General features: G+C 35.2%; 1 protein-coding gene and 3 long non-coding RNA genes across 5 annotated transcripts; 2 read left to right on the forward strand and 2 right to left on the reverse strand.

The window, feature by feature from the left end:
* The first annotated feature begins 18,301 nt into the window (after nt 1–18,301).
* Nucleotides 18,302–29,189, forward strand: LOC138339577 (uncharacterized). Its single transcript, XR_011212424.1, has 2 exons — nt 18,302–19,213; nt 20,541–29,189. It is a non-coding gene; the product is annotated as an uncharacterized lncRNA (long non-coding RNA).
* A 2,627-nt stretch (nt 29,190–31,816) lies between these two features.
* Nucleotides 31,817–35,386, forward strand: LOC104644523 (uncharacterized). Its single transcript, XR_002026105.3, has 2 exons — nt 31,817–31,923; nt 33,969–35,386. It is a non-coding gene; the product is annotated as an uncharacterized lncRNA (long non-coding RNA).
* A 10,187-nt stretch (nt 35,387–45,573) lies between these two features.
* Nucleotides 45,574–48,173, reverse strand: LOC104644524 (uncharacterized). Of its 2 annotated transcripts, none has more exons than XR_003244367.2 (3): nt 47,943–48,173; nt 46,419–46,494; nt 45,574–45,753 (listed from the first exon to the last, which is right to left on the reverse strand). It is a non-coding gene; the product is annotated as an uncharacterized lncRNA (long non-coding RNA). The 2 variants fall into 2 exon arrangements; XR_738437.4 differs by having other exon boundaries at nt 47,913–48,173.
* A 13,488-nt stretch (nt 48,174–61,661) lies between these two features.
* LOC138339257 (uncharacterized) lies at nt 61,662–62,150 on the reverse strand. The gene has a single exon (XM_069290840.1). It carries the CDS (start codon nt 62,148–62,150, stop codon nt 61,662–61,664), a length of 489 nt encoding a protein of 162 aa, XP_069146941.1.
* Nucleotides 62,151–72,089: the final 9,939 nt, after the last annotated feature.

The raw sequence follows: 72,089 nt of genomic DNA on the forward strand, positions 1-72,089 counted from the left end.
TCTTTCTCTTTCAAACTTTCGAGATTCTTTTTGAGCTTTTTTTCTCTAATTTATATGCCTCGCTCAATGGGCCAAGAGGAGTGTCTTGGTCGAAGTTAGAACCTTGTGCTTCCACTTTTTGGATTTGGCGGGTAGTTGTCACCCCAAATTTCATCAAGGGATTGTCCAGGAGGTGCCTGATTTAACATCTGCATCAGTGACTCAGGTAGTGCAGGATGAGGAGGCTGCACTGGTTGCTTGGCTAAATTAGCAATCTGAGATAACATGTTAGCCAATTGTGCCTTTAGCTCATCAGTCTCTGTCTAAATGATAACGAGGAATCGGTCTTGTACGCAATTCTCAATTCCATCTAAATGCTCTATTATTACTTCTAACTCCTTCCAAGCCTAACTAGTGATGTCATTCTTGACAGCAGATACTTTGGTTTCAATCATTTGAGGCATTCGACAGACTATCTTATCTGCTAATGTCCTGGTCTGGCGCTAATCTACAATCAATTTATCAATAAAAGCGACAAGGATAGACACAAAAGTACCTGACATTTGTATAGGGTTTTTTTTGTTGTGGTGCTTCAGGGGATGTCTGCTTCGACACTCTGTCAGTTTGTGGAAACTCTAAATGGACTGGCAGAGCAATAAGCAGATGATTTATTGCTATATATTTAGCACCAAATAGGTAGTTCACAAAATCTTTTATCTTTGACACCTTAATGAGTCTAGATGCCTCATGCCATTAATCAACTAAACGGTTGGGAGAATTCTCTGCTTGGCAACATAAATTTCCTATCAGACATAGGAAAGGAAATTCCAGTCTCCTATTTAGATCTCTATCTCGCATTTTAGTAGCTATGATTCTCCTAGTATTTATATGGTAACCACTCAGTAATCATGCTATCAGTGAAGTGAGGGATGGTGAAACTGTATTGTCATTCGCCATTAGCCATAATTGTGCCTGGACCATAGCCTACCATACTTTAGTTGGGAAGGTCATATAGCTTTAGCAATATTAGTTGGAGTAGTAGTTACCTAACTTGCTTGTTCCCCATCACTGACAATCTTTTTGGGAATCCACTGCAACACCCTTACTCAAGACGCCTGACTTCCATGTTGGTCGTACGGCTGACATCATCGTGATTCCCTTTAAAAAGTCCCACTGATGATGGAGCCATGTAATCAGATCCATGCAACATTCGTTTGATATAGATTTTCAAAATATCAATGGACTTTCCCTTAATAATGATTAAGTCAAGTGGACCTAGTGTAGCAGCAAAATCTTTTTGCCCTCGTTTTGTGGTTTCGGTGGTCGCAGCTGGGTTCTTAAGCATAGCTATATATGATGTATAAAACTCATTTGTCAGGTGACTAGAGCAATCACTCGGTGCATTGTCCATCTATTCGAACTTGTGAAATTGAAACATCTTGTAAATATCTAAAATGCCTTTATGTAACTGCTCACCTCCCTAAATTAAGGTAAAATAACCCACCTCTTGAAACTTCTAGTCTTGGTCACAATCCCTCGATGGAAGAACTATTTGGTACGGTCCACTGGCCACATAGTATGGTAGTACGCCATGAGTTTTTCCCAACAATCTGGATGAGGTTCCTGAGCATGCACATATTGTATCATGGTTTCTTCATCAGTGAGTATCCCCTCGAGCTCGCTTTGATTAGTAGCTTGTTGAGATGTTGTGTCATGTTCTATATGAGTTACCGGAGAGGAGGTGTGAGAGTTCTCCTGCAAACTGCCTTCATCTGCAGCACTTTTCCCATAATTGTCCTCATTATTGCTACGTGTTGCAGAGTAAGATGAACTGCTAGTAGTTGTAGCATTTTCTTAAGCACTACCCCCTTCTTCAGACTAAGACGGAGTGTTTTGGAGCATGCGTCATTGGACTTGTGATCTAGTGGCCCGAGGTGAATGATGTGTTGGAGTGACATCTAAGTGATCCTCTGACCTACTAGCCTCAGATGTGGTATGTCCCTAGACGATTAGGATGTTGTAGGGTGCAGGCCTATTGGCATTCGTCATCCTTGGTCGGCGTGACATGGTACATATAGACATGCATAGAGTTAGCATGAGTGCAAATCATTGACACATTATTGAGTACTCAGACTTCCCCTATGTTCAACAACATCATGACACCTTGCCTTAAGAATGACGTCACGAAATATATTATCGTGAAATCGCAGAGAATTGATCAAATAAAAATCCAGTCAAGTAATGATCATGGTTTCATTGACGGATCGTGGACTGGAACACGGACCGTAAGGTCCATCATGAAAGCTGGGCAAGTAGGATGACTTCACAGACTGTGGAATAGACCACGGACAGTCTAATCCTCTGTGAACTCTAGGCAAAATTAAAACAGCAACAACCAGCCACATAAAATACACAAGGAATTTACACGGACAAGGTAACGGTCGATGGAGTAAACCACGGGCCTCGATCTTGTTCGTGAACTTAGTGCACCCCTATTCTATTACACGTGTGGTCCGCAACTAGGGTTATGGTATGTGATCGTATATACGGGCCGTACAATTGAGTGTGGTTCACTATTACCCAGGTTTAAGCTATGTAGTTCTTCATTCCTACTCAAATTACTCATCTTCCCATGTTTAGGGAAAAATCAAAATTTACCACAGAATCACATAAGAATCAAAGTTGATGGAGAATGAATACTTTACCCCAAACCATTAATTAACCATCCGTGACCCCAATAACACCAACTAGTCATGCAAAACTACAACTAGCCCCACCGACTACTATATGCAACCATGAAAGACGATCATTCAAGACCAAGAACAAACCCAACCAAATGAATTAAACAAAAACATTATACTTACTGTGAAGGATCTTGAACTGTATGTGTAGCCATGGTGTGATCAAAGAAATTGATTTCCATGATGTACACGTAGTGGCTTATAGGTTTGATACTTTGGGCAATCATTATTAGAAGAAATAGAAGAAAGAAGAAGAAAGAAAGAAGAAAATTTTGAAATGGCACGATATATCAGACCTAAATACATTTTGCAAGTTGGACAAGTCTAATCACGGGGTGGGTCGGTTTTTGTTTTACTGAATTAACTTCTTGAACAACGGACCGTGGAATAGTCCATTGAGTGCATCACGATCCATCTACCCTACTGTAGAATTAGTTATGTAATGAGACCTACCTATGAAAGATGACGATCCGTAACATCCCCTGTAAAGAGGTTTATGGTTCGTGAGGTAGCTCGTATATAACACTTTTGCCTTTTTCAGTTTCACCTAAAATTCATGGTAGGTAAACATGGTCCGTTTACATTAGTACGAACCATGAACCCTTTATTTTGTTGCTTTTCAGTATCTTCATTTGTTTGATCTTCACTTAGATGGACCGTGAAGTTGCCCGTAGAGGCTGCCACGATCCGTGAAGCCTCCCTTTAGATACAGAATACACCCGTTCTTCTGAACTTTCTTACTAAGTCTTCCTACATATGTCAACACACCCATTAACTCTGAGGACTAATCTAACACACAAAGAAATGCAAAAGTACCTTAAGAAAGCTTGGGTTGCCAACCAAGCAACACAAATTTAATGTCACGACGAGACTCAAGTTTCTTGATTACTTAGACTTCATCAAGCATGCATTCTTTCACGATCTTGTTTTCTTCCTAGGCACCTAGATATGCCTTGATTCGTTGTCCATTAGCTTTGAACCTCTCTCTTTTATTGTTTTCCAGTTCAACCCTCTAGATTGAAATACTTGAGTGACCTTAAAAGGTCCATACCATTTGGATCGCAATTTTCCAAGGAATAATCATAATCTAGAATTGAATAATAGCATCAAGTCCCCAGAAGAGAAAATTCATTTCTCAACGAGTTTATCATGGTATCGCTTCATCCTCTCCTTATACAATGTTGATATCTCATATGCTCTCAGACAAAACTCATCCATCTCATTTATCTGATCTAGCCTTAAATTTATCGTTTCATTACAGTCGAGATTCAATCTTTTCAATGCCCAGTGTTCTCTATGTTCCAGTTCAATATGCAAGTGACATGTTTTTCTGAACACTAATTGATATGGAAACATACCAATAAGTGTTATAAAAGTTATTCGATATGCCCACAATGCATCATCTAGCGTTCTTGCCCGGTCTCTCCAGTTAGCAATTACTGATTTAGCCAAAATTGCCTTGATATCTTTACTATACACTTCAACTTGGCCGTTAGTTTGTGGGTGATATGGAGTAGTTACCTTATGTTATTTCACCACATATTTTGTCAGAAGAGCTTTGTACACTATGTTGTAAAAATGAGAACCACCATCACTAATAGTAGCTCTAGGCTTTCCAACTCTTGAAAAAATATTCTTCTTAAGAATGTTGCCGTACTCTTTCCATCATTTTTAGGTAATGCTACAACTTCTACCCATTTGGATACATAGTCCACTGCTACTAGGATATACTTTTGTCCATAGGAACTCACAAAGGGTCCCATAAAATCAATTCCCCACACATCTAAAAGCTCTACCTCTAAAATTGGTGTCATAAGAAACTCATGGAATCTTGATATAGCTCCTTGCCTTAGGCAAATATCACAACTTATTAGCCTTAGGCAAATATCACAACTTATTACCAACTCGGCTGCATCTTGGTAAATAGGTTGCCAGTAATACCCACATTGAAAGATATTATGATCTTTTTGATCTCTACCATGGTTCCCACCTGCAGGAGAGGAATGACAAGCTTCCAAAAGGGATAACATTTAAGCTTCGTGAACACATCTCCTAATGATATTATCAACACATACTCTGTAGAAATAAGGATCATCCCAAAAATACTACCCACATCAAGTAAGAAATTTTTCTTTTAATAATAAGTAAGCCCATCAGGTATCAAATCACTGACTAAGAAATTAGTAAAATGAGCAAACCATGGAATGAGATCAAGAGTAGCAGCCAATACCTGCTCATCTGGGAATGCATCATCTATTTCAGGATCAGTGTGTTCTCTCTGTGCAGCTTCCAAACTTGAAAGGTGATCCGCTACCTGATTTTCACAACCTCTTTTATCATTTACTTCTTGGTTTGACATCTTTCTTGGCCACCATGAGATATCTAAGTGTAGCATGATCTATGTGAACTATTGTAAGACCCCAAAAATGACTTGGGTGAATTAGAGACTAAAATTGTTGTAATAATGGTCTAAGGTCCTAATTAAGTCTATTATATGATATAGAATCAATGTCTAAGGGTTTAAGTGGATTGGAAATCAAACATCAAGGGACGACCAAGATATTCGACGAGTAAGTCACCTTTGTGCCTCATATGTGGTTTTATATGCTATTGTGTGATTTATGAGGTTTTCAGGTCCTTAAATGAGTTCTTATAAAATGTATAGGAAGTTTGTGATGTTTCATAGAGTTTGGAGGTCAAACGTCAAAGAACGTCCATGACGTTCGAAAGATGTGCCTTGAAATGACCTTTTATGTCTAGGCATGTTTCGAGTTTTACGTGTTCGTTTTGGGTGAAATTCACGTGAGAGGTACTAAAATCATAGAAAATCATGTTTGGGTTTGAAACATTAGGGAAAACATCCCCAAGGACTAACAAAGGGTCCTTGAGGAAGGACATGTGTTGGTGGCCAAAACTGCCCAAAGGCAGTCCACCTACGATGGCAATCGATGGCTAGTGGCCTGGTCGACGCCCCGTAGGTGGTGGGCGTCATTTGGGACTTAGAATGGGGAACAAAGATACCATTTCAAGGTCTCTGATCCCATCGACGAAGGCCAAGACGGCCCATAAGTGGACCTACGCCCCGTCGATAAGCGATCGTCGATGGTCACTGTGGCCTGCATGCTGTCTCACGGTTAAGTTAGGGGTGATGTTGTAATTTCACCCCACTACCAAATAAGGGTATTGGAGATTTATTAAGGGTATTTTGGGTATTTTAAACATGTATATAAGTGTTTAACAATTAGAATACTTCAAATCAAAATCCCAAAATCCTTTAAGAACTCCCAAAGACTCCATTGAAGTCCGAAATTGAGGAAGCTCTTGGTGTGACGTTTTGAGTGGAAAATCTTGATAAATTGAAGAATTATGATCATTAAGGTATGTCTATTGATCCTTGAAACTTTTTTCATCAAGGAGCCCAACTTTCAAGATTTTTTTTAAAGTTTTTAAAGTTGAATTGTTCTATTTCATGATTCTACCATGGGTTCTTGCATCAATTGTTTTTAAACACTTATTATGGATTAGATTGATGTTTTATCTATTATTTTAATCTAAATTACCTAAGAACCCATGAATTTGGATGAACCCTAGTTTTCACTAAGTTGTGGGTTACTTCATATTGATCTAATGTTGGTGAATTCTTGTGTAGTTTTATATGGGCTATTAATTGATGTAATTATTGTAATATATTGATATCTAGGTTGTATTAGATTGATTAATTTACATTGGATTGACCTAGTTCATTGATTATTGTAGTTTTATGTTGAATTGTTGGTTATGGCCTTGGGTAAGGGTTTTGTGTTATCGAATTGAGTAATTTGACTTTGGACTGAAGTGTTGAGGATGATTTGGGGGTATTCTACCCCATTTACTTTAATTTGATGTTATTTATACTTCAATTCTATTGTTATTGGTATGGTCCACTTATGGTGGCGGTGTTATGTGTTTTATTTGAAATTGATATGGCCTTGTCGGCATTACTTTATGAAATATGATGATCTTGGCCTTGTTGGAAACTACTTGAAGTAATATTTTTATTTGTGTAGTTTTATTATGTGAAGCATGACAATATCTATCTACATGTGGAGTCATATATGTATTCTCCTGTTCATGTTGTCTTAGGTGACCATGTTAGACTATGCCCTTGATATTATGTGTATAATGTTAGGGTTGAGTCTTGGTTATTCCTACTTGAATATATGAGTATATATTGGTTACATTTATGATGTTATGATAGTATATAGTATGACTTGAAGATGTTAGGTTTGTTCCTATGTGATTCTAGAATGACTTGTATTATGAGTTAAAAATGAAGTATGTGGTATCTTGTCTTGGTTGACTTGTTCCCCTTGCTTGATATATATATATGATTATGAATATGTGATCTCTTGATTTAGGGTGTTAGAAATCTTAGTCTTGAATGTATGAATGACATGTGACCTTAAATGAACTTAAGAGAATCTTTTATGTGAAAACCTTGACTTAGTGTTAATGTTAAGATTGTTGAAGTCGTAAGCCGTAATGGTATCCTTCAAAGTAAGGGAATTATAGACTTAAGGTTAATTGTCTGGAACATCATCATATAAATCCTTAGAAAAGTCATCATGAGCTTCTTTTCGCCATTGTGAGGTAGCCCTAATGGACCTTTCTTTTGTAGGGTAAATGTGATTGGGTTATGAACTTGTTATGGAACTCTTTTATGTATGCGTGAATTACTCTATAAGAAAGAAGGCTAGCATCCAGTGAGAGTGAGACTAGATTACAAAGTATGCCCTTCATATTCCTTAACCATGTGCCTACATGGGATATGTCTTAGTTCTACCCTTGGCAAGTATAACAACCTCATCGGAGTAGGATAGAACTCCGGATTCCATGTCTTGCTATCATGGTCTCTGTCGGTTATTTCCTATTCTCATCATATAGAATACCTATTAGCATTAAAGAAGTTTATGAGGTTTAAGTGTTGGTGTAGGACACTATCTAGACATTGCACAATAGGCTTTGAAGGTGTTACTTGGAGTTCCTAGGTCTGTCTAAGACCATTACTTGAATGTCCTTTATGTGATGTATGAGTCTTAATGAACTAATGACTTATGTTAAGAAGTATGTAAATGAATAAGTACCTAATCTAAAGTGACTTAAGGACTCCTTATCTTAAGTGTGAAGAGGGCATAAGAGATGATATCTTTATGTTTTATCTTTGGAAGTCTTGAGGATGACTCTAGTTAGGGAAGATGTTTGGTGTTGTGGAAATGATCTAAGCCTTAGGTAGTCTTAAGGACTATTTAGGTAATCTTGAAGGAGAATGTTATATCATCTATGTTTTAGTGTATTAAGTATTAGAATTCTATTTTAGGGAGTCTATAGGATATATTAAGTGTGTGTGTGTAAGGGATTGTATAGGAGGTCACTTCACAACTCACTGAAGTGAGACTTAGAGTCACCTTTGTTAGAAGAATCTTACTTTGATGTTTATGATGTTTTATAAGCGTGTATGTGACTCATTATAAGTAATCTTAAGGGTCGTTTAGGCACATCTAGAGAGGGTGTATGGGCGGTCTCTCTTTGTGTGACATAAGTGAATCTTAGGATAGCTTTGAGTGGGATAACAACATGCTAGAAAGTGTTAAATATAAAAAGAACTGAATTCACTGTACAGTGAATTGAACTCACTATAAAGTGGGTTCTAAAATTATTATTTTTGGTTCAAATGTTATATTATGTGTTTCTAAGTTGTTAAATGGCGTTCTTATGATTATAATATGATTTCTAAAAGTAAAGATGCATATTTACAATAAAAGTCCATTTTTTCATGATTTTTATGCATAATGCCATACTTAGTACATGTGGTTGTACTAATTCCATGCTTTTATCTATCTATATAGTTCTTGGTATGTGAGGATCTTTTGACTTGAGGGGCATATGTGTCTTTTATGTTTTCCATTTGAAGTATTGTAATAGACTATGTATTTCTATATTCGTATTTTGTATGGGCCGTGTCTTAAGTATTAATGTGTCTTAATATGATGAGATTGAGATTTAGTATTTCCTATTGGTTTATATGAAATAGTTTTTAAAGACTATGTTATGTTTTGTGAAAAGTTTTAATTATGCACTACTTTTTACTATGTTAATGCGATGAATGATATGTAAGGGCTTGTACAAGATCTCCGAGAGGTCAAGTACGTCAGTTGCAATCATAGATTGCCCTAACTCCTAGGATGTGGTTTCGATTTGTGACAACTATTACTCTGTTGCCCACAAAATAAGCTCTAGATTTCTCAAATGCATACACTACAACCAATAGTTCCTGTTCAGTGACTGTGTAGTTTCGCTGTGCTCCATTTAGGGACTTATTAGCATAGTAAATTTTATGGAACATCTTTTTAGCGCTTCTGACCCAATACAACACCTAATGGCGGTGCCACTGGCATCACACATCACTTCAAATGGTTCTGCCCAGTTTAGGCCAATGATTACATATGTTGATATCTGTTTCTCTTTGAAGATTTTAAAGGCTTTTAGGCAGGCGTCATCAAAGGTGAATTTCACATCCTTGTCCAACAACTTACACATGAGGTGTGCAACTTTGTAGAAGTCCTTGATGAAACTTCTATAGAATTCGGCATGTCCCAGGAAGCTTCGAACACCTTTCACACAAATAGGTGGAGGCAATTTTCAATCACCTCAATTTTTGCCTTGTCAACTTTAATATCCTTTTTGTTATGTCCGAGAACTATGCTCTCTATTACCATGAAGTGTCATTTTTCCTAGTTCATCACCAAGTTGGCTTCCTCACATCTCTTCAATGCCCTGCTAAGATTCACCAAACAATTATCAAAAGTATCACCTAATGCAGAAAAATCGTCCATAAATACTTCCAAAGTGTCCTCGAACATGTCTGAAAAAATAGAAATCATGCATGTCTGAAATGTAGTCGGTTCATTACATAATCCAAATGATATGCGTTTAAATGCAAAAAAGTCATAAGGACATGTAAATGTAGTCTTTTCTGATCTTCAGGATAAATGAATATTTGATTGTAACCAGAGTATCCATTAAGAAGAAATATCACCCTTGAACAGTTAACCTATCCAACATTTGGTCCATAAATGGCATAAGGAAATGGTCCCTTAAGGTCTATCTGTTTTGTTATTTGTAGTCCAAGCATACTCGCCACCTAGTCACTAGTGGCCGTGGAACTAGTTCATTCTTTGTGTTTGCTACTACAATCATGCCCACATTTTTTGGCACACATTATACTAAGTTGACCATTGGCTATGTGGGATCGGGTAAACCACACCAACATCTAATTGATTATTTTCTTTTTTACTACCTCTTGCATATGTAGATTCAATCTTCTTCGGTGCTCAATAATGGGTGTGCCATCTTCCTCAAGTTGAATTTTGTGTGTGCAAAAGCCTGGAGGAATACCAATTATAATCAGCAATAGTCTAGCCAATAGCTGTTTTAAGCCTTTGAAGCACTCTAACCACATTTTGTACCTATCCTTCATTTAAATCTTGTAAAGCATTCACCGTTTCTCCATAATCAGATCGAAAATCTGCATCAAAATTCATCAACACAGCGGCTAATGTTTCAACAACTATTCTCTCTTCTATGGGTACTCTTAAGTCGTCTTTAGTAACAACTTCCATTGTAGTACCACTTCCAGATCTCGTGGTGATTTCATTTATCTGTGTATGTTAAACTTCACCTCTTCTGAATTTAGTCTTAACTTCAACTCACCTCGCTCATCATTAACCAAAGCATTTTCTGTAGATAAAAATGGTCTTCCTAAAATTATAGGAGCTTCAAAATCTACTTTACAATCCAAGATAACAAAATCTGCAGGAAAGATAAATGTATCCACTTTAACCAAAACATCACACAAGATTCCCACTGGTCACTTAACTGACCTGTCATCCATCATCAATCTCATTGTTGTAGGTTTTGGCATTCCTAATTGATTAACCCAATGGTTCATGGGATGGTGAAAGCACCAGGATTTTCTCAAGACTTTAAGATCTTTTCTTGGTAACCAAGTCTTTCATGAACTTGGTATATCCCGACATTTATTCAAGAACTTCTACCAGTGGAAAAAGAGGAGAAGGTCTAGGAATTTGCTGTGAGCAGTTTTTCATGAATCACTTTCTCTTATCCTCTAGCAGGATCTACTCTTTGTTGAACCTCTTCCAAGTCATCTACAGGTGCACTTTCATCGTACTCTGTGTCAAGTTGTTCCTCAACCTATTCATTCTTGGTACTTGTAGGGTTTTGGTTAAAAACCACTTTACCACTTCTAGTAGTTATTGCCATACATTGTCTATCCTTCTTGGGGTTTTGAATGGTATCACTTGGTAAAGAATCATTCCTTCTCTGATTCAGGGATGCTGATAATTGTCCCCACTGTTGCTCTATTTTCTTAATACAGGTGGTGTGACAGATAACTAGCTGGCTCATGCTTGAGAACTCACCCCTCATTTCTTTAACTCATGCATCTATTGATTCAGCCTTTTGAAGAATCTTGGCCACCATATCTTCCAACTTAGATCCACTAGATGACCAATTGTTCTTTCTCTTCTACCAGGGGGCACATATACACCACTATGATTATTTTTATACCCATCTCTATTTAGACAATTTCCATGCTCTATGTTTGGTAGTATATCATATTTACCATCTCTGGTATAGTTCCGGCCTGCATTTCCGAAATTATACCCCTGATGTCCAGAGTTATAATTTTGGAAACCTCCTTGGTTTTCCAAGTATTTATCTTCCTTATCAATGTCAATGTCTTGATCTTCGTATCTGCTTTGTTGTCTCACAATATTGACTTTTTTGACTTGGACACAATTGCTTCGTTAGTAAATCAATTTGAGTTCTCCGATGTGGCATGTCCTAATCCCTTTCTTGTTCCGCTGACATCTCATATGTATACCCTAATTCTCCTAATTCTGCATCTCTAGTGTACCATGCCCAATTGTTTTTGGAAACTTCATCCAATAGTTATATGCTCTAAGCAAATGGCTTCCTCATTAACGAACATCCGCATACTGCATCAATAACATGTTCGGTCACATAATTAAGAGACCTATAGAAAGCTTGTTTAAGATTCCTCTTAGTAACATCATGGTTGGGAATTTCTTCAATTTTTGGCTGAACCTCCACCAAGTATCATACATTGCTTCTCCTGACAACTGCTTATGTGTACTAATCTCATCCTTCATTTCAAGTTCTTTCGATTCTGGAAAGAATCGATCTACAAAAGCCTCTTTTAATTCACTCCAAGTTCAAATGGAGTCATCTGACATCTCATTCAACCAATTAGTTGCTTCCCCAATAAAAGATATGGGAAATAACATTAGCCTCATTGCAGTTAGATTAACTCTAGGAATCTCTTGAGATTTACATATCTCCACAGAATTCATTAGATGTTGATTCACATCATCACCTGCTGCCTCTATAAACATTTCTTTGAGATTAAGCAATTGTGTCATTGTACTGGTGATAGTGAGTTTCACTCCTGGAGGTAACACAGGTAACACTGTAGCTCTAGTGGCTCCATCTCCATCAAAATCAACATAATCCTCTTCATACATCATGCGAGTTGGATGTTGAACTCTACCCCTTTGGGCTACTAGGGGATGATGAGGAGGAAGTATATCATCCCTATTTTCATCAACTCCCCTAGGTGGGACTAATCCAGCATTTTGCTACACATGTTGTGCAACATCCTGTTCAGCCTCAAGGCCTTACATTTGCCTCTGAGCCTCTAGTTCTTGAGCGTTAACAATCTTGCGTAAGTTTTTATGGATATTCGGATCGTAAGGTAGAAATGTGGCTCACTTACTTTGGGTTGTAGTCATACACAAGCAGATTTATCTGTGATAGATCAAAAATAACAAAACAAGTAAAATTAGGAAATTATAACTACAAGTCGAATACAAGTTAGTAAAATACTACTGAATAGAAATTCCCTGACAGCGGCGCACAAATTTGATACGTACAAACTTACACCTTAAATGAGAGTGTAAACAATCGTTTTCATTTTACAGAACTCAACTGGAGTTGAGATCGTTCCAACAGAGAATTTCTTTACATACAATGTTTAATGTCGCTCTTATCTGATTGTTGTTACTATTTCCTAATGAATTCAAACAAAAAGTAAAATTTGGGTATGGATATCAAGTAGCAATTTCTAGGCATGTGACGAGATTTCAAATCTATTTTATCAACGATGACAAGGTATGAGTTTTCTGTTCATTAAGAGAAACCGGGTTAGTGTTCACTATGACAAGAACTTGTGAAACTCTTCTGAAATCGGAGCTTCAAGCAATCATACTTTCACAAAACTTAGTGACTAAAGTTTATCTAATATTTTTCAGCCTTATTAGATAATAATCACTTTTATTCTATCGAGCTACAATTAATTCTTTTATAAAGAACTGGCTTATATTTCTGCTTTTCCTAACAAGTGCTTCTCTAACTTTAACTTTAATACAGTAAAGAGATTTCTGCCTTTTCTAACAAGTGCTTTTCTCTCAAACAGCCACTTGATTCAGACTAGTCTAAAGTGTGCACTCCTTAAACAAAATTAAAAACAAAGCTTGAATCTACAACATGTGAAAGGAAATTACTCTATGCTCCTTTTACAGATTCAGATTCACAGTCTCATCATAGATCCCACACACCTGATTTAAATGCTTAGTGTCATAATTTTGCGTACATAACAGTTGATAATGATTGAGAACATAATTTTGAATACTTACGATAGGAAATTGAAACTCAAAATCAAACTTGATAATCTAAGAGTCAAACTTTCTCTTGTTGCCAAGTAGTGCGAAAAACAAGATAAGCTCAAAAAATTCCAAGTTCTCTTCACCCTTGCTCGTCAAAAATTCGATTATCCAAAAAAATAGTTTTAAAAAAAATAAATAAGAATCCCAAAAAGCTTTTAAAAAGAGACTTAATCTAACTAGGACTGCATTCTCGCTTTTCTTCACGGCCCCCATCACGCCTCGTGACAGGCGTGACGGTCCATATAGTCATCCGTGGTCTTGCCTTTAACTCTCCAAAACATAAACTTTTAGTTGTTCTTTGAAATCTAGTTCAGGAATAGAACCACACATCGTCCAAATTATCATGGTCCATGAAAACATCCGTAGTCTTTACTTTAACTTTCTCAAAATCTGAACACTTTGCACTGCTTTCTGGAATCTTGTTGACGAAAAGCGTCATGGACCGTCACAGTTATTATGGTCCATGAAGGCGTCCGTATTCTTCACTTCAACTTTCTCAAACTGCAGACAATTTGTACTTCTCTCTGGAATCTTGTTGACGGACAGAATCACGAACCGTCAAAGTTATTATGGTCCGTGAAGATTTCCATGGTCTTCACTTTAATTTTCTCAATCTTCGAACACTTCGCGCTGCTCTTTGGAATCGGGTTAACAGACTGAACCACAGACCGTCAAAATGCTTATGGTCCGTGAAGATTTGCGTGGTTTTAACTTTAACTTTCTCAATGTAGGTCTTTAGAATTCTTCTAGTCCTCATACTTCATATTCACTTACACTGTCCGTAAAGTGAGACACGGACCGTCAAACAGGCCGTGGTTTACTACTTTTCTTCTTATTTCCTTCTTCCTGCATTATCAACAAACACATCAAATCATACCAAATACACTCGATTCTAGTATTAGTTCTTTGTTTCTAAGCGTTAAATTGTACTTGGATCGCAATATATCATGGGTTCTATTGCGTTGTTTGGGAGAAGATGAAATAAATCAAGCTATGTAAGAAGTACATTTTAGAGTTTGTGGATGGATAAATTTGGCCAAAGTTGCATTTTCATATAAAAAGAATGGGTTATTATTGTCTAATAATGGTAAAAGATTGCTTGGATTATGCTCGAAGATGTCAAGCATTCCAACTTCATGCAAACTTTATGCATAACCTCTTGATGTATTATATCCGACTATTGAAATTGAAATACAGGTTCTGGAGTCAAACAAAGCTAGAATTCAAATTTTCAAGCTCTAATATGCCCAAAAATGGGGTGTTGTACACTGATATACCTGATGTATACATTGTGGTCTACCGTCGAAAATACAACATACAATGCAAAAACGTAAAAACATAGATTGAAGAAGGCAGAGATACAACGTTCGAATAAAATTACAAGTTTTGAAAGGACAAAAAAGGAGTTTGATACAAGTCGTATACAATAATATACATCTAATGTATATCAGATTCTCCATGAAAAGTGTGCCAAAGTCCAATTCGGAATTGCTGCAAGATTTTGGAAGAGGTGGGCCTAAAAGTCCATTTTGCTGCATTTAGGCAAAGAGCCAAAGTTCAAACTTTCTCATTTTATTTATTTGCTATTGTATTGACTAATATTTCTTATTTGATTTTGATTTGACTTATTTCATTTTCCAAAGATAGTCGTTTCTCATTTTATATTCAAATAAAAATTATTTGTATCTTATACTTAGTTCTATTTTATTAGTCTTGTCAACACTTAATTAATCTCCTCAGAAAATTTTCTTTTAGTTTTTCCCCCTTAAAATATAATAAAAAAACGAGTCTTCTTAGTTAGTTAAATAATGAGCGAAAATGTTTAAATATAAACAAGTGAAAGCATCATTCTTAAAAAAGCATCTACAATGACATCAAATTACATTTTTCAGTATCAAGGACGTTTGAAAATTATTCACAAATCACGTCGATATTAGAGGCGGTAATGTCAGAACCCTCCCTAGAGATACATTTCTACAATATTATCATATGAGATAATATCACTATCCAGAGGGACATACCTGCAGTATTATCAAATGAGATAGTACCACTATCGAGAATGACATCATTGTCATTTATTGGATGTAATATCAACATGATCCTAGAAGTGGATCAACATCTTCCTATTAATGGATCATCAACAAAGCATCATCATCCGATCAATGGAGCATCAACATCATCCTGCCTATAGACCAACATCATCCTACCAATGTATCATTAACGGAGAATCATCATCGTATCAATGGAGCATCAACATCTTCCTGTTAATCGATCAATATAATCCTGCCAATGGATCATCAACGAAGCATCATCGTTCTAATAGTGGAGCATCAACATAATCCTACCAATGGATCATCAATGAAGAATCATCGTTCTATCAATGGAGCATCAAAATCATCCTACAAATGGGGCATCATCATCTTATCATGTAGCAACATTATCCTACCAATGGATCACCACCATCTTATGAATGAATTATCATCTTTCTATAAATGAAGATTTCCTTTCAAATCATATCATGTCATCATCCACCGCGTCAAAATTGATGGAGGCTAAAGTAAGAACATTTATAGAAAAGAACATGTGCCGAATACAGTAAAACATATTACTTCTCTATTTAAATTACAGTTTTTGCTAACAAGTTTGTTCATTTGTTTGTCGAGACCATCCAAGAGGATGAATTTTCAAATAAAACCATAGGTGAAGACGACATCAAAAAAAGACGCAGCACAACGTGGAACTTTTTCTTAGCTGAGCTAAGGATCGAATTATAAAGTCATCCACCTCGTTGCAGTTGGAATATTATCGAGTCATCCACATTGTTACATTTTGATAATCATCGAGGCATCCACCTCGTTATAGTTGAATAATCATTGAGTCATCTAGCTCGTTGTAGAGATCACTGGAGTTTTCCATGCAGAAAATAAGTAATGACATCTACAAACCCTCAATAAATCATGAGTTGTAATGGACATACTGTGTTCGAAAGCGATATTCATAATCTTTTACTCCCAATACTTCTTTATTTTCTTATATAATGCAAAAAGATGTTTATGTTTATCCATTAAGATATATTCATTTGTCATATGAATGATCTTTTTTTATTTTTTAACTCAAACCACCAGCTAAAATGGTATTATGTCAACTAATCATTTACCTTGAGTGTGCAGGCATATACTGAAAAAACCTATGCTACATCTTTCATAGTAAAGTAACTGAAAAGCATCGTACGAGAAGCTACCACTTTTTCAGATTATAGTTTTTACTAACAAGTTTATTTTGGTCTTTATCGAGAGCATCCGAGAGAATGAATTCTCAACCATGGATGCGGACGACATCAACAAGGATGCAACACAATGTGAAGCTTCTTCTTAGCAGCAAACTAGGACATAGTCTGAAAAGGCGTATCAAACTCTTAGGACGTGATCTGAGGAGTGACTTCCAACACAGTCAAATCACACCCGATTAGAAGGCATGCGGGTTTTCTTTGGGTTTTATCAGTTTCAGTTTTGCATTCAAAATTTTTTGGATTTTAGCGGAGGAAACTTTCCAATTTAAGTGACAATGATCTAACATATTTGGAAATTATGTTGTGTAAATTCTTAATTATGGTGTGAAGTGCACCACATTCATACTCGACTTATTCGTCACACTTCCATAACCAAAGGTTATCTTAGCATAATAGTTTTCCATTTCAACCAATCGAGTTGAACTATAAATAACCCGATTCCCACTATTTAGGGATATGTAGGCGAGCTCAATGTTGAAAACTCGATTAAATTCTGATCTCCACTCTCAAATCTTATCCTCGAGCATTCTAGTCTCTTTATAATTCGATATGGGGATAACTTTTGAATTCTTTCAAAATCATGCGTCGAATCAAGACTATCGAACTACTAGTGGCCTGAATTCTCATATAACCTGAGATTTGTAGGAAATCACTTCTGAGGTTTGGTCATAATTCTTAAAGTCTGTACTAAAAAGTTTTTTTTCCTGAAGAATAAATATGTGGTGGTCAAAATTGGATCTGTCAATTTCATTTGCCTCGAATTTCTTTCATCAATCCAATTCAAACAAGGGACACCAAATTTTGGACCTCTACGATATTAGTTAGTCACCGAGCTTCTTAAATCCTCGAACGATTTTAAATAAGTCACAGACGAAGAAAGTTTTGAATAAGTCACTTTGTAAAATTTCAATTCAAACAAGGGACACCAAATTTTGGACCTCTACGATATTAGTTAGTCACCGAGCTTCTTAAATCCTCGAACGATTTTAAATAAGTCACTTTGTAAAATTTCAAATATTTTTTCCAGTTAATTTTGAATAGTTTTGTTACTTTTTATAAAACATTTTTAACATAATGTATGTATATAATTGGTATGATTAATATTCAAAAATCGACTCAAGAAGTATTTTTTTATTTATTTAAATATGTTGTTTATATTTTAACTATATAATAGTTTATATCTTTAATTATTTTATTTTGTTGAAGTTAAGAAGCTCATTGATAATTTCTTTTATCACAATTTTAGCCAAACTCATCAATTTAATTCAGTTTCCTCGAGAGATCAGATTTTGGCCCATCTATTCACCCCAAATAGACAAATCAGCAACCCTTTTGTTTGCCTCAATTTCTTGCATCTTTAGCTAGCCCATTTTCCAACTTCCATCAACTCCATTTAATTATTGGTAAAAGGGTTTGATATACCCCTTAACTTTGTCATTTAGAGTTGATATACCCTCGTTATAAAACTTGTAAATAAATAACCCACATATACCCTTTTCCTCTAACGGAAATGAAAAAATAATAATCTTAATCTAAAATAAATGGCCCACATCAACTCGATTTAATTATTTTTCGACGCAGACCATTCCACCTCGACTCAACCCAATTATGTATTCGTAAAGAAGAACCCAGCGCGTGCAATTTCTAGAAACCCAATAGGTTGAATGACAAAAAAAGTTTCCGGTTGCAACATTCACAGACTAAGAAAGAAATACATGACGTCTCTCCGTTCACTCGATACGACAATCCAAGCAGCAAGAAAACGACGTCCTCAACAGTGATTTGAAATAACGTCATCACGGAGTCGAACACGACGTCAAGTAGATAGAAAGTAGTACTCTACGTCTCTGTTGTCGTCTTCTTCATATGTCCCTTTCAATCATGAGACAACAATGAAGGCATGCGGAAGCACCCTTATAGTGTGGGATGGCTCCACATCGTTGCTCAAGGACGAGGGTGTCAATCCCTGCCATCTATCTTGTAATTTTCTCTTCCAGAATGGTTTGGAACTTCAGAAAAAGGGTGTTTCAATTTAATTGTAAAAGAATTGGGAGTTTGAATTTCGATTTGGTTATTGGATTTCATCCATTTCCCTTATTTGAACCCTAATTTCCCTTCTATATATAGTTGCTTATTATTCACGGTTGAAACGGGGAGAAAAAATATTGAGATGAATTAGCTGGAATTTGAGAGGAAATACGATAAAATACTAGCTTAAATGTTTACATACAAATATTTAGGAATAGGTTATAGAAGTTGAGAGAGTGAGTTCGGCGTTGATTGAGTCTTCTGCTAGAGTTCTAGTGTTGATCGAATCTTATGCTCATTTCACATGAGTTCACTAGAGTCGTCGATTGTAGTGGTTGAAGCTCGTTCTGTCTAGGTTGCTGTCCCAAAAAAAGGTGACTCTTCTTCCCCCATACTATTCTTTTGTCTTCTTTGTTTTTTCTGATGGTGTGTCCTAGTGCAATATGGTCAACATTTCGTTGTGGTGTTACTGTTAGTTATTATCAAATATTGGTGGCATTTATGCTCGTAAATGATTGCCATGAGTTAATTTCAGTATCGAATTAAGTCTTTTGCCGTCTTGTATCTAGTGTTGATGCTTTTCTCTTCCACTTTTGTTTTGTTATTTGAATGTTGTTAAACCTTTATTATCATGTTTATTATAATGTTAAACATTAGGGGTACTGCATTTAGTTTGTTTTGTCTGATGTCGTTACTCATGCAAGCCTAAGAATTTTGAGTTAATTGACATGCTAAGGATGTATGTGATGCTAGCAGCTTTGTATTATTTGTATCTTTATGATCTCTTTGTCTCTTTTCTCATGTCATTGTATCTAGGTATTCTGATATGCTTGTTGTTTAGTGTTTAACTTTTTGTATGTGTTTATCATGTTTGTCTTGTGTTGTTAGTAGTATTCAGTTAGCTCTGGATTAGAATTTATGCTTGGTGTAATATAATTTTTCCTTCTTGCTATTCATTTCACGCGAAAAATGCTTGCATTTGAAGTTTTGAGTCGGTATAAGAGTCTGAGTTTCTTATTTTATTTTCTCACTCTAGTTTTGCTGGAGTTTAGTCTTTAGAACCGTTTGAACATGATCTTTATTGATATTATCCTCTCATCTGTATCAACCCCTGTATCCCGTGTGACCTTCATTGGCTTGATTAGCATCATATTTATAGCTTTTGTTTCAGAAATAAAGAACAAGCGCTTTCTTTTCTTTGGTTCATAAGTTTCTTTCAGACAAATAAATGACTTTCTTTACTGTTAAAATATGTCTTAGCATGCTCTCTTTACATTCCGAGTTATTTATTGAATGCTAATCAGTTGTTTATTACGAATGTTCTGCTCCTATGTTGCCCCTATATAATTCTTTTGTGGACTTTATTTTTCGAGCATATTCATGTATGTGTTTGTATTTTCTAAAATTATTTCCTTCCAACAGGTTAGTGTCAAATCTTGTTTATCATCCTCGTGTCAATCACCTTTTTACATAGTTATCTTCTTACTATTAATATTTTAAGTTATTTTGTGCTTGATTAATTCTTGTCATTTGTTAAGCTAGTTCAAATTGTCTTTCTTAAAATAATCTGTTACTTTGGTCTAATAGTTAGTTTTGTTACCCTTTCCATTTTGAATTGCTTAAAGTTATATCTTAATCGTTTTTCTTACCTCAATTATTAATTTTGTTTTCTTTTGTTTGTTGTATGATTTACTTCCCCAGTCCATGATGGGCTTATCTTCCTTGCATCTCCGAGTCGAGCCATATTACTTTATTGCTCAAGTCAACTATCAGAAAATTTAAATACATGCTTTCTGAGGTTAAACAAAGCTAGAATTTGAATTTTGAAGCTCCGAAATGTCCAAAAAAGGGGCTGTATACACTAATTGACTTGACGTATACAGTGATATACAACTTCTTCGTTGCTCAAAGTGCTCTATGCTCAAGTTCAATAGGTAAGTGACATGCTTTTCCAAACACCATTTGTTATGGAGACATGTCAATAGCTGTTTTAAAATCTATCTGATATCCCCATAATTTATCATCTAACTTTCTTGCCAATCTGTCTGGTTACATTTACTATTTTTGCAAAAATTATCTTGATTCCTCTGTCAGACACTTCCACTTGGACGCTGGTTTGTGGGTGATATGATATAGCTACCTTATGTTGTTTCACGCCATACTTTGTCAAAAATGCACTGAACACTTTGTTTCAAAGATAGAACCACCATTACTAATAATAGCTCTAGGCGTTCCGAATCTTGCAAAAATGTTCTTTTTTAAGAACGCTGCAACACTCTTTCCATCATTCTCAGGTAATGCTACATCTTCCACCCATGTGGATAAATAGTCCAGTGTTACCAGAATATATTTGTGTACATATGAACTTACAAAGGGACCCATGAGATCAATTCCCCACACATCAAGCAACACTACCTCCAAATTGAGTGTCATAGACAACTCATGATGCCTTGATATAGCTCCTTGCCTTTGGCATATATCACAACTTCATACCAACTCAGCTTCATCCTAGTTAATAGTTGGCCAATAAAACGCACATTGATATATCTTATGCGCTGCTCGAGCTCCACCATGATGCCCACCTACTGGAGAGGAATGACAGGCTTCCAGAATAGATAACATTTCAGCTTCTGGAACACACCTCCTAGTATGTTATCAACACATACTCTATACAGATAAGGCTCATCCCAAAAATACTTACCAACATCATGTAAGAACTTTTTCTTTTGCTGATATGCCATCCCCTCATGTATCAAGTCGCTAAATAAGAAATTATAAAAATCAACAAACTAGGGAATGAGATCAAGAGTAGCAGCCAATACCTGTTCATCTGGGAATACATCATCTATTTCGAGCTCATTGTGTTCTTTATTTGCAGCTTCCGATCTGGAAAGGTCATTTGCTACCTGGGTTTCACAACCTTTTCTATCTTTTCTATCCTTTACTTCAAAATCGAATTCTTAAAGTAGTAACACCAATCCGATTAATCTTGGGTTGGATTCTTCTTGGCCATCAGATACCTCATATCAACATGATATGTGTCTACTATTACTTTGGTGCCCAGCAAATATGCTCTGAATTTCTTAAATGCATACACTATAGCCAACAATTCTTGCTCAGTGACAGTGTAATTTTGTTGTGCTCCATTTAAGAACTTATTTGTATAGTAAATTGGATGGAATATCATATTGAGCTTTTGACCCAACGCAACATCGAATGTAGTTCCACTAGCATCGCACATCACTTCAAATGATTCTTCTCAGTTCAGACCAATGATTATAAGTGCTGATACTAGTTTCTCTTTTAGGCTTTCAGGCAGCTGTCATCAAAGATGAATGTCACCTCCTTCTCCAAGAGCTTACATAGGGTGCAAATTTGGATATGTCCTTAATGAAATGCCTATAGAATCCGGCATGTCCCAAGAAACTCCGAACACCTTTCACACAAAGAGGAGGAGGCAATTTTTCAATCACCTCAATCTTTGCCTTGTCAACTTTGATTCCTTTTTGCAACACTTTATATCCAAGACTATGCCCTCTTTAACCATAAAGTGGCATTTCTCCCAGTTTAGTACCAAGTTGGCTTCCTCACATCTTTATAGTGCCTGCTAAGTTTTAACAAACAATCATCAAACATATCATCTACTATAGAGAAGTCATCCATAAATACTTCAAGAGTGTCCGCAATCATGTCTGAAAAAATTGACATCATACACCATTAAAATGCGTCGGTGCATTACACAATCCAAACGACATGCATTTAAATGCAAAAGTGTCATAAGGAAATGAAAATGTAGTCTTTTCTGATCTTCAGGAGCAATGGATATTTGATTGTAAACAGAGTATCCATCTAAGAAACAATATCAACCTTTACCTGCTAACCTGCCCAACAAATGATCAATGAATGGTATAAATAAATATTCCCTTAAAGTCTATTTGTTCATCTTTCTGTAGTCCATGCATACTCTCCACCCAGTCACTGGTCTTTGTGGAACTAATTCATTCTTTGCATTCGCCACCACATTCAAGCCCTTTTTTTTGGCACACATTGAACTTGACTGACCTAGTGACTAGAAAAGACTGGGTAAACCACCATAGAATCTAACCATTTGATTATTTCCTTTTTCACCACCTCTTTTATTTGAGGGTTCAACCTCCTTAGGTTATCAATGCTAGGTATACAATCTTTCTCAATATGAATTTTGTGTGTGCAAATGCCTGGAGGTCTTCAAATTATATCGGCAATAGTCCATCCAATGGATTTTTTAAACTGTTGAAGCACTCTAACCACGTTTTATACTTGTCCTTAATTTAAATCTGCAGCCAAGATCACAAGTAAAGTGTTGTTAGTACCCAAAAATACATGCATGAGGTCACTTGGCAACTGTTTCAGCTCCAAAACTGGTGGTTCCTTAGTGGAGGGTTTATCTGGAGCATTTGGTCTGTTTTTCAAATCCAAGTCTAATTTCTTAGGAGCATAAGAATATGCTCCCATACCCTGTATAGAATTTATAGTTTTTCCATAATCAGATCGGAAATCCACATTAAAGCTCATCGGCACAACGACTAATGTTTTAACAACTATCCTTTATTCTATAGGTGCCTTAAAATCATCATCAACAACAACTTCAATTTCAGATACCAATTCCATCTCTCGTGGTTTTTTCATTAATCTGCATATTTTAAGCTTGACCTCCTCTGAATTAAGTTAAACTTCAAATCACCTCGTTCAACATTAACCAAAGCTCTTCCTATAGCCAGAAACGGTATTTCCAGAATTATACGAAATTTAGAGTCTACTTCCTAATCCAAAACAACAAAATCGATGGGAAGATAAATGTATCCACATGTACCAACACATCAAACAAGATTCCCACTGGTCTCTTGACTACCCTGTCAGCCATCATCAATCTAATGTTGTAGGTTTTGGTATTCCCAAACCTAACTTTTCATAAATGGCTAATGGCATTAGATTAATGTTAGCCCCTAGATCACACAAAGCTTTTGCAAAATTGATTAACCCAATGGTGCATAGGATTGTAAAAACACCGGGATAATCTTTTTTTTTAAACCACATTTCTGGTCGCAATAGCACTGCAATGATGCACATCATTAGAAAAATCAAGACTTACAGCTCTTTTCTTGGTAACCAAGTCTTTCATAACATGGTATATCCTGGCATTTGTTCAAGAGATTTTACCAGCGGAATATTTGCTGAAAGTTGCTTCATCATGGTGATGAACTTTGTAAACTTTCCATCTTCAGCTTTCTTTTAGAGTCTTTACAAAAATTAGGAGGAGATCTAGGAGTATGTTGTAAAAGCAATTTTTCCTGGATCTATTTTTCTTTTCCTCCAAAAGAGTTGCTCTGTGATGATTTCCTCCAAGTCATCGACAGGTGCACTTTTGTCATCGTTTGTTCCAGATTGCTCTTGAACCTTTTCATTCTTGGTACCTGCAGAATTTTTGTTAGATAACACTTTACCACTCTTGGAAGTGATGTCCATGTAGTGTCCGTCCTTTATGGGATTTTGAATACTGATAGTGAAACATTCTTTCTATGATTTAGAGATGTTGAGAGTTGTCCCAACTTTTGCTCTATTTGCTTAATAGAGGTGGTGTGATAGTATTCCAATGACTCATGCTTGAAAACTCACAAAAAAATTCTTTAACTCCTACATATGTTGATTCAACCTTTTGAAGCATCTTGTCCATCATGTCTTCCAGCTTAGATCCACGGGAATTACCATTCGTTCTTTCTCTGCTACCTGGGGCATATACACACCACTACGATCATTTCTGTGCCCATCTCTATTTTGCCAGTTTCCTTGATCTCTGTTTGGTGGTCATTCATACTAAAAATCTCTGGTGTAGTTCTGACCTACATTTCCAAAATAATACCCCTGTTGTCCAGAGTTATATTTCCGGAAACCTTCTTGGTTTCCCAAGTAGTTAGCTTCCTCATCAATGTCAATGTCTTGATCTTCACACCTGCTTTGTTGTCCACAACATTAATTTTTACATACTTGGAAACAATATACTTTGTCAGTAAATCAATTTGGGTTCTCTGATGCTCCATGTACTAATCCTTTTCGTCTTCCCACTTACTCTATTCAGTTGACATCTCATATGCATACCCTAGTTCCCCAGCTTCTGCATCTCTAGTCGACCATGTCCTATTATTTTTGGAAACTTCATCCAACAATTGCATGTTGTCTGGAAATACTTTACTAGTAAAAGAACCTCCACGGACTACATCAACAACAGGTTTAGTCACATAATAAAGAGACCTATAGAAAGCTTGTTTAAGACGTCTCTCACTAAGATCATGGTTGGGACATTTCTTCAATTTTTTGTTGAAACTCCAACAAGTGTCATGCATCCCTTCTCGTGGTAACTGCTCATGTGTACTTATCTCATCTTTTATTTGCATTTTCTTTTAAAATTCTGGGAAGAATCGTTCTAGGAAAGCTTTTTTGATTCACTCCAAGTTCGAATAGAGTCATATGGGATCTCATTCAACCAATTAGTTGTTTCCCCAGTATGACATAAGGGAATTAGCCTTAGCCTGATTGCAATTTGACCCACTCCAGATTTCTCTTAAGATTTGCATATTTCCACAAAATTCATCAAATGTTGGTTCGTATCATCACCAGTTGCCCCTCTAAAAATTCCTTTGAGATTTAGCAATTGTATCATTGTACTGATGATCGAGAATTTCACCCCTGGAGGTAGTGCAGGTAACACTATTACTCTAGTGGATCTAAATCCATCCAAATTAGCATTATCCTCTTTGTACATCATGTGAGCTGGGTGCTGGACTCTACCTCTTTGGGCTACAGGTGGCCGATGGGGTGGTATCACATCATCTCTGTTTTCATCTAATCCACTAGGTGGAACAACAATCATTTTAAAGAATATGTGTTAAATTATGAACAATTTCCACATTTTGTTGTACATGTCGTGCAACGTCAAGTTCATCCTCTAAGCCAATCTCTGTCTCTGAACCTCTAGTTCTTGAGCATTAACCATCTTGCATAGGTTTTTCTGGACTTACGAATCATAAGGAAGAAATATTTATCTCTTACTTCTAGTGGTGGGCATGCACAAAGAGATTTATCTGTAATAGATCAAAACCAACCACACAAGTAAAATTAGGAAAATATAACTACAAGTTGAATACAAGCTAGTAAAACACTCCTGAATGGAATTCCCTCGCAGCGGCACCAAAATTTGATTTGTCTAAACTTACACTTCAAATAAAAGTGTAAATGGTTGCTTCCAATTTAAAGAATTCAACTGGAGTTGAGGTTGATATCACATAGAATCTCTTTACAGATAATGTTTTACTGTTGCTTTTACCCGATTGTTGTTATTGTATCCTATTGAATAAATGATGACTAAGGATGAGTTGCTCAGTTGATTAAGAAAAACAGGGTAGTGTTCAGTATGACGCCAACTCTGAAACTCTTCTGCAATAAGAGCTTCAAACAATTATAAATTTAAAGCTCAGCGAATAGACTTTATCTAATGTTACTCATCCTCATTAGAAAATAATCACTTATATTCTCTTTAACTACAAATGATTCTTGCATCAAGAAATCGGTTAGATGGGTATGAAGATAAAATTTTCTTCTCTTAAACTCCAACTTTAACTTCAATTCTGCAAGTAAATCTTTGGTTTATCCTAACAAGTGTTTTTCTCTCAAATAACCACTCGATACAGGCTATTCTAAAGCGTGAACTCGTTAGAAAAAATTATACTCAAAGCTTTAACCTACAACATGTAAAGAAAGATTGATCTACGCTTGTTTTACAGAGTAAGATTCACAGTATCATCATAGATCCCAGACAAATGGTCGAAAGGTTTAGTGCCTCATAATTCCACGTATATAACAATTAATAAGAATTGAGAACATAATTTTGAACACTTACGAAGTCAATTTGCAATTCAAAAACTACTTTGTAATTTGAGAGCCAAAATTCCTTTGTTATCAATTGATTCGAAAACTAGAAGAACTCCCCAATACCCTCAAGTTCTATCATCGTCCCCTCGTGAAAGTTCAATAATTGATAATTATTTAAAAACAACCTCAATTAAAAACAATAAAAAAAATTCCAAATAAAAATAATAGAACTAGGACTGTATTTTCTACCCTTTCACGACCACCATCACCTTCCATGAAAGGGTTCATGGTTCGTGAAGTCTTTTCTATAGCATTCCCTTAGCGTGCCCCAATACTAGATCTTCTTATAAGCTTCTAGACTGAGCTCGACGGACAGGCTCACGAACCATCAGAGAGACAACGGTCCGTAGAGTTGTCTGTAGTCTTTTTTTCAAATCAACAAAACTTGGACTTTTAGCTACACTTTAGAATCTTGTACACGAACTGAACCACGGACCGTCAAAGTGATTACGGTCCGTGCAGACGTCCATAGTTTTCACTTCAATTTTCTCAAACTCTGAAAACTTTAATTTCTCTATGGAATCTTATTTGCGAACTAAACCACGTACCGTAAAAGTGATCACAGTCCGTGAAGTTGTTCGTGTTCTTCACTTTGACACTCGGAAATATGTCTTCAGAATCCAGCTACTGCCATCACACTTAACGGTCACTTTCATGGTCTGTGAAGTGGACCATGGACCGTCAAGATGGTCGTGATTTATTTACTTATTTTCTTCTCTGCCTGACCCTTGCTGCATCATTAACAAACACAAATACACTAGATTCTAGTATTAGTTCTTTGTTTTTAAGCGTTAACTGTAGTGTTGTTTCATTGTGTGTATATGCAAGTCGAACAATTATATGGCCTGAAATTTAAACATCAAGGACTTTATTTGAATACATATTCAATATATAAAAAATTTAAAGTGTGAAGTTAATTGATGTAGTTAAACGACATATGCTTTCTCTCTAAAAATGCATGTTGAACTTTCAAAAAAATCGATGATAAAATTTGATGTTAGGAATAAAATCTAAGAAAGCCATCACATAATGGGCTTAAATTACCTATAGAAAAATCAAGGACAAGATCAAAGCAAGCAGAGAAGAGAAAGCTAAACAATTCTAAAGCTATTTCAATTGACCAAAACAATGCACTTCTTTTAGCAAGATATATTTATTCAAACTACCATTTTAGGTGGATAACCCAGCAACATAACAACATAAAACGCAAAACAGTGGCGAATCATCAACACGTTCAGGAATAAGTGATAAAATTACTAAATAAAAGAGGAAAAAATGAATATTGAAAACAAAAGCTTAAAGTTAAGATATTAGCGCTAAAACAGATTATAATCAAAATACCATCCTTAAACATGCATAAGAAATCGAATCGTTAACAATATTCTTATGAGGAGAAGCAAAATTATCAGCTGAAAACAGCGTTGACTTGCTTAAAAGACTAATCTTATGACTTATAAACCTTACTATCATTTAGCGTTTACGTGTAACCTCTATATATCAAAGTCACTTTCTTTTACAACAATACACAACACTAAAAGCTTTTCCAGATTCACTCTACAATAGAAAGAACAAATGAAGGCATAAAAGAATTTACAAAGTTTATAAGAAGCAAATTAACGAACCTCAACTTGTGCCAAACATTTTTAGATGACATGATAACAACTAATATCCTTAAACGATGAGCCCTCTTCGAAAAATAAGAATGAGAAATCTATCTATCTCTCTCTATATATATATATATAAGTTGATGTGGCATGCCTATATGATCACCACTCAAATTTATCCCTTTTATCTAATTTTGAATTTTTCAATTATTTGTTAAAATAATAATCTATTCAATACATCTATTAGCCTACAATTAAAGAAGACGATGAAAAGTTTTAACATAAGTGATATTTTTATTGTTGTAACGGAGTACGAAGAGTTGTAACGGTTGTCAATAATTTCTTACAGTCAATCAATTAAAAAGTATAAAATAATAGAGCACATAACCTAAGAGTAATCAAGAAAATTCCTGAATAAGTGCTACAAAAAATTATTAACTACCTCATGTAAATCAAGTTTTTTTATTTGTCTATACAAATGAAATTATGCATGAAAGTAAGTTGATGAAATGGAAGAATTATTGCAATAGAAGATATTGTTGTTCAGGTAGTTGAATTTTTGAAAAGTTTTACTCTCTCAAATAAATTAAAAAATTTATTTGTTTGTAGAAATGAAATCAAACAAGAGGATATGGATGTAGATTAACAAAATCGAAGAATCACTCGGTAAGAAGATTTACTGCTTCAGATAAATCAAAATTTTAATTTGTTATATAAATGAGTTCATTAGAATATATCTATGCAAATTTAATCATTTTATGCCAATAAAAATTATATCAACAGATTTATCAAAATTGCACAATGAAATACTATTTAGAAATTCAATATACCAAAGTTTGAGAAACATCAAAATCATGTCCTCTAACATTTAATTTGTGAACCGTAAAATTATGCCACCACATGAAGTATTAGTTCTCTAACTTTATTCTTTTTCTTTTTCACAAATGAAAAGCTAACAAGAAGACGAGAATCTTTTCTAATAGTAAAGAATAAATTTATGGTGATATAATGAGAAGCAAAAATATAAAGATGAGGCAGGAAATAGCAAGATAAAAGGAAGAATATATTTATGGTGATATAATGAAAAGCAAAAATAAAAAGATGAGGCAGGAAAACAAAATAAAAATATCATATCTGTTAAAAACATATTTGTGTTATATGGAACGTCTTATTATGTGAAGATGTTGTTAGGAATTTTACTTGAAGACAAAGTTAGGTTTAACATATAAATAAAGGGGTTCTGCTTCATTGTAAAGAAAATTCATGAATACTGAATATACTTAAAGAGAAATATGAAGTCTTCTCTCTTCTCGCTACTTTATTCTTCTTCTTGTTTATATAATTTTATAATATGTTATGAACACGAGTATCTATCCATTGAGTTTAGTTAATATGTCCAATTTTCATTCTCTTCTTAGTGTTCTGAACATTGACACGTATGTAAATTAATATCTACCAAAATTATCGAATTTCTCATCAAAGTGATAAAACAGAGAACCTTAAAGTTCAGGTAAGCACTATTAATTAATGGGGAATTTTCAAACAAAAGGTAGATCTACTCTTATGAATATTTTTTTATTGTCTGGATCATTTTCTTTCACACGTTTATAGAGAGACATATTTAATTTATTTGGGAAGTCCTACACTTCTTTGTCATCTAATGAAAACTTTAGATTTATATGATCTCTCATATGATAAAACTGATTTACCACGTTTTAACTTTCAGAAATCAATAATTTTAATTATGATCATGTTTTGAGTTATTTTAAAAGTTTGTTTTTTGACTTTAAATAGTTATAATTATACGAGAAGTGATAATATTTCATATATATTGTTGAAATTTAATTTACCAATTCAATAGTAAGACAATAAATTCATGTTTTATCGCATTTAAAAGGGTAAGACGATCGATTCATGTCTAATCGCACCAACAAGGTAAGACATCACATTTTGTCATGATGCACCTAAGTATTGGGTTAATGTCATATCGATTTATGACGTAACATGCCTTTATGTGGATAAGATGTTGGGTTTGAGAACCAATGCATTATATTGATGATACATTGACTATTAACCAAACAATGTGCCTTTATTAAAAATTAGTCATGAAATCGCTCCATTCTCTAAAGTGAATGTGACAGCAATGCATATTATGTTTGAAATAAGGCAAGTGATTGAATAATACAAATGAATATGGAATGATGTACTAAAGCTATCATAATTTGATATGCTTACATGCTGGTGTTGTCTTCACGAAGAATGAGAACTTTTGATAAATGCTACAAATATAGATTCGTTTTTTAAAAGGAATGAGGTGTAAGCCACCATGCTAGGCGTGAGAAAGATCGCGACCTTTGGTCAATGATGTAGTATCACTAAGAATGTCTCTAAGAAGACATGTATTCTAGAAAAGTTTCATACTTTATTTTCAGGCTTGTAATGAACAAAAATTTGTTCAACTGAGACACATTTATATAGCAATCAGAAGTTTACTAATTTCAATACTCAGATCATGTGAGATATCTAAAACTTGTAGTGATCAGACGAATTATAGAAGATTTAAATAAATATACATTAATGAACCTAAAAATTTATTTAGATGATGAATTTTCTTGTACTCTTGTAGTGAGACAAGTTAATTGTGAGACCACATAAACTAAAGTTGAGATTGAATCCTTTGCGTTCTAGGAACGTACACAGATATTTATGGACATATTCATCCACCTAGTGGATTGTTTAGATACTTAGTAGTCCTAATAGATGTTTCTTCTAGATTGTCTCATGTGTGTATATTGTTATCACGAAACTTAATATTTGCAAAAGTATTGGCAAAAATAATATGATCACGGACACAATATTCTGATAATCAGATTAGTCTATTCAGTGGTTGGATCACGACTCACATTTAGAAGAGGTAGAGTAATTGAGAAAAAATAAATCTGAAATTTACTCACGGAGTATTAAAGTTAAATTTTTCTCATATAATAGTAATAAATTGGGAATCGTAACATCCCGTAACTCGAATTAGCTAACAATAAGTTAAGAAAACCAAAAAATCACTTTTGAAAAGAATAGAAAAAATCTTGAAATTTTCAATGTTAAGAAAGTGAGTTTTGGTCATTTTCAAATGACCATAACTTCTAAATCAGGATGCGTTAGAGTCATTTCTTTATATGGTCGGAAAGACCTTGGAGAGATCTTTCCAATGGCCTCGAGTTTTCCCTATTTCGATATTGTATGGGGAATATATGCCTTTCAAAAGTTGAGTTGTTGAATTGAGAAAAGTCCAATCCGGATTTTAGTAAGGGCAAAGTAGTCTTTTTAGCCATTTATTTCCTAAATCATTTTAAGGGTTTAATTGGGGTAAAAAGGTTTTGTTTAGATTAAAAAAATTATTTTCACGCTTAGGGCTTGGGAGAAAAGAGAAGAGAAGAAGAAGAAGGAAGGAAGATCAACATTTCGCCAAGAACGCCAATAGATTCCGGTGGAATTCGTCGGGGATGATCCCTATTGAGGTATGTGAGATTTTTTGTATTGGATTCATTTATCCACACATCAAACTTACTTTAGTTTTGTATTTTGGAATTGTTCATATGAGTTGAAGTGAAATCTTGATAAATCTTGTCGAATCTCTTTTGGTTTAGTTGATTTAATACCCATTGATGTTGATTAGTAGTTTTCAATGTCGTTTTTGAGTTAGATCTGTTGGGTATTGATATTGTTGATGATTATAAAGGTTTGGGGATCGAAGAGGTTTAGGCATTTTGGGATTTTAAATGAGTTTAAAAATCCACCAGGTTAGGCGCGTCGCGCCTGCAATGCGCCTGAAGTTGGCTTCAGTCAACTGATGTTGGCACGGCGCGCCACCAGTACGCCCAACCCAGCGTTTTCATCCAATTTTTGTAGTTTAGTCCTTTTAAGTCATTGAAAGGTACATTAACACCTTCCAGTGATTGTAATTACTTCAAATGATTTCTAAACATCTAGAAGTCATTAAAGAATTCAATCACAACCTTGAATCCATAATTCAATTCAAGAAAAGTTAAGATCAAAGTCAAAAAAGTTAAGAGTCAAGTCTAAAGTTAAGAAATAAGCAAAGTAAACTTCTTAAAGGTTTTCAAGAGTCTTATTTAAACATTTAAATCTTGTTTTGAAGACTCAAGTTTCAAACTAAGCAAAGAGTTAAATTGAAGTTCTTTTCTACAAAGGTATATGGGGACTAAGTATTTCCACTGAAACTTAAAATTGTTTTTAAACTTAAACAAGTAAGGAAACTTTGATTTACAAGGAGCCTTATGACATGTTTTCAGAAAATAACTATAGCTTTCTATACGAGGCAAGAAGGAAACCTAAGATTTCCAAGATAGCCTTTGAGATAAGTATTTTGAGCACTAATATCAAACGCAGAATCAATATGTTTTTAAAACATAAAAGCCACCATATTACCTATATTGGGGAGAGGTCAGACAACTCACAATCCCCATAAACCATGTAGCCACTGTGGGTAGAAAAAGTTCATACTTTTTAGATGAACTGTTTTCACAGTAGATTAGTGGATCCATTAGGCAGTTCAGGTGTTATATTTTTGGCCGGGTGTAGGATGCGCTGGCAGCATGAGGTATATCGTTGTATCATCTCTGTAGCTCTTAGTGATGATTGTCGGTTAGAGAAACTCTCATAACAGTTATTGTATTCTTATATACATCAACTTTATTGTATTTTTACATACATACCAAATTTAATTGTATCTTGCTGACATTCAGAGATTTCAGCATGTTACAGATAGTTTTCTTTATATTGCACTTATTTTAAAATTTAATTTTATTGAATGAGTTAAGTTATTCATGAGTTGATCTTAGCCAAGTTAAGTGTTCCTTCTTACTCATTTTTCAAGATTAAGTGTTGTTAACATTCCAACTTGCATACTCGTACATTCAATATACTTATGCTTGTTGGACTGAATCGTATTATGATGCAGACGTAGGTAACTAGGATCAACATTTCACGTGTCGTTGATCTAGCGAGCAGCTTAGAGTCAATTTGTGAGCCTTTGTTCATTTCAGAGTGTATCCTTATCATTTAGATATTTGATTTAGTTTTCAGCTATTAGGATGATTGAGGGGTTTCCAAACATCCATCTTTATGTTAGACGCTTCATAGATAGATAATGTTAGTTTTATTTTGTCTTTCATTTCAATTTTAAAGACTTAAAGTTGCCGTTTTGGCTAAGTACTATTTTAAAGTTATATTTTATGTTAAGTCTTTTGCTGAGTTAAGTAAGCTAGACCAAGAGTTCGCTCAAGGACAACAATGGTCATTGAGTGCCAGCCACGTCCAGGTTTTAAGCTCGGGGCATGAAAAACTTGGTATCAGAGTAAGGTTTTCAAGAGTCCTAGGGATTCTATGAAGCCATGTATGTAGAGTCGTAGTCATCGGTTTGAAATGCTCCACATTTATGATTAGGAGGCTGCAACATTTAGGAATATCTCACTTGTTTCATATTTTTTTCGTGTGTTAATATTTATCTCTAAAAATCTCTATCTAATTTATGTTGTTTCAGATAACCATGTCTCCACGAAGAGCAGCAAGAGGTCGTCAAGCTATGAGGAACATTGAACCTTAGAAAAGTAACTACCCAATGCACCTGAAGTGCAACCACAAGGAGAAGTTGCTAATGTCGAGTTCATAGAGGCAATTAGGATGTTGAGTCAAGCTGTGACTAACCAGGTTGGTTGACAAAGGGGAACTCAACAAGAAGGGGCTGACACTTTGAGGATTCGAGAATTCTTGAGGATGAATCCCCCAAGTTTTTCTTGTTCAAGCACTACCAAGAATTCGGAAAACAGTGTAGAAGAGTTGAATAAAAATTTGATGTGATGCATGTCATTGGTGTTGAGAGAGTCAAACTGGATGCATACTAACTAAAGAATAATGCTAGGACTTGGTACGACCAGTAGAAGGAGGGCAGAGATGAGAATGTACCACATCCGAATTGGGCTTGCTTTGAAGAAGCTTTCTTGGGGAATTATTCCACGAGAATTGAAAGAGGACAATGTACGTGATTTCCTCACAATTAAGAAGGACTCACTCATTGTGCATGAGTATGGATTGAAATTCACCCAACTATCTCGTTATGCTCCAAAGATGGTAACTGACATGAGGAGTACGATGAGTTAATTTGTTGCTGGCTTGGGTCATGCTTCAAGTAAAGAGGGATGGGTTGCAATGCTTATTAGAGACATGGACATTTCGATGTTAATATATGTACAACAGGTAGAGGAGGAAAATCTGAGGGACAGATAAGAGTATAGTAAAAGATAGCCAAGACCGAAATGAGTCTGAGCAATAGAAAGGTGGTTCGAATTGGCTACAGTTTCAGAATTAAAGGGGGGTTGCACTATTATTTGCTAATGCACCTACGCCCAGAGACAGAGTTGAATCATCGTCATAACTCCCGAGCAAAGCCTGCATATTCATAGGGTAGTGTGGCGCATGGAGGTAGTAAGCCTCCTGCTTGCACAAGGTGTGGTAGGAATCACTCCGGTGTTTGTCGTGATGGCTCCATAGGTTGCTTCAAGTGTGGTCATACCGGGAATTTTATGAGGAAGTCCCCAAAGAATAAGCAAGGCGGTGGTAATGGGGTAAACAGAGCTCAATCTTTATCAGTTGCTCCACCGACATGGTTGCACCTAAGGGAATTACTTTTGGTGCTGGCGGAGGAACAAACAACTTGTATGCTCTCAACAGTCGCCAAGAACAGGAAAATTCGCTAGACGTTGTCACTAGTATGATTCAAGTCTTTGACTTTACTGTTTATGCATTGCTAGACCCAAGAGCCAGTTTATCTTTTATAACTCCATATGTAACCATGAACTTTGATACTATCCTGAGAAACTGACTGAACCATCCTATGTTTCCACACCTGTTGGTGAATCCATTCTAGAAGAAAGAGTCTATCATGATTGTCATGTTCCGTCAGTCACAACAGTACCATAGCTGAATTAATTGAACTAGACATTATACATTTTGATATCATTCTTGGTATGGATTGACTTCATGTCTGCTATGCCTCCATTGATTGTAGAACTCAAATAGTCAAGTTTTAGTTTCCAAATGAGTTAGTCTTAGAGTGGAAGATCAGTTCAGAAATGCCTAAGAGTCGATTCATTTCGCATCTTAAGGCAAGAAAGTTAGTTTCAAAGGGTTGTATCTATCACTTAGTCTGAGTTAAAGACTCAAGTGCCAACGTACCTTCCCTTCACTCTGTTCCTGTGGTAAAAAAGGTTTCCGAAAGTCTTTCCTGATGATCAACTTGGAGTCCCTCCTTGTCGAGAGATAGACTTCGGCATAGCCATCATCCAAACACTCATCCTATATCTATTCCTCCCTACATAATGGCATCAACAAATTTAAAAGAGTTGAAATAACATGTGAAAGATCTGTTAGATAAATGTTTTATCCGACCAAGTGTCTCACCTTGGGGTGCTCCGGTCTTGTTTGTAAGAAAGAAGGATGGTTCCCTTAGGATGTGTACAGACTAGCACCAATTGAATAAGGTGACCATCAAGAATACGTATCCTTTCCCAAAGATAGATGATTTTTTACCAGCTTCAGGGTGGTTTCTTATTCTCAAAAATTGATCTCAGATCAGGCTACCATTAGTTGAAAGTTAGGGAATTTGATATTCAAAAGAAAGCTTTTAGAAGAAGATATGGGCATTATGAGCTTTTGGCTATGTCCTTTGGTTTGACCAATGCGCTTGCATCCTTCATGAATATAGTCTTCAAAAATTATTTAGATATGTTTGTTATAGTCTTCATTGATGACATGCTAATCTATTCAAGGAATGAAAAAGATCATGCTAGTCACCTCGGGATAGTTCTTTAGACTTTGAAAGATAAGGAGATATATGCAAAGTTCTCCAAGTGTGAGTTTTGGCTTATGTTTGTGGCATTCTTGGGCCACATAGTTTTCAGTGATGTACTTAGAGTGGATACCCAAAAGATAAAAATAGTTCATAGTTGGCCTAGACCCATGTCTCCAACTGATATTAGAAGTTTCTTGGGTTTGGTTGGCTACTAGAGAAGGTTTGTTGAGGGGTTTTATCCGTTTCGTCTACATTGACCAAGCTAACTCAAAAAACAGTTAAGTTTCAATGGTTTCAAGCTTGTGAAAAAAGGTTTCAGAAGTTGAAAAAGAGGTTGACTGCTGCTCTAGTTTTGACCTTACTAGAGGTTATTCAAGGTTTTGTGGTGTATTATGATGCATCCAGAGTTGGTTAGGGTATGTGTTAATGCAAAATGACAAGGTTATAACTTATGCCTCCAGACAATTGAAGGTCCATGAGAAGAATTATCTAACCCATGGTTAGGGTATTGTAGTTTTCGCCTTGAAATTATGGCGTCATTACTTATATGGTGTTCATGTTGACATATTCTCCAAAACACAAGAACCTACAATAATTTTTCACCTAGATAGATCTAAATCTCAGACAAAAAAGGTGGTTAAAACTACTCAAGGATTATGACATGAGTTTTCTTTGTCACCCAGGTAAGGCTAATATGGTTGTTGATGCCTTAAGCAGGTTATCCATGGGGAGTACCTCCCATGTTGAGGAACAAAAGAGGGAGTTATCTAAAAATGTGCAAAGACTTATGGATTCCTTAGAAGGAGAAACAGTGGTGGCTAATGGGGTTGGATCATCACTACTGTCACGGTGAAAAAAATCAAGACCAAGACCCCATTTTTATTGATTTGAAGGTGAGTGTTTATAAGAAAAGAGTATTGTTTCTTTATTAAGGGGGAGATGGTGTGTTGAAGTATCAAGGTAGATTGTGTGTACTTAGGGTGGATGGACTCCAAAAGAGGATTATGGAGGAGGCTCATAGCTCTAGATATTCTATTCATCTGGGTTCCACCAAGATGTACCACAATTTAAGAGAGGTATATTAGTGAGAAGGTATAAAGAAGGACATTTCTAGGTTTGTTGCTAAGTACCTGAATTGCCAGCAAGTGAAAGTAGAACAACAAAGTCCTGGATGTTTGGCTCAGAATATAGCACTTCTGGAATGTAAGTGGGATATGGTTAATATGGACTTCATCACAGGCTTTTCAAGGTCTCGCAGGCAGCATGATTCTATTTTGGTAATTGTCGATAGAATGAAAAATCAACAAACCTGGTAACGACTATCCATTCAGCCGAGGTTTATGCTAAGTTGTACATTCAAGAAGTTAGAATACTTCATGGAGTTTTGGTCTCCATCATTTCAAATAGAGGTGCACAATTTACTACTAATTCTAGAAATCTTTCTAGAAAGCTTTGGGATCAAAGGTGAACTTAAGTATTGTTTTTCATCCTCAAATAGATGAACAAGCAGAGCGTACTATACAGACCTTAGAAGACATATTGAGAGATTTTGTGATTGATATAAAAGGGAATTGGGATGATCATCTACCTCTCATTGAATTCACCTAAAACAATAGTTATCATTCGAGCATCCAAATGGCTCCATATGAGGATTTTTATGGGAGAAGATGAATATCTTTAGAGGGTGGTTCGAGGTTTGTGAAGTAGGGTTTATAATAGAAGATTTAGTTCACCAAGCTATGGATAAGGTGAAAGTGATTCAAGAGGGGTTGAAAATAGAACAGAGTCGCCAAAAGTCCTACAGAAATGTTAGGAGGAGGCGTAAGAGTTTTAGGTGGATGATTGGGTATATCTTAAGGTTACACCCATGAAGGGTGTTAGGAGGTTTGGTAAGAAGGGGAAACTTAGTCTCCGGTATATTGGACCTTATAGAATATCCAAGAGAGTGGAAATGTAGCTTATGAGTTGGAGCTACCATAAGGGTTATCAACGGTTCTTCCAGTTTCCATTTTTCCATGTTGAAAAAGTGCATGGGTAATCCTTCATTGGTTGTACCAACTGAGAATGTTGGGATTAAGGATAACTTATCCTATGAAGAGATTCCATGTCACGCCCCGAGCCTACACCCAGGGCAGGACCGACACTCAAAGATCATTGTTAGCGCTCAAATGAACCCTTGACCTAGCTACTGAAATCAGCGGAACACAAAACTTAACTTAAACACGAATAGAACATATTTAAAGGGAAATACTTCATATCATAACTTTGGACAAAATGGCACTTGAGTCATAATAACTAAAAACAACTCCTAATTGAAATACTATAGTCTATGAAACCTTTAAACTATCTAGAAAGGATATTGGGACAAACCCCACAACACCCTGAAAACTAAGCAAATATGGAAATGAAAAGGATGTCATCCAGAATGCAAAAAGGCTCACCACAAACTCTGAAGCTCAATCTGGATTAACGAAGCGTTGAGTGTTGATCATGTTACCTGCATCTGCATTATGAAACGATGCAGTCAAACTGGCATCAGTACTTGAATGTACGAGTATGTGAGTTGGAATGCTAAAACAACACAGGCTTGAAAAGGAGTAAGAAAGAACACTTACCTTGGATTTGCTCAACACATGAATAACTAACTCATTATAACTACTCATTTCATTATATAATAGTTTAATGACATGTGCAATATAAAGAAAATTTGTTTAAAAGATGGTTTTCAACTCTTTATATGCAAAGATACTATTAACTCTAAGCTGTACATAAAAATACAAAATAATTTGATGTAAACTCATAATCTTAATAATAAAGAAAATATATCATGCTTCCTCTCAAAGTCTACTCGTGCAATACATGAATGATGCCTCGTACCCTCATTCATACTAAGCAGAACCTCTTGAGACATCATGCAACTGCTACTGTGGGAGTTTTTCTAACCGACAACCATCACTTAATAGTTATAGTGATGATACAACGTTTTACCTCATGCTGTCAAGGACCATCCTAAACTTGCCAATGTATTGGACCAAAACTGCGTAAATGGATCCACTAGTAAACTGTGAAAAGGAATCATCTAAAAACTATGACCTTTTTCTACCCATAGTGGCTAACATGATTTATGGGGGTTGTGAGTTATCTGAACTCTCCCCCATATCAGTGCTCAATACTGCTCCAAAAAATATATTGGTCCTAATTTTTAAAAACATATTGATTCTGTTGTTTGAGATTAGTTCTAAAAACTTAGATTTTAAAAAACTCTCTTGGAAATCATAATTTCCTCTTCCTTATTTTAAAACTAGCAATAGTCTCTGTGGTAGTGTAGCTTCCCTTCCTTCACAAAAATTGAAAACATTTTGTTTAAACTCTTAGGGACTACTTATTTCCCTTATAAATCTCTAGAAGTGAACTCAACTTGATAGTCTTTGCGTACTTGAAACTTACCTCTTAGGGAATACTTAGTTCCCTTATAGCTTTTGAGAAATGAACTCAACTCTTTACTCTTTCTTGACTTGAACTTTAAGTCTTTAAAACAAAGTGAAAAATCTTTGTGAAAGACTTTAGAAAACTTGATAACTTTACTTTGACTTGGATCTTAACTTCTAGACTTGGCTCTTAACTTCCTCGACCTTACTTTCCTTGAATTGAATTATGGATTCAAGGATCATGATCTCATGTTTATTGATGATTTTATAATGTTTAGATGTACCTTAGAGTGTTGGAAACATTTAGGAATGAGGGGTACATCACTTAGGAACTAGTACAAAAGTATAGGGAAAGAACGGGGTCTCCAGGGGGTTCTAGCGCTCTGAGAGGCGCGCAGAGCTGACAGACAGACTCTGTCCTGAGGGGCTTTGAGGGTTAGGCGCCCCAACATCCCCCCAACGGGTTTTCCGACTTTTTTCTTCGTTTTTCATCTATAAACTTTTCCAAACTCACATGGATCACACCCCAAACACTTAGTATCCCTAATTAACTCATCACCCAATGATTTAGACCCAATAACAGTCCTAAAACATGTATCACAACTAACAACGATCAACAATAATCCAATCAACAAGAATGTCAATCTTTCTTTCAAGATTCCAACCTCTAACATGAGTTAATTCATGAATTTGACTGATTTGAATGAAATTGGTGTGTAGGTGAAATAACCCAACACAAAAGAGCCCACATCCCTTGTTAGGGATCACCCCCGACGAAAATCCACAAAGCTAAACTGGGTGTTCTTGCGTCTTCTTCATCTTTCTACTCTTTTCTCTTGCTTTAAAAACCCTAGTCTATTTTCTAAGTTCATAAACTGAATGGGATCAATTTATATCCCAATATATTACTCCAAAACAAAATAATTAATTTATTTAAGGAAAATACCAAAACACCCTTACTAGATTTGCTTTTGGAACTTTCCCTGCTTAACAACCCATCTTCCGAAGGTCATATCTCACTCATACAACCTCGAAAATTTGAAAACTTAGCATCGTTGTAAAGATCTTCCAATGATATTTCCATCCATATAACGAACTCACCCAAACTCCTCTTAGTCTTGAAGTTATGGCCATTTGAAAATGGACAAAACTCATTTTTGAAATCTGAAAATTTTCCAGATCTTTCCCAATTTTTTCCCAAATTTGTTTTTTCTTAGCTAAATTCTAGTTTGTCTAGAATACGATATGTTACATTCCGGTTCAAATTTTGGATGGTCAAGTTCGTAAGTTAAGAACAAAGGAAGTTTCATCACTCAAAGTCCTTTGGAGGAATCAGTTTGTGGAAGAAGCAACTTGGGAAGCTAAGGAGGATATGAAGAAGACATATCCACATTTCTTTGAATCCGGAGAGAATATAGATCAATCTACTAAATTCTCTTCTTAGGACTTCATAAGACTATGTGTAAGCATGTTATTACTTGCTTTTATTTGTTGGGTGCTGAAATGGTGTTACTATCCGTAACTTAGTCAAAGAAATGTCATTCGAGGACGAATGTTCCCAAGGGGGAGATATTGTAACAATTCGTAACTCGAATTAGCTAATAATAAGTTAAGAAGACCAAAATAATTACTTTTGGAAAGAACAGAAAAAATCTGGAAATTTCATAAATTAAGAAAGTGAGTTTTGATCATTTTTAAACTGTGATAACTTCTAACTTAGGATGAATTAGAGCCAATTCTTTATATGGTTGGAACTCCCTTGGAGAGGTCTTTTCAAAGGTACTGAGTTTTCCGGATTTTGATATCGTTTGAGGCATATATGCCTTTTGAAAGTTAGGTTGTTGGATCAAAAAAGTCCAATTCGATTTATAGTAAGGGCAAAGTAGTCTTTTTACTCATTTATTTCCTAAATCATTTTAAGGATTTAATTATGGTAAAAATAGGTTTTGGTCAGATTATAAACAGTATTTTCACGCTTAGGGCTTGGGAGAAAAGACAAGAGAAGAAGAAGAAGGGAGGAAGAACGAGATTTCACCAAGAACGCCAATATATTCTAGTGGAATTCATCGCGGGTGATCCCTATTGAGGTATGGGATATCTTTCATGTTGGATTAATTCATCCACACATCAATATTACTTCATTTTTGTAGTTTTAAAATTGTTCATATGAGTTGAAGTGAGTTCTTGATAAATCTTGTTGATTAGTAGTTTTCAATGTTGTTGTTGAGTTAGATATGTTGGGCATTGATAGTATTGATGATTCTAAGGGTTTGGGGATAGAATTATTACGTCTTAGGCATTTTGGGATTTGAAAATGAGTGCAAATATCCGTGAGATGCACTTGGGAAAGCCAGGTGCATCACGCCAGAAGTTGGCCTTAGTCAATAGAGGCCAGCAGGCATGCCACCAGTGTGCCAGAACCAAGCCTCAGTCAACTGAGGTTGCGAGACGCGCCACCGGTATGCCCAACCCGGTATTTTTCGTATTTTAGTCCTTTTAAGTCCTTCCGAGGTACATTAACACCTTCGAGTGATTTTAATTACTTTATTAAAGAACTCAAAACATAACCATGAATCCATAATTCAATCCATAGAAAGTTAAGATCAAAGTCAAAAAAGTTAAGAGTCAAGTCTAATGTTAAGAAGTAAGGCAAAGTAAAGTTCTTAAAGGTTTTCAAGAGTCTTATTTAAACATTGAAATCTTATTTTTAAGACTCACGTTTCAAGCTAGTTAAGTTGAAGTTCTTTTCTTCAAAGGTATATGGGGATTATGTATTCCCACAGAGACTTTAAAATGTTTCCACACTTAAACAAGTAAGGAAACTTTTATTTACAAGGAGCCTTAGGTCTTGTTTTCAAAAAACATTTATAGCTTTCTATAAGAAACAAGCAGGGAAACTAAGATTTCCAAGATAGCCTTTGAGCTAAGTATTTTGAGCACTAATATCAAATACAAAATCAGTATGTTTTTAAAATATAAAATTCACCATATTTTGGGAGTAGTCATAAGCACCGATATGGGGGAGACTTCAGACAACTCACAGCCCCCATAATCCATGTAGCCACCATGGGTAGAAAAAGTTCATACACTAAGATGAAGCCTTTTCATAGTACACTAGTGGATCCATTAACTAGTTCAGATCTTATATTTTGGTCGGGTATAGGATGCGCTGGTAGCGTGAGGTAGATTGTTGTATCATCAATGTATCTCTTAAGTGATCATTGTCGGTTAGAGAAACTCCCACAATACTAATAGTATTCTTATATGCATCAGTTTTATTGTTTTTTTAAATACATACCAAATTTAATTGTATCTTGCATACATTCAGAAATTTCAACATATTTCAAACAGTTTTCTTTATATTGCACTTATTTTTAAATTGTATTATATTGAATGAGTTAAGTTATTCATGAGTTGCGCTTAGCCAAGGTAAGTGTTCCTTCTTACTCTTTTTTCAAGCTTAAGTGTTGTTAGCATTCCAACTTGCATACTCGTACATTCAATGTATTGATGCTAGTTGGCCTGCATCGTATTATGATGCAGATTTAGGTAACTAGGATCAACATTTGGCGTGCCGTTGATCTAGTGAGTAGCTTAGAGTCAGTTGGTGAGCCTCACTTCATTTCGGAGGATATCCTTATCATTTAGTTATTTGATTTTTTTTTCAATTATTAGGATGATTGGGGGTCCTGTCCCAACATCCATCATTATTTTAGTGGCTTCATAGATACACAATGTTAGTTTTTTTTGGTCTTTCATTTCAATTGTAAAGTCTTGAAGTTTCCATTTTGGCTAAGTACTATTTTAAAGTTATATTTTATGTTAAGTCTTTTGTTGAGTTAAGTAAGTCAGGCCAAGTGGTCTCTCAAGGCAAATGGTCTTTGGGTGCCGGTCACGTCTAGGGTGTAGGCTCGGGGCGTGACAGGAATTTACTAATGCACAAGGCACATGTCATAGTAAACTTTGAGTTAACAAATACTACTAATTTTTTTAGTTTGCATGAATAATTTGATCATCTCAAAGATGTACACACTGAGTAATAGACAAACATTGTAAAACCAGAAGATTATTTAAAAAGTCTTTACGTCGCTTGTTCTAGTGATAAGTTGATTGGATCAACCAAAGTTAGGACTATATCCCTAATCTGAAAAGTATTAAAGGTTAATAATATGGGTTTGTTCACCTATCATGTGACATGATAAAAAAGATGCATCTATAATATAATCACATATCTGTTTGTTGTCAAACTGTAGTTTGGCATTTGTAAAATTGTTTGTGCAAGATAATTTGAGTTAAGAGCACAACTTTCTGAATATGTAATTAAAACAATTTATCTTGATAACATCGATAAATACTCAAGATGTTGTGACATTAAATATTTGAGATAGTGAAATCATTGCGTGAGAAAATAAAGCTCCATGTGTTGATCTGAAATATGATACCACATACAAAAGTAATTGTACGCATCAGACCAATAAATTATGATCAAATTTCTTTCAATTGATTTATGATCAGGGACCAAATATCTTTCGTCTGATTATTTTAATATGTAGTATATAATCAATGAATATACAATTGTGCACAAAGATAGATTCTCCAAAAGATTGAGATATATGTTAGTTTGTCTAACATAAGAAGGAGATTAGAAGCAACACAAGAGTTGTAAATACTCCTATTGAATGTCCTTTAAAGATAAGAGTCTATGAGATGCATGAAATATGATGGAATAATCGAATCTCAATAAAATAATCATTGAAAAAGGGAGAGGATCAAAGAATCAAAATGATCATAATAAAGAATCAATGTGTTGTTGAAGAGCTTACAACATAACACTTCATGAAACCTCATGAGAGGGGTACATACTTTAAAATAATGAAGTAATGAGATCTCAATTAGTTATGTCTTATTGTGAACCAATACAAAGTAATAGTTCGTCGACGATATCTTTGGTACAATATAGTTCAATATTGATTATAGGAATATGAATTTTACATCTATTAAAGCATGTTGGTGTAGAAATAATTATCAAGTAAAAAGTGAATGATGCATCTTGATAAGCGTAAAATTTATTTGCACTACAAGAAAAAAGGCTATTAGGGACGAGAAATATGGTCCCTAATAATCTCTTTCTGGCCCCAAAAAGTTGATAGTGACAGGAAATACCCGTACAAACTGGCTCCGTCACTAACGATCAATAGGGCCGAGACTGAAGTACAGGTCCATAAATGATTTTACGACTGGCACTGTTCTGGTCCTTATTAACTTTTAGGGACTACATTTCTCGTCCTTAATACCACATCTCAAGACAATCATAACTGGTTGGTACAAGATTTTGCGACCAAAACTCTGGTCCTTAAAGAGTTTTAAGGACTGTGGCATCACTGGTCCAGAAAGGTATTGACAATTTCAACAAAATGTGATACCTAAATAATGCATGCTCTCTCTTATCATATTTTTCTACAACACTATGAAATTTCAAATATAAATAACCAAATTAATATTAACAAAATCATCAATCATATTAGGGATAATGCCAAGTACCCCCTCAACCTATGCCCGAAATCCCAGAGACACACTTATACTATACTAAGGTCCTATTACCCCCCTGAACTTATTTTATTAATAATTTTTTACACCTTTTCGGCCTACGTGGCACTATCTTGTGGGTCCAACGATGGTTGACTTTTTTTTTCAAACTAGTGCCACGCAGGCAAAAAAGGGGTAAAAATTACTTATAAAATAAGTTCAGGGGGATAATAGGACATTAGTATAGTATAAGTGTGTCTCTGGGATTTCGGGCATAGGTTGAGGGAGTACTTGGGTATTTTCCCATCATATTAATTAAACTAACGATTAATTAGCATCGCACATACATGTCAAATTCTTTTTAAAATTATGATCATGATATTCTTTGCACAACTAACATATCCAAGTATATAATTAATGAAATACTTTGCCAAATTGTAGTAGCAAAATGATGACCAGATTATCAAAACTTGTTGAAAATATTCAAACTTGCATCTCGACTTGTAAACAGAAATCTCCAAATCCTGTAAAAATACAAAATAAAATTTTCTTAGAGAAAAGAAATGTGCACAATCTAATCATACAAAACACATTTCAATGAAGATAAGAAATAAGACATTACATGCTAGATTTTTTACTGTTAAGTACATACTCTGCCAACAACATGGACAAAGATATATTTGTACTAAACAAGTGGACTAAAGTCTAAACAACTAAATTCACTAAACCGCTTCAAAGTCATTCAAGATATTGTTACAGGGAACTATTATATATGCACCAATATTTCTATCCAAAAATTATCCACCGGTATTTGTTGTATAGAAATATTTAGGATGAGGAGATGAATAAAGAAGATTCAAACTTCTGTTAAAGTAAGATCTTTCAGAAGGTAGTAGGAACTAGTTATTGAATATCAAGTATCTAACCTGTACAAACCAAATTTGAATGATAAAAGCATATTTTGCCCAATTAGACTTCTATTAAACTAGTATTTCTTCCAATAACAATTCCATATTATTCACCCTGTTTTCGTACCAAACCTAGCAATATTCAAGGCAGAAGCAACAAACAAAATTAAAAAAAAAAATCACAGAAGGGCATGAAAATCCCCAATGTGCTTGCTGATACAACTCTATACAGATAACTATAGCAGCAATGCCAGCAAACATGGATAATAAATAAAACTCACTTGTTCATGGCCCCTGTCTTAGCATAACCTCTTAGTAATGCTCATTTCAAATAGAAGTCACCACTAAGATGACCAACTGAAATATTTAAAGAAATTACGTTCAGCGGTCGAATACAATTTAAAAGTACAAGGGTTAGCATCAAAGCTAGACTTTTTCTTTTAGCAACAAATGATAAAACTTTAGAGAAGAAAACAAATTCTACAATCCAATCACATCTTCGAAATTAATACTGTGTTGCATTAGATTCTTACACTAGATACAACTACAACATTAGAGTTTAATCTAGTTATGCATTCTAGGTATCAACAGTAAACTCGTCAATCTGCATATTAATGTCTGCATGGTATCAGTAGTGTCAGTGAAAGCGTATAAGAAACAACAGAAGGAAATCCAATTTCACGAGTTTATTCAACTGTCATCTTCAGGAACCACCCCCTCCTTCCAGATGTGCCACGCGTAATAATAAAACTGATAATTCAAAGTTTAAATAATAAAAAAATAAGGGAATAAGTTATTGCATGCATCCATGAGCTAATGGAAATTTAAACTTGAGATCATTGACTCATCAGCTAGCAATAACATAATCTTCAGTTCTTCACCAATCCTAATTGTATGAATTTCTGTAAGGTTGCAGTTCAAAAGATTTCTGAGATGAGAATATATATCCAAGATTTTCCCATATAAAAAAGGCCTCTTCATCTCTTTATTATGATTAAAGATTTGCCCATATCAAATGCACCTTTATCTCTGCTAGATCCAGAGGCCAAAAAGAGGTGGAACATGTGTTATTCTATATTAGATATAAAGCAAGGAATTTGCATACCAGACATGGCTTGGTTATTATAATACCACTAGGTCTATCATTAAGGACAAGTACAAACATGTTGAATTTGCTAACGAATTTAGTTGGGCAATGGGGCTTGACAACACTCCCAACAACTTCAAAACTTGTTCTCTGAAAAATGAGATTGAAAAATATTTCTAAACTATGATCTAACTGAAGTGGAGATAGTGTTGTTTCTTCTTATATATGCATACAAAATGTATATATAGACAGTGCAGATTGTTTAGTGCAACAATTACTTTTGAACTTAGTGTTGCTTTTGTTCATTGTTTTTTAATTTAATTACTAGGAAAAATTGAAAGCCTTGACAGAATAATAGTTATTGTCAAGTTCCCTTTTTGCTAACAGGAAATTGGCCTTTCCTCTTTCTAGTTGAAAAAAAAAACAAAACAAAGAGGTATATGCACCAATTAACATCAATTGTGAATTCACCAGTGACGATATCTACTTTAAAAGATGTTTGTCTTCTACTGAATACAGGATATGAATTAAATTTTCTAGCTCCAAGACACCAATTTAGCATAACTATAGTTATAATACTACAAAAAAAATTATCTTCAAATCCACAATTGCCGAAAACATAAATTGTAGCCCCTCAACCATTCATAGGTTTCAAAAAGCTAAGGAATAAAATTTTATGATTGATTACCTAAAGTCCCTGAACATAGATACAACTCACCATCTTAATGCAATAGATAGCATTAATGAAGTTATCACCAATTTGATAATATTTTTCCTTCAAATGTTCCGTTAAAAATCGTGACACTGAACCAAGAAATCAAGAACAACTTTCAATCAAATCGTGGAACAAAGCTGTAAAAATGATGAAGATTGAGAAAAAGTTGAGAATGGGAGTAAACTCTAGCCAGTCGCTAAGTTGCTGAACAGAGGAATGTTTATAATTCATTTTTATATTTGTAAATGATATAACTTATAAATATTTAGGGAGAAATTCGGTGGCATGTGGGTCCAACTCTTTTAGGACCTTAACGACCAGTAGATTACATTTTCTAGGACGAGATTTTTATCCTTCGTCGTTAAATAAATAAAATTGATTTTTAGTACCAAAATTAAATCTAATCGCTAAAAATATCCTTTTCACAACTAGAATTTAATACCGTCGCTAAAGACTTGTCCCTGGAAAGCCTTTTTCTTTGTAATGTTAACTTGCAACCTAGACACTATAAGATGTCATACATCTAATATTGAATGTTGTCACTTGACAAAATTGATATGAAAATGTCCACTGAATTTAAAATAAAAAACATATACAAGTTTTTTGGAAAACTTGTTTATGATCCTCATATATAGATTCAATCAATTGAGAACTTTTGTATTGTTATTCATGTTGATGACTTAAAATTAAAACTCTTGAATAGTTATAAAAAGGCAATAGATTATTTGCTTAAAGAAGTTGAAGTAAGCAACTTGCAGAAATCTTTGATCTCGAACGAAAGATTCATAAAAGGAGATAGAAGGAAACATATTTCGTCAAAGTTTTTCTTACACTCATGAGCTCTCCCAAGAATGGTGATATCAATATGCAACAAGTTTGTTCAAGTAATACTATAGTTGATTTTTTCACAGAGTCTCTACCAACTACAAATTAAAAGAGAAGATTAAAGTCTTTGGATTGATGTTCTTATTAGGGGGGTTAATACACGATGTACTATTTTTCCCTCACAAGGTTTTGTCCCATTGGATTTTCATTGTAAGGTTTTTAATGAGGCATTCATAATGTGTATTATTAGACTCTTTTTCCTTCACTAGATTTTTTTTCCACCAGGTTTTATCTAGTAAGGTTTTAACGAGGCAGATAATTTACCGGCATTCAAGGGAGAGTGTTATAAACATATTTGTATTATAGTGAATGTCTAATTATGTGAAGTCCTTTTAGATGTGGTTAGGAATCCTACTTGGGGACAAAGTTAGGTTTTCTCTATGAATAAAAAGGTTTTCCTTTATTGTAAAGAAGATCCATGAATTCTGAATATACTTTAAGAAAAATAAAAAGTCTTTTTTCTTCTCTCTACTTTATTCTTCTTCTTGTTTATATAGTTTCATAACAATTTTTACATTTTTTGTAACGTTTCCACATTTGTTTTCCTTTCTTATGTTTATTTTTATCGTAATTACTTCAAAAAGAAATTCTTTCCTTTTTCTTCTTTGACTTCCCTTTACTGTTTACTCAATTAACTACTACATGTCTTCTTCTTTTTATCTTGTTATTTCCTGCCTCGTGTGTTTATTTTTTCTTCTAATTGTATCACACTAAATTATTCTTTACTATCTGAAAAGATTCATTACTATCTTCTTTTTTTTATCTAGCTATTTCTTGCCTCAACTATATTAGCTTTTGATTTATGAAATAAAATGAAATTGGAGAATTAATAGTGGAATCAATATTAAAGTTCACAAATTGAATGTTAGAGGACATTTTGATATCTCTCTATCTATGGTATATTAAATTTCTACATAGGATTTCATTGAACAATTTTGATGGATCCATTGATATAATTTTTGTTGGCATAAAATGATTAAATTTGTCTTTATATTCTAATGAATTTACTTATACAACAAATCAAGATTTTGATTTACCTGAAGCAGTAAATCTTCTTGTGGAATGATTCTTCAATTTTGTTAATTTATCTCCATATCCTTTTGTCTAATTTTATTTGTACAAACAAATAAATTTTTTATTAATTTAATGCAGTAAAACTTTTCAAAAATTCAATTACCGGAAATACTATATCTTCTATTGACATAATTCTTCCCTTTCATCAAATTACTTTTAGATTATGTGCTCTCATGCATAATTTCATGTATACACAAATAAAAAACCTTGATTTACATGCGGTAGTAAAAAAAAATTTGCAATGATTCTAAAATTTTGTTGGTTACTTTCAGATTATGTGCTCTTCTATTTTATACTTTTTAATTGATTGTAATAAGTTCTTGACAACTGTTACAACTCTTCATACTGCATTACAACAATAAGAATATCATTTATGTTAAAACAATTCATTATTCTCTTTAATTGTAAGTGAATATATATATAGACACAGAGAGAGAGAGAGATTTTCCTAACTTATTGCGAACAAGGCTCATCATTTAAGGAAATATCAGTTGTTGTCATGTCGTCTAAAACTTTGGCACATATTGAGAGGTCGTTATTTGCTTTTTATAAACTCTTTCATGCCTTCGTTTATTCTTTCTATTGTTGAGTAAATCTGCGAAAGTTTTTAGTGTTGTGTATTGTTATGAAAGAAAGTGTCTTTGATATATGGAGGTTACACGTAAACGCAAAACAATAGTAGGATTTATAAGTACTAAGATTAGTCTCCTAAGCAAGTCAATTCTCTGCTTTCAGTTGATAATTTTTCTCCTCTTCATGAAGAATGCAATTATCGATTTGATTTCTTATGTTTAGAAGAATTTTCTATGTTTAAGGATGGTATTTTTGTAATATTCTGTTTTAGCTCTAATAGCTCAACTTTAAGCGTTGTTTTTCGATTGGAACATTCATTTTTCCTCTCTTATTTAGTAATTTTATCACCAATGCTTGAATGTGATGATGGCATGCCACTGTTTTGCATTTTATGTCGTTTTGTTTCTGGGTTATCCAACTAATATGGTAGTTCGAATAAATATATCATGCTAAAAGAAGTGCTTTGTTTTGGACCATTGAAATACCTTCACAACTGTTTAGCTTTCTCTTCTTTGCTTTGTTTGATGTTGTCCGTGAATTTTCTATAGGTATTTAAGTCTTGCTATGGAATTGAGCATACCGCAATATTTACAACAAACATTCGATTGTGTTATAAAATTGTTTGTTGTGATTTTATGTTAAATTACAATCTTGCTATGGAATTGAGCATACTGTAAATAGTTTTTGAAATTATGATTATTTGTAAGTAACTATAGCTATATAGGTGTTGGAATGTACGCGTCCACTTATCTTAGATGGGACTTGGTCCTCTTAATACTAATGCACAGTAATTAAAGGACACAAAAAGGAAATTAAAGAGACAGTCATTTTTACATGGAAACCTCCTTGCTCAAGAAAGTAAAACCACGACCTTTTCTCAAAGGACTTTTCTACAACCACTTTCAGTAATCTTCCACAAGCAAATGTAAAAATCAGTTACAAACTAGAGACTAAACTCCTAGCCTCTTCACTAAGTAATACACCTTACTACTTAGCTGAGAAATAAGCATATACAACACTGCTTCGTAAGAACCTAAGTTAATCGAAACCCAAGCCCTTACAGTGAAACACCCAATGGTTGATTCGTTTCTAGCAATATCAAAACATATCCTACAATTTGAGAACAATTAGAAGCAAATAGAAAACAACAAATAACAAGAAGAACTGAAAGCCTTTTGATCGATATCTTGTTGTTCTTGATGCTTGAAAATATTTTGCCTTTTTGAATGAATGAGTAATGTATTGAATTTTTTTTGATATATAATATGAAGACTTGTTAACCATAAAATAAAACAACCTAGTCGATTTTGATTGGAGAAGTACACTGCTCTTCACCAACCTCCCTAACATAGGCAGCTTTATACAGTTATTTGTACTTTTCGCTGATGGGACTGGTTTTATTCAACTCTATAGAGGATCGGGTCCCTGCACTTGAGAGGAATCATCAAAACATCTTGAGGCGAGTATTCTATCAATTTCCCCCTTTTTGATGATGACAAACCGACCTGCATTTGTTCCTCACACATTCATTCAAGAAATACATAAAGCAATATTTCCGGATTTCTCCTATCATTTTCCATAAACCATGATTCCCCCTTACATTGATTTCCTGAACTACTACCACAATCCAGAATCTTCCCCCTTTTGATATCACTGAAAAGGAGGGACAATAAACATACATAAAAACCAACACATGATAACAAGAGAATCCAGGGCTATGGCCACACAAAACATGCGAACATAAGCAAAAAGAGATGATAACAATACTTAGTAACAGTGCATAAAAACATAATTAAGATTTGATCATATTAATACTGGACACTTAGATATAACACTAGACCACGTTAAACCATAGGAGAAAAACACTAGAATATAGACAGACTAGAAGAAATGACAACACATATTTAGGACGGAGGGGGAGAGGGGTAAAGGGTTCTCAGAAGCAGAAGCACTCTCTCATTGTCATCCTCACGAGACTTAATGAGTTGCTTGTTGAGAGCTTTAATTTCCTCACTGAGTGAGGCATTCTTAACATTTAGTTGATTATTTTCAGCTTTCAACTTGCTTAAGACCTCCCCTTATCCTAAATAGGACCAAGTCCTCTTGATAGCACCTTCTGAAGATTAGACTTAAGAGTAACCACCTCAACTTCCTTGTCATCCAAGAGAACAGTGATATCATCCACTTCCCGCTTAAGAACAACTAGTTGCTCAAGTACTGCTGCAACTTGTGAGCGACCTGGTGCTTCCCCTTCAATGCACTCGCAATCTCGGAGAGTATACTTGGAAAACATTTGTTTAATAGTACCTGCTACTCCCATTCCTAAGGGCACCTCAAAGTGATTCAACACCCAATTGAGAAGATACCTATATGGAATTCCATGATTTTCCTTCTTTCATGTCATAACACGATGCATATACTCAAGCATGATTGCTGGGAGATGTATCGCTTCAAAAACGCTTAACTTTTCCATCAGAAGAGATCTGCAGCAGATGCAACTGTCGTTTCTCCGACCTAGGCACCATGACCTTGTTAACAAACTCAAAGGTCAACTGATACTCGCCCTTGAGGTACTTTTTGGGTACCCCTGCCTTCTTAGAATCTCCCTTCTTTGAGGTGAGTTCTGTGAATGTTGTGAAGGCCTACACCCTTCAATAGATTGAATTCCAGTAGTAGGAACACCCAGGATAATCCCCAATGTTTCCTCATTCAGACTTATCTCTACTCTCTTAATGGAGGTATAAATACTCCCATCATCAAGCAAGTCAATTTTGTAATAGAACTGGCACACTTTTGGTTCATGGAGATATGGGACTGGAGACTCGAATAAATGTCCCCATTCTTGAATAGTAACAGTGTCAACAAGAGCTCCCATACCATTCTCTGTCATAATAACTTTAGCAAACGCTCAACCATTTAGATCTTTTTGTAATTTCATCTTCTCAACTTTTTCTTCCCTTGTCATTTCAGTTCCATCAAACTTTACCCTTGTACCAGGTCCCCTTACAGGTGAAACTTCATATTTCCTCTTCTTTTGAGCTTATCACCTTTTTAACCTTTTTCACTAGTGGTTGCTTTGATTTCTTTTGACTTTAATTGATTTTCACCTTCTCACCCCTTGACTCCCTTCTTATCTGTTCCACATACTTGGAAACTTTCTTAGATTTTAAGTCACTATCCTCAACAGGGACAAGGTTAATAACTGGGTCCTCTTAAACCACCCCTTGAATTTTTTTGTTGTCTTCTTTTCTCTTTCTATAATGCATTTGATAACATGGCACTGGGAGCACCTTTTTTGTGGCAATTCAGGTGCCATATTGTCGTTTACCTTCCTTCACACCAGACTTGACCAACTTCCCTTTCACTTTTCTTTTCCTTTCCTCATCATTGTCAGCACGACTAAGAACAACATTGTCATTGTTGCCGCCACAGTCTCTTGTTCAGGGCCACTGGCAACAAGAAGATTACAACGTCTAGCTCCTTACATTTTTTATCTTAAGGGGGCTTCTTCCTCTTCTTCATCCCCTTCAAGTGCCACATCAAACGACTTGGGAGTATGGTCAAAATATTGGTTGACTTTTTGAGAGAACCTTTTCTGGGGACCTGAATGCCTCATTTAACAGTGAGGGATGAGAGACACCCCTAAGTGAAGCCAAACTTTGTATCCCCACCAATTATTCCCGTGCTGTGAGAATGCAGGATTTCTGTCCCCTTTGCCTCAGGTAGATCCCCTCGAACAACCTTTCTGACATTGAGGATGAAACAACCATAGACGCACCATATATTTCATCATAACCTAGTCTGGAACTAGGTTTAGCAACCGATTTTGCCTCACTGTATGAGAATCTTCCTCAGATAACACCAGTGTGGAAAAACAAGGTACTCCGTCCATTCTAGATTGAGAAGACCCACTTTCAACTAGGTTTACAAGCAATGCGAACCCATCCTACGTTCTACCTCCACACATAGGGGTCAAAGATGACTTTTGTAAAACACGGGTTGAGAAATCGAATGAACTGGGTTTTTTTATGGGGAAATATTAACTTGAGATGAAGAATTAGACATAGACAATTTTTAGAAACAATAGAAAACAAGAAGAATGCAGAGAAATGCCCACAAAAAAATATCGTTCAAGAGAAGAAGACTTGGAAGATTAGATGAATTGTTAAGGAGAGAATATGGTATTTAAAACAAAAGAGTATGGGGTCATCAAACAGTGCCGACTCTTCATTTCAAATAGAAAAGATATCTGAAATTGACTCGACGAACAAGCCGAGGACACTTGGCGATGATGAATACATTTGTTAGTGTAGTACTAAATGATACTAACCTTGTGAGGGACCATGTCCCCTTCCTGTTTTGTCAGCCCAATTTTGTGTAGTTAAATCATCTCTTCAGCTATTCATACCATGAGTTTATACTTGCAGTAAGGTACAAATAGTGAATTCTCGAGTACTCACTATTAATTTAAACATAGATACATTTCCTCCTAAGTATAACAAATTAGGAGCTCCTTAAGTAGCCTTGTTTGAGACTCACGTGAGCTTAACCATTCCGAATCTCAGTTTGTTTTTGAAAAATCTTTCCTTTCCCAATGGCTTTGTGAAGATGTAAGCCAGCTGATCCTTACAGATGAAGAATCTCATCAACACATTCATTTTTTCTACATTGTCTCGTAGGAAGTGATGTCTCACATCAATGTGTTTCATTTTTTTGTTTGGACTAGATTCTTAGCCATGTTCATTGCACTAATGTTGTCGCATAAGAGAGGAATTGTCTCTTTTATCACCCCAAAATCCTTCAATTGTTGCTTGATCCACAAGAGTTGGGCATAACATGCAGCAGTAGCGACAAACTCTGCTTCAGCAGTAGATAGAGCCACCGAGTTCTGCTTCTTCGTTTCCCAAGAAATTAGAGTTGATCCCAAGAAATGTACCATTCCTAAGGTACTCTTTTTATCCTCCAAAAATCCCGCATAATCTGCATTAGCATAACCAATAAGATCCAAAGACTCACATGTTGGATAGAAGAGGATTAGGTCCTGCGTTCCCTTCAGATATCTCAAATGGTGCAGCTTGAAATCTAGTGCACATCCCCACACTGAACACTATATCTTGTCTGCTAGCTGTCAAATATAGAAATGATCCATTGATCCATCTATACATAGTTTTGTTGACTTCTTTGCCTGTTTCGTCTTTATCAAGTCTTGTACTTGTGCTTATGGGCGTGTCTAGAACTTTTGCATCCAGCATTTTAAACTTGTTGAGCAGCTCCTTGATGAATTTATCTTGGCATATGGAAGTGCCTTAATAAGATTTTTTGATCTGCAACCCTAGTAAGAACGTGAGCTCGCCCATCAGGCTCATCTCAAACTCGCTGCTCATAAGCTCTGCAAACTCCTTGCGAAGACTATCTAACGTTGCTCCGAAGATTATATTGTCAAACCAAACCTGCACAATCAACAGTTCTTTTCTTTTAGTTTTTTGAAACAAGTTATTGTCTACCTTATCTCTCTTGAACTAATTTGTTAAAAAGAACTTTGATAGCCTCTCATACCATGCTCGAGGAGCTTGCTTCAACCCAGACAGTGCTTTGTCCAACTTTAGTACATGATCAGGCAATTCAATGTCTTCAAAGCCTGGAGGCTGCCTAACATAAATTTCCTCCTTCAAATCACCATTCAGAAAATCACTCTTAACATCCATTTGAAATAAGTCGGAACTCTTTGTGTGCAGCAAAAGCAATTATAAATCTGATGGCCTCCATTCGTGCAACAGGTGCAATAGTTTCTTCATAATCAATTCCTTCTTCTTGATTCTAACCTTGCACCACCAATCTTGACTTATTTCTTTCAATAGTTCCATGTTCGTCAAGTTTTTTTGCTGAATACCCATCGATTTCCAATAATAGTTCTGTCAACTGGTCCGGCGACCAGGTGCCACACTTTACTTCATTAAAACTGATGAAGTTCCTCTTGCATAGACACCATCCTGTCGGGATCCTTTAGATATTCTTTGATATTATTTGGTTCATTTAGAGATACGAACGCTGAATATGCAACCAAGTCATGAGCCTTTGACCTAGTTTGAATTGTAGAATCCAGGGGAGAAATTAGATTGTCTAGTGGATGTAAGGATTGATGTTTCCATCCAGACTTTCTAGTAATCTCTTCTTTTCTATCAGCATCAGTATCACCTTTACTTTCAGTTGAAGGATAAGACCCAGTATTTGGAGAAGTTACAAGGGGACCAAGTCTGTCTACCGGTTCAACATTCCTTTCTCCCATCTCTTGAGTCTTTTCCTTATCTTCAGTCAGCTCCTCCACTTCTTAATCATCAAGATTGTCACCTTTTGTTTGAACTCATCAAATTTTACATGCACGCTTTCCTCCACGCAATGAGTTCCTTTATTAAACACTCTATATGCTTTGCTGGTAGAAGAGTATCCAACAAAAGCACCTTCATTACTTCTACTATTAAAAAAAACACTTACAACCGAAAGGCTTAAGATGAGTTATTGACGGTTTTTTATCATTTAACAGCTCATAAAAAGTCTTCTTGATTAGAGACCTGATAAGACATCTATTGTTCACATAGCATGCTGTGTTGACTGCCTCTGCCCAGAAACTCATGGCAAGTTGAGAGTCGATCAGCATAGTTCTTTCAATCTCCATCAATAATCTGTTCTTCCTTTATACCACTCCATTTTGCTTAGGAGTTCTAGGTGCTGAAAAGTTGTGATTTATTTCATGTTCCCCATAGAAACTCTCAATCTGAGAGTTTCGAATTATGTACCATGGTCAGATCTGATGCTTCCAACTTTGAAATTTAACTTTGATTGATTACCCTTGAAGAACAAAATCAATGGTCTAGCAGTCTCATTCTTTGTTCTCAGAAACATAATTTACCTATGCATACTTGGAAAAATTATCAACAACAACAAGAATAAATTTCTTACCTCCTCTGCTCAACACTCTGATTGGTCCACACAGATCCATCTGAAGCAACTTAATAGGTCTTGATGTGATGACTTCTTTCTTGTCCTTGAATGAAGACTTTGTTTTTTTACCCTTTTCACAATCATTACAAACTTTATTGTTTGTAAACTTCACCTTGGGAAGTCCGCGGACAAGGTCCCCATACAACAAGCTTGTTAAGAAGAGTAGAACTTACATGACTAAGACGTCTGTGCCATATATCAGATTGTTCAATTTGAGATCTTAGACAAAAAAGATAATCTCCTCTGATGGACTCTAGATCTGCTACGTACATATTTTTTATTCTTTTAGCTGATGTCACCACCTTCCCTGTTATGCAGTTTTTAACTAAGCAATTATTAGACAACTTGACTTCATTTCCTCTATCACAGATCTGAGACATACTTAGAATATTATACTGGAGACCTTCCACATAATGTACATTGTTGATTGAATTACTGTCAGACTTCCCTATCTATCCAAATCCAAGAATATAACCTTTCTTTCTTCCGCCGCCAAAAGACACACCACCACCTTCATGTGTTTACAAAAAGAAGAAGTTCGAAGTATCCCCTGTCATGTGCCTGGAGATCTTCTATCCACGTACTAGCACTAACCCCTTCCTCTCTTCTGCACAAGATTTACTTGTTAGTCTTAGGAACCCACTTCAAACGGAATTCCCAGTAACTATCAAAAGGCTTAACAAGAAATCTTCCATCCCAAGGTGGTAAAAAGTTTTTACCAAAATGGGAACGAGAACCAGGTCCTCGCAATTTTTTAGCAAGTCTGTAAGTCTGTCATTTCTAATAGATTCATCATAAGAACTAGATCCCCATTCCCTATTAGTCTGACAATTATCTAATTTCACAACTTCACATGCCTCTCATTAGCCTCCTTCAATTTATCGCACCTTTCCTTCAAATGTCCATTCTTTCCACAATGGGTGCACAAGAGGTTATCAGCCACAGACACATATTTGCTATAGGCATTATATAGTGGTTCTATTTTCCTGCTTCCAAGACCTCTTTTCCCATTGAAATTTTACTGAGAGAGATTACAAAGGATCCTTTTAGAGAATGACTTAACTCTTCTTTGATTTTCTGAAGATGTCTTCTTAGCTGAGAATTAGTTTCAAGAGAAGCAGCTAACTTAGATTCAGATATTTTAAGCTTATTCACTTGTTCTTTCTCATAAATGCTAAGTTTTCTTTTATCACTTTCAGAGGTACTAGGCTCTTCTTTATAAATTTTGTTGTTAGAATCCAAAATCTCTATTCTTCTACTCATTTCAGAAATCTGTCTTAGAAAAGCTGCATTTTCATTTTCAAACAAACTTAATTTTCAGTCAATATTAAGTTTTCATAGATCGCTCATCTACAGAGTCAATTAAAAGAGCAGAAAGTTTCCTCAGACTTTTAGCAAATAGGTTACCAAGATCATCTTTTATATCGAAGAGAGTTACCTCATTTGCATCCTCCTGATTGTCTGATTTTTCCATTAAGGAGAAGATTGAATTGAAAATGCTTTCATCATCAATATTAATCATACAGACATCAACATGATCTTATGCTTCTTCCTCTAACTCACTCGAATCATCACCCCAGATAGTAAAGGCCCTTTTTACAACCTGATCAGCATGTGCCTTCCTTCGAAAGTTGTCTGTGACTAGGTCTTTATTACCATATCTAACTTCATGAGATTTCTGCTTTTGACTTGGTCAATCTCTCATAAAATGAGCAGGCTTACCACATTTTTGAAAAAGTTCATTTGTTGTTGCTACTCTTCTGGTCAATCCTTTCTTTTGAAATCCTCCGTGTGTTTTGATGATCTTTTGACACCTCTTTGTAACGTGCACCATCTTCAGCCTCTTCTTCAGTCATCTCACTTTGAGTGGATTTCAGTGCAATGGTTTTTTATTTCTTTGACTCCTTCCTTGTTCCTCCCTTCTTCCTATTTAGCTCATAAGTCTGCAGATTTCTTATAAACTCATTCATAGGAAGGGTCATCTCAGATATTTTGCCTCAGTGATTGCATCCAACTTGCTTTCCCAAGATTTATGAGAACCTTGAGGATTTCTTGAACCTGCTTACACAAGACACATTATTCATCATGACAATCGCGAGAGCATATGCCATAATTTTCACCATGCCGATTTGAAGTTTCGTGCAATTGGCACCGTGAGATACATCACTTTTTCTTTTTTCTTTTTTAGGTTTACATTTGATTTCAAAAAAAGTCTCAATATCATATCCAAAAAATATAAAGTGTGGTCCATAATTGGCGAGGAACCACTTTATGCATCTTCATTTGTAATTTAAACTATGATGACGAACCACACTTTGTGACTCTTCTTTTACAATTGCGGCTTTAATGACGAACCACTCTTAGTACATCTTATTCTACAATTGCAGCTTTGGTGATGAATTGTATGTGGATCATATTCTTTTAGAGTTCTGTCTTTGATGACGAACCACACATGACGGCTTTGACGAAGAACCACATTCTATATCTCTTCTTTTGTAGCTTCAACTTTGAGGATGAACCAGATTTGGTTCCTTTTCTTTTTCAATTGCGACTTTAGCGATGAGCAGCTTTGTCGACAAACCACACTTGATATCTCCTTCTACAATTGTGGAGTCTTCTCTTAGAGTTGTGTCTTTGATGAAGAACCACCCATGAAGTATTTTTTTTAGTTGCAACTTCGACGATGAACCACACTTGACACTTCTTTTGTAGTTTCAGCATTGATGTCGAACCACCCTTGGTACCTCTTCTTTGGAAGATCTTATAGAGAATTTCTTCAAATTTTACGCGGTGTATGATACTTTAAAATCATCAAAAATGACAAAACAATCACATTAAAATGCCCTCTCTGATGCGCAAAGCCATCTCGATGGTGCAAGGTTGACACATGAAAAGTTAGATGGATCCATGAATAAACTTCAAGCAACTCTAGAAGATGTAGAGGCAAATAATATGATGTCTAACGATGAAATTGAGAGATTAGTCAAACTAGAAGAGGCGATCGAGAAAAGCCTCCAAGAAATCATAAGCCTCAAACTTTTTTTTTCATAGTTGAATTTTTTTTTATTTGCTTACAATTTTATGATTCACTCATTATGGTATAGTGGTTCTTATTCTTTTTTCTTTTTTTTAAGCGATAAAATAGTAACTTATATTTCAATAAGAAACTCCTCATCTTGAAATTTGAATTTTGATTGTTTCTTTCCACGAGTCCCCTTTATTTATTGAAAAACAAGACTCCATAAGCTAGCATTCATATGAGGATTGCAACAAAATGTTACTTTTATCAGCTTTTTTCAGCTTTGCGTACATGTGGAAGAAAATTCATAGTGTGGAGTAGGAGCATCGAAATGATGAGATTCTTTTTTGGTTGGAAAGATAACTTGAAGATCTTTGATTTATGTAAAAATCAATTCCACGGGATTTAAAGTTTATTACATATCTGTTTTCAAAGTTTGGTCAAAATCTGCGTGCTTGAATCTTCAGATTTCTTCAGCTTTCCACACATCTGGAAGAAAATTCATATCATGGAGTAAGAGCGCTAGAATAATGAGATTCCTTTTTTGTTGGAAATAACTTCAATATCTTCAGTTTGTACAAAAATCACATCCATAGGATTTACGGATTAATGAAGATTTATCTTCAAAGTTGGCTCAAAATATGTGCGCTTGGATCTTCAACTTTGCGCACATGTGGAAGAAAATTCATAACGTGGAGTAGGAGCGCCGGAATAATGAGCTTCCTTTTTTGTTGGAAACATAACTTCAAAATCCATTCTGTACAAAAATCACATCTATAGAATTTACGAATTAATGAAGATTTATCTTCAAAGTTGGCTCAAAATATGTGCGCTTGAATCTTCATTTGAACAAATCAACATGATGTTCACATGGCGACATTATATTTTTTTTGCTTCGTATGACTGAACGTAGAGAAAAAATACTCTATGCGATCCACAAACTACAAAATGTGCTTCTTCTATAGCTTGATTTGTTTTTTCTTCTCCCAAACAACGCAAGAGAACCCCCTCGAATGATCTTCGATATATAGTATCTTTCTAGTAAAGAAACCGAGGAGCACGACGACGGATTTCAGTCGTTCTCTTTGGATCTTCTAGAAGTATATTGTAGCACAAATAATCAATCAAGGCATGTCTCAGTGGACAATCTCCACTTGTGAAACATCTATAAGTTATTCAAGCTTTCTTTCTTCATTCGCATCTTGTGGTACTATCCATTTTTTGCATATTGTAATTTGAGTTTGGTCGGGCAGAACCAATGTTGAAGACAAAGCAGCTAAAGCATCATCTTTCTTATTCTCCTTTCTTAGAATATGTTGAAGAGTTACATTTGCAAGCCATCTATTCAAATTCTGTGCATAGTCATGATAGAGGCGCAATTTTGGATTTTTGACTTCATAGCTACCCAACAATTGATTGATCACTAATTCAGAGTCTCCAAAAACATGTAATTCCAATTGCTTCATATCGACAGCCATTTCAATCCCCAGCATTAAGGCTTGATATTCTGCAACATTATTGAAGTAATTTTGTGTTAAGGTAAAGGAAAATGGCAAGATCTCATCTTGAGAAGTGATGAATATCACTCCAACGCCGGCTCCTTCACAATGTGAGGCCCAATCAAAATACATCTTCCAAAGTGGTTGAACTTCAACAACCATTACATCTTCATCAAGTTATTCATCAGTGAGTTTCCAATCATCAGGTATCAGGTGGTCTGCTAAGAAGTCTGCTAATGCTTACCCTTTCACATTCTTTTGAGGAACACACACAATTTCAAATTGTTGAAACTAGAGGTACCATCTTGCTAGTCGATCATTGAGGACGGGTTTCGACATCACAAATTTGATAGAATTTGCTTTAGAAACAAGACGGACGACGTGAGCTTGAAAGTAGTGTTTTATCTTCTGAATCAAAAAGACCAAGGCCAAAGATAGCTTTTCAATTGGCGAGTGTTTCAACTCATTTGGTGTCATCATCCTACTCAGGTAGTAAAAGGAATTTTCTTTCCCTTCGCCATTCTCATGGGATAATAGTGTTCCCGCTGATCTTTCTTGAGCTGATATGTAAAGTATCAATGGTTTTCCAGGAACAGGAACTGCTAAAACTGGTGGTTTGGTCAAGTAATACTTGATGCTCTCCAAGGCATTACTACAAGCTTAGTCCCATTCGAAAAGAAAGCCCTTTTTCATAAGAGGATTGAATGGTTGACACTTTCCAACTAGATTTGAGATGAATCTCCTAAGATATGCTAGCTTCCCTTGCAAACTCTTCAATTCATGGATGTTTGTTGGCTCGACCATCTTCATAATTGCATCTATTTTTGCTTGATAAATTTCGATTGCTCGATGACGTACAATGAAGTCAAGGAATTTTCTAGAGTTAACTCCAAATGCACATTTCAAAGGATTCATTCTAAGTTGATACCTTTGTAGTAGATCAAACACCATCCTTAAGTCTTGCATGTGGTCACACTTTTTCCTTGATTTTACTACTAAATCATCAACATAACATTCAACATTTTTGTGAAGAATGTTATCAAAGATGTTCTACATAGCTCTTTGGTATGTTGCTCCTTCATTCTTCAAACCAAAAGGAATTACTTTGTAGCAATAAATGTCTTTAGGAGTGTGGAATGCAGTCAACTATTCATCCTTTAGTGACATGTGGATCTGGTTGTAGCCGGATGAACCATCCATAAAAGACATCGCCTCATACCTAGTAGTGGCATCAATCATTAGCTCAGGTATAGGAAGTAATAATTCATCTTTTGGTCATGCATTATTGAGATCCCGAAAGTCGACGCAAACTCAAATTTTCCGATTCTTTTTCCTTATGTGGACAATACTTGAAACCCATGTGGGGTACTTAACTTCACGGATAAAGCCATCCTCAATAAACTTTTTAACTTCAGTTTCAATCACGGGAACCAATTCAGGCCTAAAACGTCGTTGAGCCTGTTTGATGGGACGTGCACTGCTTTTCACAACAAGATGATAGACTGCAATCTTCGGGTTTAATCCAGGCATTTCATTGTAACACCAAGAAAATACATCTTTATACTCTTTGAGTAAGTCGACGTAGGCCCTTTCCTCATCACTTTCTAGTGAAGCATTCACATAAGTGGGTTTTGGATCTTCATCAGTTCCAAGGTTGATTTTTTTCAATGTATCAACGGTCACCTTTACTCCTTCTTCATGTTCGGGTGGGCATCTTTATCATCTTCATCTTCTTGAGGTTACCCATCATTTAAATATATATGGTAACACTATGAAACATTCTCCGACTCTCCAACAATTTTAATTGGAGAAAAAGTATGCATTTCATCTTGTGTAATGACATGATATGAAGAGCCAACACTTTCTTCATCTTCCTCACTTGCTTAGTGTAGACCACAACATGCGACTTTGCCTTTAGTACTTCTCCACAAGACACCACAATATTCGTATGTCGCCTCAATCTGGAAGGGATTAGACTTTGGAAGTCTTTCATAGCATTTTGAGATTTGGGTAAAGCAGATGCTTGCATATCCTTGCTATTTATTCGAACCTTGTTTTTCTTCCTCAATGGACCTAACCTTTCAAATAAGAAATCCTCTGTGTTGAGCTTTCAAGTTGATCGAAGACATAAAGCCTTTTTTTAGAATTAGCAGACTCATCTTCTGCAGTTATGTAGTTGTTGCTCACCCTATTTATGGAGATGCAGATAAGTGGGGGCTCTTTGTAGCGCACCCTTTTACGTTGTCGCCTCATAAGGAGATCAGATGAAAGCTTCCCCAATTTTGATGGTTCATTTGGATCGAATCTAGCTTTTGCTAGCAGTCCGTAAGCATTAGGATCAAAACCTTATTCTATACGCTTCATTAGGATTGCTTCATATTGGGGTGACTTAGCGGCCATAAATTTTTTTTGAAGTAATGGCTTAGGAGCCATAGACTTTCCATGTAATTTTATAGATGACTTCATCATATCAATTCGCCTTACAGGAAGGGTCAAACCTTCCAACGCATTTTCTCTCAACTCGAGAGAGTGTCTCTTGTCCTCCTTTGCCTTTGGGACATAACGAAGAGTGGATGTGACCATTTTACTTGAAAAAGCACCAATCATGTTAGACATCTTGGTTGGATTTTCAAGCTTTGGGTCTTCCTTGTTTGCGACTTTGGTCTTACCGACTACTACCTTATCCATCATGTTAAGGAGCCCGACATCTCTAGATGTAGTGTCATCAACTTTTATGGAATATTTCTTCAAGTAAAATTTTGAGTCAGCAAATTTAGCTTCAGCTTCAGTGAATGGATTATCATCTGCAATAATACTTTTTTGCAACTCCATTCTCATAATACTTCAAACATTGGTGGTAGGTAGATGGGACTACTTTGTTCTCATGTACCCACGAAATGTTATATGAATTGTTTGCATCAATTACATGTAACCACACACTTGATTGTAGCTCTCCGATATTGAGGTCTACTTTGATGGTCCCTATGGACCTTTGTCCTCCTTGATTGAATCCTTGGATCATAAAGTGACTATCAATATGATCTGCTGTTGATATCCCAAGTTCTTTAATTGTGAAAATCGGAAGGATGTTGATACCAGATCATCCATTGACTAGGATTCTATTCACTCTTCTCTCACTCGCAAAACTGACCATGAATAAAGGGTGATAATTCAACATGTCACCAAACAGAAGATCATCGTCAGAGAATGTGATTTTGGCCATACATGCATTTTCGACTCCAGGAGATAGGTGTGGAGAATCTTTTGGTGATGAGCATGATAGATTTTCACATTTAATAGACGATTTTGGAGAATATTTTGATGATTGATACGATGGAGTTGCATCTTTCGCTTCTTTTTCATCGACATTACAGCATAGAGCTTTTGTTCCATCACATGTGAACTTGGTATAGAACCAATTTGGCAAATATTCTCCAAATGTAATTGGCCGAGGCGCTCTTGGTAATGGTGCGCCTTTATTTCCTTTTTCTTTGAATGTAGACTCAAAGTTTTAGTTTTGGGCCTTCTTACCATCCTTTCCCTGACATGATGCTTTGTTGACTCTTTGTGCGAACTCATTTTTTGGTGTCTACGGCGAGTCATAAGAGTCCAACCCATATCATCAAGGTCATCCATTGGGTCTTCATCTTTTCTCGTCGATCCCTCTCCTACAGAAGCCGCATCACTTAGTATAGTAAAAGATAATAAATTATTTACATCAATGGTCTCAAAGTCTCCAAACTTAATCATTCTTGTCTAATTGATGTTTGGGATGTCTTGCTCATTATTTCCTTCAACAAAATTGGAGTTCATGACCAGTTTGGGTAAGTCAGAAGCGATACTGACTTGGTTTGAACTCAATTTCTCATCTTCCAGTTTATTCTTCCCTTCGCGAGCTAAGTCCATCATTTTATCCGTGAAAATGAAGCATTTCTAGATAGGGTGGCCAACTAATCGGTGATATTTGCAGTATTTTGGATCATCACTCCTCCCTGCTTCATCTGGTCGTTTCATCTCTGGTAACTCAAAAAGATTCATCTCTAGGAGTTCATCAAAGATTGCGGAAACATCTGAGTCAAGAAATGGGTAGTCCTTCCGCTGCATTTCCTTCAAGGTGAGCTTTTGATTCGTCCTTCCTCCAAAAGAAGTCGTTTTTGCACTCTATGTATTGCCCAGCCTTGTGGTGAATTTCACATGAGATTTATTAACGTTAATGGATTCCTTGTTTTCAGTCTTAAAAAAATATTTTCCCACTTTCTTAAGTTCTTGCCTTTCTTTGACTTTGTCGAGTTCTTTGACAGGTGGCACTTCAGTTCCAATTGACGACATGCTCAAATACATATCATGAGTGCGAGTGGCTAATTCTTCAAAAGTTTTAGGCTTTATGCCTTGCAAAATATAGCGGAGACCCCAAGGCATACCTCGATGGACATCTCTATGCCTAAAGCTTCACTAAGTCTATCTTTACAGTTTAGACTTGCATGCCTCCATCGGTTGATGAAGTCAAAGACCGATTCTTCATTTTGCTGACGTGTGTTTGCATGTTCCACTATGCGTATAGTACGTATTGTGCTATAGAAGCGGTTGAGAAATTCTTGCCACATTTGTTCCCAACTATCAATGGAACTAGACTCAAGGTCTGTGTACCAATCGAACGCATTGCCTTTAAGGGAGCGCACAAATTATTTGACGAGGTATTCGTCGTATGTCCCAGCATTTTTGCACGTTTCAATGAAGTGTGCCACATGTTGCTATGGACTTCCCTTACCATCTAACAGCTGAAATTTTGGATGTTGATAACCGGCAGGCATTTTTAAGCTATCAATCCTTGTAGTGTATGACCTTGCATATGTAAAGGAGGATTCGGTAGCAACCTCGTACTTGTATTTAATGGTTCCAATGATGAACTCCTTGATTTGGTTGATTGGGATCGTTCCGTCAGAGGAAACTTGGATCTCTTAGCATATTCATTTTGCTTTGAAGGGCGATCGACAGTCTCTTGTACTTGTGGACATTTTCCAGGCACATGACTTGATTCTTCATCCATCATGACTTCCACCCTATTAGTTAGCTTAACAATTGTAGCATCTTGATCTTGAACGTACTTGGTCAAGCCTTTAATAGCTCTTGTCATGCTCGCAAGTTGTTCTTCTACGGATGAAGTGCTAGTCATCATCGTGTGCATTACCATAGTATGTGATGTAGAATGGTGTTGATTTTCCCAAAACATGTGATGCAAACATGTTATGTGGGATAGATCTAGTTCTCAATACATCATCGTCGACTAAAGCAGAGGGCTTTCCATGTGTAGATAGGCTCAATTGGGCAAGAACACTCTCTACCATTTCGGTGATGTCTTCTTTTTCGGCTTTTGCCGGAGACTACACACATTTTGGTGACAAACCAAAAGAAGCAGTAGATTCGGACGACACTCGTGAGTCTTGTTGTCCCAACAACTTGGCTTGATTCCTCGTGATAGGTCCCATGTTTCATGCAGTAACATCAAGGATGTTTTCCATATCGATGTAGAATTTGGATCCATCAGTTTTTGCGTAAGCAGATGCGAATCCAGACTCAGATGCAAATTTTGATAAATATGCAGATTTCGATGCAAATGCAAAACTAGATTTTTATGTAGATGCAGATTTAGATGCAAATGCAGATACGGATGTAGATCCAAATTTGGATGCAAATGCAGATTTCGATTTGATCTTCTTAGAAGTCATCTCAATGTTCTTGAACTTGTATTTTAGAAGAGAAAAGATGAGAGTTAAAGTTTGTCCCACTAGGTGTGCCAATTTGTAAGCATCTAAAGTTTCATCCCTGAAAAACAGCAAACATGAAAGGAAAAATAGCAAGCAAACAATAATATCTTGAATAAAAGATGTAATCCTCTTATTTTTTTTTATCTTCACGAATGTTCTTGCTTTAACAGCATACTTGCGGCTCAACACTTGGAGCGAAGACTTCTTTGTATGCGGAAGACTTGCAGATCACCCTTGAAGAGCAATTATGTATTTTTGTATGTATGTATTTGTGTGTCTTTTGGTCTGAAGAAGACCTCTCTTTATATAGGTTTAAGTTAGGGCTTTTAGGATATTTTTGTCCGAGCAATTTTGACCCCTGGGACTGAAGATCATGAGTTGGGCTCATCTTGTCAACTTAATGGACTGGCCCAAGTGATTTGTACTTAAATTAAGTCATACAATTTTAACTTAGATATTAATCTGACTTTATCAACCTGAAATTTGACTTGGTCAACGTATGGTGATTTAAGATTTAATCCAAATTTAATATGAATTTATCAATAAAACTTCACTGTCTACAGAGTTCTCGAATTATATATTTTTTCTGCTATTCTCTACATGGTATCAAAGTCATCGTAATTCTTTGAATTTCAGATTTTTATTCAAGATCGAGTTAGTGGTAGGCTCAACTGATTTGTCGATATGGATTTAGCGGGATTGGTAATGGACTTGGAATGAAGTTGTTGAATAAGTCCAATTACAAGGTATGGAAAACATGCATGGAAATCATACCTTGTGGACAAGGATTTGTGGGATGTAATGGAAGTAGCACAAATCCTCCTGACGGACCGAAAAACAATAGCATATACAAGAAGTGGAAGCAGGTTAATGTGAAGACATAGTTCATTTTGAAGAGGACAATCTCTTCCGGCTTATTTGATCACATTATATAAAGTGTAAATAAGCTCACAAGTTATGGAGGACTCTCGATCGCTTGTTCAACAAGAATGAATCTCATCTGCAACTAGTGGAGAATGAATTGGCTTATACCACTCAAGGTAATATTTCTATCTCCGAGTATTTCTTAATAATTAAGAACTTATATTTTGAGATATGTTTACTGAATTCAGAGGAAGCTATTTTTGAAGCGCGAATAAGAAGAATAGTCATTTGTGGATTGAAACCTGAATATATTTCATTTGCGACGTCGATTCAAGGATGGACTCAACAACCATCCTTAGAAGAATTTAAAATTTTGTTGTTGTCACGGGAATTACTAGAAAAGCAGTTGGCTAGTGATTTTGTCAAAAATGCAGAAAGAGGTGCTCTTGTAGCCAACAAGAGAAACATCAAAGAAAAATCAAGAGATATGTCGCACAAACGACCTTAGGTGATTCAAGCTCGCTTGGAAACAAGTAAGAACCTTCTAACTATTATGGTAAGAAGCCTCTTGGATGTTATAGTTGTGGTGAAGTAACAAACATAAAAAGATATTGTCGAGCCAAGGATCGGAGAGTCGTATGTCCAAAAAATTGACAGAAGAAGAAAAAGACTGGAAAAGTGTTTAGTAGCTGAGGCTTGAGAAATAAATGTCATGTTTTTCATCAATCTTGAATAAAATTGACTTGAAGATCTAGAATATAATATAGTCGATCATGTGGAGAAGCAATAAACAGATGTTGTCGACATGAAGCAAGAAAATTTTGAGGATTTTCCTAGTGGTGGTAGGATAGCTGCTAATGAAGAAGTCAAAAGAAGATCTTGAACATGCAACATCTGAAACTGCATGCGTTAATAGCGACCTTTACAAAGAAAGCATCGAGGAAGACGTATTGGAAGCGGAAGTATATGGTCAATCATCTTCAATATCAAGGTCAACTAATGACTCAGAGCAAATTCTTGAAGCAGATAGAGAAAGTACAGATCAAATAGAGGAAGAATATCATATGAAAGTTTTAAAGACAAGAGATATTATTTTTGAAAATTTTAAAGTTGTCAAAATATTTATTGATGAGATGATAAGAGAATATGGCAGTGGATCTTTTGTTGGTGATGAAAATTGACCACCAGATTGTCACTAATTCAAATGAGGATGCTTATATAGTTGAAAGCTCCTTTTGTTATGAAGTTGCATATTTCAAAATCTTGAAACTTGAAGTTCTAAACTACCTATCACAAATGTTTATCTAGACAATACCATTGTCTAGAAGCTAAGAGAAAGGGAGCGTTCAAAAACTCAACAAAGGGATAATTTACATGGATCATCTGACAGTGAAAAATCTTTAACATTTGGCAAAGGAAGAGGAGTCCGGAAGAAGCTGTTTAGATTTTCACCAAGACGTGGTCCAAAGTTTCGTTTGAGCTCTTCAACGACAAGTGTGGGGTAGTTTTCAAAGAATCACTTTAGGGGAGTGTGAAAAATAAAGATGATTTTATGGAAGTACAAAAAACCTAGATTTTTAAAAAAGTTTCTAGAATAATTTACTGTAGTCATTTGGATAAGTATGTTGTAGAAATATCTAGATAATCTACAGTAGAAGATAATATTACTAGATTTTTCTTGTAGATGTTCTAGATAAATTAAATATTTTTAGAAAATTATGGAATAGTCTAGATTTTGTAGTATCTAGAATCATTCATAGGTTAGTAAAAATATGGTATGGTATTATACATCTGTAATCAACCCAATAGTAACCCAAGCAACCTAAGAACAACCAAATAAAAGAGTCTTCTTCCATAAACAAATTCTCCTTTCTAGGTTCCTCTTCTTTAATTGAATTTTACGATCTTCATTAACGATCTTGGGATAGCAGAAGGGTTCTTTGGTTATACGTTTCTTCTACTATTCTCTACAGAGCATATAATTATCAGATTTTGCTATTTTGAAATCAAATAATATCGAACATTTGAGTTATAAAAGATGATTTTTGAAGTAAAAACACTTTTAAATAGTGAAGATGGAACGGCGCCTGGGATCCACATAGAGAAACAAAATAATTTATATATATATATATATATATATATATATATATATATATATATATATATATATATATATATATCGGCTCATCAATATATTATCATTAACTCTTAATCATTTTGCTTACACTTCGCCATAATCACCCACTAAAAATTGTCCCAGGATCTTTAAATACTAATATACCCAACTAAAAAAACAAATTAATTTTATAACTCAAATATAGAACTTTAAAATAGTTATATAATTTTTTTAATTTACTTAATAATATGAAACTTACATACCAAACATGTGATCAGAAGACACTAGTACTTTAATATATAACTGTGTATGCACAATGAAAATATGAATTGAATATTTAAAGATCAAATATGTGACCCCTATCTCAATTAGTTTTTTGAGCCAAATGATAATTAGTTGGGAATTACAACTTTACCCTTGTCATCCATCAATATTTTGTGCAATAATTGGTTCATCGACATATTATTATTAACTCTTAATCATTTTGGTACCCACTATGCCATATTAATCCGCTAAAATTTGTCCCTTAATCTTTAAAATAATATCCCATCAAACAAATATATATTAGTTAGGTAACCTGAAATACATAATTTAGGATGAAAGCTTATTTAGGGTTTTGTTTTTGTGGTTACCTGAAATATGATTAGCTTCCCTTAAATTATGATCCAAAAAAATTAAATTCCACTAATTTATATTAACACAAGAATCAAGTGATATAGAATATTAAATAATTTATGAATTTGACCCTTAGTCACCAATTACATCAATTTTTTATAATTATTAGTCAACTAGATAATTGCAATCAAATAAATAATTCAAATTTTAATTTAAATGTTACGGAAAAAATTTTTATTATGAAAAAAAAGGTTATAGTACTCAAAATGATCTAAGTTTCATTACAACTAAACAATAAGTAGTCATTAAAATTTATATTTTTAGCTAAATAATAAATATATTTTATTATTATATTATTTTAATCTAAAATTAGATCAGGCCAACCCCTTACAAGTCTAGTAAAAAACACATTCTATCCCAGCCCAATTGAATCCAAAATCCCTAATTCGTGTTCAATTCTATAGCCAAAATCCCGATGAGTTAGGTTTAATTTTTGATAAATTGGACCGGCTTGGCCTAACCCCTTTAATACTTTTAGCTCTATCTCTAGTCGATGTTGCCATACCTCTATTTTTTAGCAGCCTAAAGAGGTTGTTTTATAGGATTCTTTTTTAATTCAAGTGATGTTCTGAGAAAAAATTATTTGTTTATTTAACTTCAACATTCATATGTGTGGAAAACATTTTTACGGCTAATTTCTTACCATTGAGTCATCAATCACGATTGTTATGTTGGGTTTTA

This window comes from Solanum lycopersicum, chromosome 11 (assembly GCF_036512215.1).
Source record: "Solanum lycopersicum chromosome 11, SLM_r2.1".
Taxonomy (NCBI): Eukaryota; Viridiplantae; Streptophyta; class Magnoliopsida; order Solanales; family Solanaceae; genus Solanum; species Solanum lycopersicum.

Excerpts from the sequence above, each read along its gene's own strand:
- LOC138339257 (XM_069290840.1), bottom strand. The coding sequence starts at position 62,150 with ATGGTTGTTGAAGTTCAACCACTTTGGAAGATGTATTTTGATTGGGCC.